Below are 60,948 nucleotides of genomic sequence, written 5' to 3' on the forward strand. Positions count from 1 at the left end.
GTGTGACAAACATGGACCAAATCCATTTACATAATATTTAATGAGCTCAGATGGAGGGCAGGCTGCTGCTGACGGATCTCTTCAGCCTGCTGCAGGGTAAGCGTGAGTCACAAAATAATCTCATCTGATGCCAGTGATGCAGCTGTTTGCTTTTTAGAGTTGTCATCGCTGCAGAGTCACATTTTATTTTTTCCTTTTAGAAACAGAGCTCATTGAAAGTAATTAGAGCAAGCCTTACTACTGAACATAACGATGCATCATCCGATCTTCTGCTCAGTTGTGGCATCTTGCTGCATGAATTTGCATACCCATGTGGAAGTGAAGTAATTTTCTTCAAGTGCTAAAAGCTTTACAAAAAATGTGGACGTGATTGTGTGGCCTTTAAGAAGAAAATTGAATTAATGTAAATGATCACTTGTAATCATAAGATATTAGACAATACTGCACTGTGATTAATGTATTTAAAAAAAAGTGTTTTGTCTAAGTGTTTTGTCTAAGTATCTAAAATGGCTTTCAAAAATGAGAAACTTAAAAGGTAACAGATTATTTTGTAAGATATCTGACTGTTTTTATGATCAGTTGCATCTTTTTATTTACTAAAATCTAAGCATATAAACCAGGTATGTTCCCAATAACAAGTAGTGTCAGAAATGCAGGGCTAATTATAGACTATAATGCTATTGATCGTTTATTCAGGTAATGAAATGTGGGCACTAAATGTCATAAGTCTGTATAAGCACACTTGACTTTTAGCCTTCCTCTTCTTGTTTGACACAAACTGAAGGTGAAGAGGTTTTTCAAGATCACAATAAAGATGTCTATTTCAATTCACACATCTTATTTAAGGTCAAGAAAACATTCAGCCTCTGACACAATTGAAGCAGAACCTTGTCTCCTGCATGGCCTCTTGTCACTGAAGATTTTAGTCTAAGGTGGCGATGAAGCTTGTTCAGGCAGAAGCTCTGATGCACCTGAGTCCAGCGACACAGCAGCACCCACTCTTTGAGCCTATAGCAAGTGTCTTTTTTTATTCCCAGTGATCAATTGATGTCCTCTGTGCGAGTTTGTCTCGGCTTGCCTTGAGGCATTTTCACTGACTGCTGCTCCATTGAGGAGAAATTTAGTAATTTTGTAAATAAGCGGCAGTAATTGCTGGAGTGGAGAGAAAATGATCCAGTCCTGCTGACCATGTAGTTTGTCCATGAATTAAATCAATGTCAGTTATTATTTGAACAGGGGCTTCGAGCTTTTAACTGGAGACTGTATTTAATTAAAAATGTTTGTAGTGGTATATTAGAAGAACAACTATATTTGGATTACATAAACTTCTTATAGTGTAGAACAGTACATATTTGATACCACAATGTCACTGAGGACTTACCAAATTTAAGCTAGAAAATTGACAAAAATCGTATGATCTCTGTACATTATCAATGTTCAAAAGCCACTGTTATGTAGAATGTGAGCCTCTATAATAGTTGCATGTGTACTTCATTTTGTGCAACAGGTGCATGTGTTAAGTCAAAAGTGTAGATTGTTTTCCCAGCTGGTATTTTATGAGACGGAAGCCAAAGAGCATAACACAAAATACAGCAGCAATTTTCTGATATCACAGGTGTGATGCCACAGCATGATAACAGGAAAGTGGAGCACGATGTGCCTCACTCCAAAGGAAAAAAAAAAGAAAAAAGCTAGAAGCAGAAACCTGGTGTTAAGGTGTCTTCTTAACATCAAAATGCACTAGTTGTTAAGACGGGTTGAAAAATCAGGGAAGAAGACCCAGTTGCATGAACACAAAATGTGATTTTTTTAAACTGAAAAAGGCAGAACTTACTTTCCAAAACGAGAAAACACATGGAAAGACATTGGAAAAAAACTGCAAATACTGACACTGACCAGGAACAGCTGACATAAGACAGGTTACCAACCACATTACGAAACATTGAACCGGCACAGCAGACTAAATGGATATGCTGTAATCAGACACAGGTGAGACTAATGAGACAGGTTGATCGAGGCCAATCAGGGTAATCAAGACAGAGGAAACACAGAGAGGCAGGAAACAAGACAACACTGAGGACTAGAACTACAAAATAAAACAGTAAACACTAAAGACTGAACTAAAAAAAAACACACGAGAAAACAATCACAATGAAAACAGAACTCAAAACATTAAAATAAAACAGTTAAACAAAACCATGACACTAGTAGTCTCCATACTTTGCTAAAATGCATATTTTAGTGAGACGCTTACTATGCAAATGCAACACTGTATGTCAGCGAGAGGAACACATTCATGAAACAGTTGAGAGAATGTCGTAGCTCTGTTGCTCAAAATGCATCATTTAAGTTTGAAAAGTCATAAATGCGAGCAGACGCTAAACTACATTTTTTTCCCCTCAATATTACATCATGTGAGATGATTTGATTATTTATTATTATAATCCATGTCTATCACTGATGAGTTCCTTCCTTTAGTACTTTACAAAGAACAAGAAGGCACACAGTAAAAGCTTTTCACAGAACACTATGATTTAATGTAGCTCTGCCACACCAGATGCTCCTCTATAAAGTACATTTAGATATTTTCTGCTCCTGTTCAAAGAATTACAGTTCCATGTATGTCTTTGGATACAATTATGATTTAGCATAATTACATCCATTTCAAAAGTGGAAGCCAGAGGCTGTGTAAGAGCACTGCAGCTCAAAAGGTATGATTAAGGTTTAAGTATACTTGACACCCATGGGGAGATGGATGTAGGACAGACTAGTCAGGAAATCTCTCATGGAGTGCAATCTTTCTTAATTCTAGTGCTGTAGGTTGAGTCATCAACAGATAAATGGTGGACAATCAGAACAGATCCGACTCTGGTGCACAGTAAAATCTGCTTGTAGGATGGATAAAGCACACAGAAGAGCACAAAGTGCTAAAGTAAATTGACTTTACTTCAATGAGATGAAAATAATCCATTAATCTGATCTATTTACAGAGTGTATAAGGATGTGTTAAGGAGCTACGGTCATTATCATTGTCAGCAAACTTCAATAACTTGATGGTTGATTTACAAAGATTGAATGTAGAAAAGTTGTATGTCCTCGCTTGCATGGCCACCGACCAGAACAATCAGCAACCATTTGAAGCAAACAAGTCACAACCTTTTCTCTAAATTTGCTTAATTGTGAGTAATTACCACTTCAGTGAGCAAAGTCAGTGCTGTCACTGTTTTACTGTCGTTCTTCTCGGGACATATGAAGTCCGCAATTGGACAGATTTACAATTCAATTCAATTATAATTGTTTTTGGACAATTGATCCGTACTTCTAAATCAGACCTCTTCTAGCTGAACGACGCTAAATGTCGGTAGCAGCCTTAGCTGGCTGAACAAGCATAGCTTCTTTGTTTTTTGTCACAAACACAAACTACTTCTCTTTTTATTGTCAGCTGCTGACTTGTTTAAAACAAGAACTTTTAAAAGGGTCTTATAAATACAATATTGGCTACATGATCATTTAAGAGGATATTGGGCTGATGCTTATAGTAATACTACTAATCCACTACACATCACTTTTACAAGGGACCAAACTAATAAAATAGAATAAAGGAGAGATGTAGATGTGTCCTATTTGACCAAATGTGACAGAAAAAACATCTTTGGTCTCAACTAGAAAAACATAAAACATCTAAGAGATAAACATATCCAAATAACATTGATAGTGCTTTGTGTCTGTTCCATTCTCCTCTAAATATACGGTAGGTTGAGTACCGCTGTTTGTTTTTGTTTGGTTGCATCATGCACACAAATCACTGGTTTTATACTAACCACGTGTTCACAGTTAGACCTACTATTAATCAACAGTGGAAAGTAATGAATAAGAAATCCAAAATATAAAAGCAAGAGCAGCAAATTTATTTGTGAATGAACATCCACAGTTTTCTGTTTTATTGACGTGAGTAGCAGATGATGTCTCTCTTTTCATTAACCTAACTCAATTTATATAGCTGTATATATTCGTTGTATTGACATTAAGTAAAATAAGATAAAACACAAGATAAAGGAAATGTAAAAACAATGATGAAAGAAAAAAAAATAACATTAAAAAATCAATGAAATACAGGCAGTAAAAATCACTATCAATTTGCGTTTGCATGAAAAAACACACGGTGTGGGTCACATAAGAGACATTTAAAGGAAAGTATTCAAGGACCTGAGTGAGCGGGCAGGAATATAAAAGAAAATAAGACCTGTGATGTACAAAAACAAATACAAAAATACTCAGAGTGAAAATCATGCACAGGAAACACTGTACAGCATACAATAAGTCAAATGTTTGAGGTGGAGTTAATAATGTCAGAGGGTTTTTTTCTGTTTCCTGGTGTCTGTAAAGCTTTGGGAGTTGGAGGAATGTCACAATCAGACACATGATCAGTTAGGGCACTTATGACTAACACCTCTTTTTCCACTTCAGCTTGAATTATCTAAGTTGTCACTGTTTTATTCCTTGGCTTCGGGGTTGTGCTTGTAATTATCTCTGCTTTTCAGTTCAGCAGCAAGATTCATAGTCCAAGAGGCCCAAGGACACAGGAGAGCATCTGCCTCCCCCCTGCACCAAAATCCATTAGAAGACAGTTCAGTTGAGTCACACTCAGTCAGGAGGGAAACATTCCACCGAACACAATCAATATTTAAATCACAGGCTATGTAATTGTTCTTCAGAAATTTTCTTTAGCTTAACATAGCATGCTAAACAATCTATGTACACATTTCAGCAGTGGATTCATCTTAATGGTGTTACCATGGTGATGCTTCGACAACGAGAGTTGAGGTGTGATTTATTTTTCTTCACGCACAGAAGGTGCACCCAAGCATGACGACCCCTTGACCCTTTAAATCGATGCTGAGAGGCCAAATAAGGTGACCACAGGCAAGCTAACAAAAATGCAGGCACATAATATATATTTTAAGCTAAATTTTAGCATAACATGCCCACAATGATAATGCAAGCATGCAGGTATAATCTATACCAACATAAGTGTAGCATGCTAATGTTTGCTAACCAAATAACAGCTGAGGCTGAAGAGATTGTGGAACAAATGCGTCGTTATCCACTAGATGTTGAGACATTTCGCTCAGAAAGCTTCATATAGTGGTGCTAGATGAAGAGATAGAATCCCATGAATGTGTTTTACAAACTACATAGAACTGCATTCAATCATTTGTTGAGAGTTTGGTCAGACTTTGAAAATTATAAATTCGGAAAAATAGAGCCAATTTTTTAAATCCCATTTTTTAGAACCGCTAAAGCTGCAAAATAAAATTTGGTGATGCATCATGTTTGCTTACATTTTACAGGCTGTTTAAAGGCTTTTAGAGAAACGTAAAGTCAAATTGTTCTTAAGCAAATACTAAAAAAAAGTAAGGTTTAATTAATTGAATAAGGATAAGCACAATTTCAGTAGGATGTGTACATAGACTGGTTGTCCAACCAGATACATTTACAGTTTGAACTGAATTGAACTGGTAAATTCAGAATCATCAGAAATGTTTATATATGGGTAATTAACATTTAATGCCAAAAATGGGCCACATGAACTCTGTAAAGGATCACTAATAAAAAACAATGGTTAAGTGCATTTTTCATAGTTGGTGACATTTTAGCTGAAAAATAATAATCTTATATTTGGACTCTTGCGTTATATACCAGAAGTTCTTCAGACAAATGTTGCCACATTTAGAGATTAAATTAAGGTTATAGATGGTTTACAGTCGAGCAGTTTAGGCTGTGGGCTGTAAACATTATATAAAGATTTATAAAGTCAGTATTAGTTACAATCTGTTCCTCTGTCTAAAGCCAATGGCAGACATCAGTGTCCTTGGAAACACCTTCTGGTTCTTGATGTTCTCAACTGTTGCAGATGTCTGGAAAAGAACAAACTGAAGTAGCTCTGAGGCTGTGATGGTGACTCATACAGCAGGTATGGAAATGTTTGTAATAAGTTATATCAGTGAAATGATTTAATTGTTTATGATTCTCTTGCTGAGCTCTTAGTTTGGTCTTTTTTCTTCAAGCATGTTAATTATGCAGAAGCAATCATTGGTTCAGGGCATCATGAGGGCTCCCCATCTGTTGTTTTGATGATGTTTTGTTTGAAGTGGTGTGTGCTATTTGAGAGTAATGAATACTTCCTTTTCCTGCCGACTAATTATGCCAGTCAGCTAATTAAGTTGAAGAATTCCTCTGAAGCGGAGACTTCCTTTGTTTTGGATCTGTGTGATTATTTTGAATCGAATCTCGTTAATACTTGTAAACGACAAATTTGAAAAACTCACCGCATTGTGTTTTTTTTAATGGTGGTCTATATTATTATAGCTTCAATGTCATTACTTTGAGCTGAGCTTCAAAATGCTCCTAGTGGAAGTAGTAGATGCTGGAAATGTTGTTGTCTCACTTCACCACACAACTGAACACAAATGCACGGCTCAGGAGGCAGGAGGCAATTACTATGTCACTGTAGTGACAATCAAGGTCAGTTCACAGAAATCCAGAATCTCACATGTAATGTATCCAAAACGTGAGGCTATAGCCTGGTTTATGCTTCGGCATCGCGTCTGCCCCTCAATAGTCAGGAACATGAGACAGGTGATAATTTGGGTAGTCAGCGAGGACCTCGTTGCTCTTAACTCTGTTCGTGCAGTAGAAGCCTCACTCACATATTTCTGTACTGATGGCCATCACCAAGTCGATACGATGATCTCTCTGGAGATTGTCCGACAGAGTATCTCTGAGGGGTTTATTTGTCAGGTTTTGTCGAGCCTGTATTCTCCCATTACCCCATTGAATGTGATCCCTTCAGGCACTCGAGTGCTCTGGTAATTTTCCCACAGGGACTCAACATTTGTCCGTGCATTGATGACTATAGGCTTCGTGAAGGTCTGTGAATGACCCATCTTTGGTCACACATTATTATCAAAAACACTGTATTTCGCAAAAATGCTCTCAGTACAAAGCAGTTCTCCCACACGGCTCTCAATCATAGTTCTTCTCTGCCAGAGACAGCTCACGTAAGTCATGACAGGAAGGCATAGGGGATGTGGTTTACCGTCAGCTTTCTGGAAAAAAAACCCTGAAGCTAGTCTTTGACTTCTGGAAGGCTGACTTAGGCTGACACAAAAATATTCATTTAGATTATGCAAAGCAACAATGCAGATGATTGCAAAATGAGACAATCTTTAACACTTCAGCCTTCTCTGGATCCATCTTGACCTCTACCTATGCCAGCACAAACCCCTGGAGGGAACAGAGGGCTGGTGGAAGTCACACTTTTCTGCCATGATAGAAAGGTAGTGTCGGTGGAGACATTGTTGGACCTCACGTACGTGCTGCACATGGACTTTTCCATCAGAAAAAATAAAATCAAGATATTTTACCACTATACGAAAACAAACACGTTCAACATGTCACAACAAACGTCACTAACTAGAGTCTGGACGACTGCAGGGGTATAGTGAGTATAAGGCAACAAGACACTCATAATGTCCATAATAAGAGGGACGGGGTGACCTGTTTCAGATAGTGATGTGATTCATGTGCAATCATAGGGTTTGTGTAGAGAATGAGCTCTCCCAAGTGTGTTGAACCATATGAACCTTATGGCTGTTTTTATGGATGTAACAGGCAGTGTATGGACCCAACTGCAGCACGACAGGAAATTGGCATATAAAGTCACATACAATTAAGCCCAGAAAACAGGCAAATGGGAACGGGAAGGGGCTGAAGCCTTCTTCATCAAATCAGGGTGAGTAAAAAAGGCAAGCAGGGTCGGTACCGGGATATCAGCCTAAGGGGAAACGCTGCAAGACAAGCATGAATGTGATGATGATCTGGCGATGAAAATGTTTGGAGCAGCAGCTTATGTAGTGGCCTGATTACTGATCAGCTGCAGCTGATGAGGAGGGTGTGGTTGACAGGTTGAGTGAGAGCGAGGCAGTCTAAAAGGAAAAGTACTGAGAGGCAGAAGACCTCTTTTGGTGAATTGGATTTATGCAGTGGTTCTGTACTGTCAGAAGTTCTTCTAGAGGTCTTTTAAAAAATGACAATTATAACTCTGAAATCCAGGATAACATGTCTGACAGGATGATCAAACATCTTTGTTTTCTTTGATTGTATTTAAAAACTTCTGAAATAATTTGTGTGCATGATAGAAAAGCTCTCAGCACCCATACTTAACTCAGCATCATCTGTTGGCCTTTTGCAGTGTAATATGGGATTATTTTCTCTGGAGATAATTCTTATTGTTTATCTGATAAATACACTGATGAGGCTTTGTCAGTCTTTTTCATTTAATACTTCATCTGAGGCTCGTCTGATTCACAGCCCGGGAGCTCAAGGTAGGGCTAGCTTTAATAAAACAGATTGATGATACCTGTGCATATGTTCCAACTGTGTGTTGGCTTAATATTTACTGAAACCCCTAATTTGTGGTTCAGCTTTTACTTTTGGTGTGTTATTATGAAAAGACAAAAAGAGTAACGCAAGAGGTTTGTGCTTGAAGGAAAATGCTAATATGCTTACAGTGACTACATTAACTTTTAGCAAGTATAATGTTTATTCAAAGATGTAATATAAAGCACTTAACTTTGAAAACATCAGAGGCTGATAGAATTGTCAAGTGGAGTCAAAGACCAAAATAAATCTTAGCGACTACTTTGTCCTGATGATGACATCATCAGTGATGTGACCCATCCAGGCAAGTTTTATCTGAACCAACTCTAATCTCATTCAGGCCAATGGCGTCACTCTAAACACTAATTGGCAAATGTTGGAAATGTATCACCAAAATGTGATCCCCAAAACATGGGAAACATCCTCTGCTGATCATCAGTGTCTGAACAAAATGTTGTTCTATTGAACACATATATAAACAGAATCAGTTTAAAACTCTGTGCTGCTGTCGGCCCAATGAGAAAATGATTGCCATCCTCAGTGGAGAATCAAGGCCCACAAAGAATTTCACTGAAAGGCCTGTAGTTGTTGTTAAGATAGAGTAGATCGTCCACTATACATGGATGGAGCTTTGCGAGAACCAAAGAAGTAACGAACGTATGTACCATGTCATGAAATAAACCTTTGCTATGAATCTATGAATGTGTCTTGTCTTTATACCATAAGCCCACCTTAAAGGCTGCCCACACAGTTTGTGAGTATAACAGATTCATTTTTTCTTTTTTCATACAAACCTTGACTTATGCTCACTGTGCTTTTTATTTTCTAATACTAATTAAACGTGTTGTGTATTCAGTATCCTCTGCCTGTCCAGCAGGTAGAGGATGGCTAACATTCACTGTTGTTTGCAGAAAGGCACACTGCACTTTAAAGCAATATCGTATTGATTCAGAATGCTTAAAAATAACTCACAGTATGAGGTCCTCATATCTGAGCTGCTATAGCTGTGGATTAATTGGCCCATGCACTTTACCCCTGTAGTACAGACCCACACCCATGGAGCTCTCTGTGCCTTTAGCAAGTCAGCAAAGCCCTACCAGCTCAGCTGTGCTCGCTGCTGGCAGACACGCACACACACACACACTTTGACATCTCTCCATTAGTGCATATATCCTGTATGTGCACGTTTATTTCAGCCTGTGTGTGTGTGCGTGTGTGTGTAGCTGTTCAAAAACAGAGTGCAAAACTGAATTTTCCCTTGCAGCAATAATAAATTAAATATTTTGATAACTGATTTGTATTTTTCCTATTTGCTTATTTAGAATAGAAAATTATTAAAGGACCAATATGTCACTCTGACACCTAGCACTTGAAATTGTGCTGCAGTCAAATTCTATACATAACAGAGATCTGTGAAACGTTGCAGGATGTATAGAATCAGTCATATATCTCTACTAGTTCATTTGACCCCTTTCATCACTACAACACCTGCTGCTTTGACAAACAAAGGAGCAACGGCCACGTGGGCCTACTTCCCTAGTCAAAACATAAAACAAACCATACTGCACAAGAATTACAACACAGCATGTTTCCTTACGGCCATTTTATCATTTAATTCAGTAAATCTCTATTGGACCTTTAATGTAAAAACAAACACATCAAGACAATTTAAAGCCCATGTGAGGAGCTGTTTAAATGTTTGAAACTGATGTCTCTTATCAAACAAGACGATCTGTGAAAATATTACATATTTCTAGAGTTCTTATTAACAAACTGAAATGTCTTCAAACGAGCTTTAAAAATAATGTTGTAAATCACATTGTGGAGATTCTATTTCCTTTTCCTAAGAACTATATACTTCATACTATATACTGTACAAATTGTTTAGGTACTTTTGCTAAAATAGATTTTTTTTTAGACATTTTTCACCTTATCAACTTTTCTTCATGTGAACTTACTTCAGTCAATGAGTTTACATGTGAAGTACCATAAGAAATTGCAAACACTATATAGTCATATGATTGTCAGGGGATTGTCGAGTAAAAATTACAAAAGAGTTGAGCTGTCTTCTTTCCAAATGTTTTAACATCTGATCTGACATCTACCATTAGACTTCACCAACTGTTCCTTCAGCACAGTGTAGGCTAGTCTCTCTTCTTGCCCTCCAGTCTGTGCAGAGAAGGTGTCAGCTAAAGTAAATGCTCCACAGATTACAAGCCAAGGGTGTGTGTGCCAGGTTAACACTTCACCTCAGATACATTTCTCATTTCCCATGATACTGTTCCTGTGATTAATTTCACTCTTTGAGAGGGGACCAATAAAGCAAGATCACATGCTGCATATAAACCACCCAATCAGAGAGTAATTTGATTCTTACTGTAAAACATCAATACTAAGGGCTTGTTTTTTTTTCACACCACAGCAGAGGGAAGATTAATAAGAGGTAATTGAGGCGCTTCGGAAATGTGAAATTGTGTGGAGGTTAATTATTCTATCAGTATTTTTGTCATGCTTTATTTTAACAGGCTTTGTGTTTGCTTGTCCACTGAGGCTATGTGTAGAGGAGTTTGTATTCCTTGCCCCATCTCTCTATTTTCAGGATATTTTCTGAAGACAATAAAGGGATAAAATGAATCATGTTCCTGGTAATGGGTTGCTTAATGAAGATAAAGGATGCATATGAGCTCTAATTCACAGTCGGGGTTTGAATTAATCAGCAAGGTCTTGATCTATCAGTTTTATATGAGAACCTTGTTGCTTGGAAACATTAAATGAAAGGCTGATTTTCAGATACAAATCGACATGGTGAATACAGCGAAATCTCTGAGGTTTAAGTTTGCAGAAGCAAAGGTATGATTTTTTTACTGTTGTTGCTTGTAAACTACAGTCTAATATGTCATGATGCTCTCGGTGTTGGATGTGGAAATCAATCTGTGTTCTCACCACCCCTACAAAGTGATCCATCTGGGGTTGCCATGGAAACATGCACACGAAACAACACCCCAGAGGAACTTCTGAATGTTAATTTGCTGTACACCAGAATCTGTCTTTGTCCAGTCTCAGCTGTTTGCATTAGTGAAGTTTCTCATACACAGCATTTTCAACAAAAGGCGGTCTGGTTACTCAAGGAAATGGTGTAAAGATGGATTTCATCTCAACGTGTAACAATTTACTCATCTTTTTTATTTCAGGACAAATTGTCGGATAAAGTGTATGAATACATAAAGATAAAAGATACAATCGATCAACTTTATTGTGAATTGTGTATTTCTGTAAAAGTGGATAAGCATTTGAAAGAAGTGTTGGTCCAATGTTTGCTCACATATGAAGCAGAATAAATCATAATGTGAAGCAACTGATATAAAAAACAAACATGTTTTTCTTTTCCTTAAGTGGATTCTTGATTTCCGAATGACGCTCAGCCTAACCTCTCAGCCCTCTGTTCTGTCTGACCCAGCGTCATGCAGTCAGTTGATGAATGATAGCTGACAGCTTCTCAGACATCATGTCTTGTCTTGTGTTTGGAAGAGGAAGGGGCATGTCAGACTGGTCACAAGGTCGCACCTGCACATTACTTCATTCATGATTTACATAGAGAAAAAAACAAACATGCCTGGACTTTGTTCCACTTATATAGCCTACTGAGCGTGTATCTCCATGGATTTTTTTTTTTAATAGACTTCTTCTAGCTTTTTTCTTTTTCCCATGGTAGTTTCATTGAGTCAAAAAAAACACAGATGTAAAATATCAGTTAAAGTGTTTTAATGACAGCTGCAGATGGTAATTTGAATCAAAGAATTGGAAGTGGGCAGGTGGAGAGAGGCTGAATGATAATCTGGAGTCAAGAGAGCAGAAGCTGGCAGTTTGGTAATAAATGATCCATCAGAAAGAAAAAAAAAAAACAGTTTAGTTGGTAGAATGCAAGAAAATAAAATGTTTACAGCAATTTAAGCTGGCCTTCAGTTTGTACCAGATAAGTAGTCTGAACAATCTGGCGATGAACGGCTAAAGTATATTTGCACAGCAGGGTGACGACTTGATGAGAGACATGTGAGCTAGCTGAAGCAGTCAGGAGGTAGAGCAGGTGAGGAGGACTGAGGATGGCTACACCCAGCGACAAACACAGAGAGAGATAACAAGAACCACAAGGGAGGGGGGACACTGTAGAAACACAAAGAAACTTGTGGCTATAAGCTCTGGCCTTGACATTGCTGGAGTACGACATTTCTACTGCTGGAGTTGATACATGAAAATAAGAAGACAAAATGTACCAGGGATGAAAAAAGCAAAATGTCATTAGGTGTATTAAGTCTCTGTTAGGTGTCGCCTTTTAAACTTGACTCTTGACACATGTTTCATAAAGGCAGTACGCTCTATTCAAACGAGTAACTAAACTCCAATGGATCAAATTTTAACTGCCTTTTCCCCACATATTTTGGAAGCTGAAATTGTATTTTTATTTAGTAGCCTTGATATCAGGTCATTATTATTTCCCTGATAAAAGAATAAAGAATACTGAACTCTGCTAATAAAATTAAGCTAAGGGAGGGAGTCATGCATACATTCTTATGGTTAACGCTCATTATTATTTTTAATCTTAACCCGCCAATGTTGTGAACAAAATATAACCCAGAACTATCATTTATATATGAGGCATTTTTACCTCCATAAAGATGCTTTATTTGTCACGACTGAAGATGCACGACTCATCGCCTTAACAAGCTGTTTATAACTGCTGACGTCTTTTACTTTTATAAAAAAAAGAAAAACATACCTAATTCCTTAGTTGATCGTCTCAGTGTTAGTTTTGTGGATCTGAAATAAGAACATGGGGGGAGGGGGGGAACAACGTCAGTTGTTCAATAAAAATGTAATGATCATTTTCCAGACACCAAGGATGCTGAGCAAACAATCATATTGGAAGTCCCATATGCCCGCAGTGACATCACATACCTGCTCTCAGAACATGATGCTTAGCTTGCAGTAAGTAAGCCTTTAAAGCTTTAACATTTATGCATCACATCCTAAAGAGTGAGTGGCTAAATTACCCCCGCTCCCCTTTCCCCTCTAAGACAATGGTTGCACTGATGAGTACATAATAAGCATTGTTACAGACTGACAAATGTACAAGGCTAAGTGCTTCACGAGAGAGCCAGCTGATGTGGGTGTGTGTGCTGATTAGGAATTGGATCAATGTTGCTTACTGGTTTTATGTCAGGGAACCCCCCCCCCCTTATTGTTCGCTGCAGCCTCCTGCCCATACCTTCCTTGCTCTGCAATCCTTGTCTGCAGTGAAGTGTGAACATTAAAGTGAATGTGGAGGAGGAGTCCTCCCTGGGAGAGGAGTGAGCTGGAGGGGTAGGGGTAAGGGTAAGGGAGGCGGAGAGCGAGTAAGATAGCAGTAACATGGGCAGATAGCGATGTACCCTGGGAGAGTAGAGGTGTCAGTGTGAGGAGTACGAGCATCTTCACAGAGGAGGTCTGCTAGCATTTTTCTTCTTCATCTGAAGCTTGTGGATTTTGTCTATCAATCTTCTGCCTGGTAGGTTTTTTCACAATGCATCTGCATGCGTATCCTGGCATTTGATTTGCATAGAATTGCCCCATGTTACATTTGCAATTCAGATTTAGAATAAAAAATCAGCATTTTATTTGCAATCAATTGGCTAAATTATACAAAAATCTGCTCATCTGGTGTCTAAAGTTTTTTTTTTGTTTTATTTTGAAATCTTTATCGTACACCTTCCAGAGAGATTTAACATGATTTGTTATTCTAGCTCTGCTGCAAAATGCAGTGATGAAATCTGTTGCCATCCCTCTGCCTGCTCATCACTTCTTTTCATGTTGACCACTCTCTAAGAAAATAGGTATTTTCCCACAGCCTTTCGTCCATCTACACCACCACCACCCTCCTCCTCCTCTCTTCACTGGCTCTCATAACTCTTTGTTTAATTTCCCATAAAATTCTGAATTACATCCTCAAATCTGTGAGTCTGCGCTCAGCAAATGTCAGTAAATTCCATCACCATCCCCCGTCAGTTCCCGCTCACTTTTATTAAAGGCTCCTTTTGTGTCTGCTGCCGATTTCTCTGATCCCCCGGAGACACTTGCTCTTGTCTTGCGCTGGATTGAGACTTCCACCTGATATACCAGTGCAGAGGCAGAAATCTAACTTCACCATGTGGGGAGAGAAGAGAATCCGCCTTGCTGTGTGAAAGGTTGCTTGAGGAGAATTCCTCTGCAGTAGAAGCTGTAAGCATGCTGCTTTGTAAGGTTAATAACATTACTTTTCCCTTTATTGGCAGTTCAGAGTGTCATTTATGTGACTGTGATCAGAATACCTTCAGTCATATTTGAGAAATAGAAGTGCACCTATGAGACTTGAGTTAACAATGTATGATATGACATCTGAAGCTGAGATTTTAGGAGGAGGAATAAAACATGTGGCTTGTCTGTATGTACGGAACTGTGCTTCCCTCGATAATGCTTTACTGTTTTATAAAAACAACAGCTCTATGATTGATATTGTCATCATGTCTGTATATAATGTAAACGCCCAGCTATGTGATGCTTTATTTCAGTCAGAGCTTCTCAGTGCCTCCCTTTCATTTCAGCTCCATGTGTTTAATAAATAATCTTTTTTTTTTAGTAGCGTTCATGTTGGGCATGAACTAATCAGGACGCATGTTTTTCCATAACATATTTGGAGTATGTTCATTGAGGTAGGATCAAAGTTTATCCATGACACAATAGGTGCCTGATGGTGAAACCATGATCAATCAGTTTCACATCTTCTTTTGTAGTCTAAGGAGTGCGGCTGAGCTCGGCATAGCACGGCGTCAACAACTGTGTGGGTTGTTGCTGCTTCTTCTGTCACAGTCATGTCTTGATTTTTGTTTTTTTTAAGCACAACACAGATCTGTGGAGCTTATCAAGGAGGAAAACAAACTAGAAGAGAATCAAGGCTTTTGAGCTTCGTTTTTTACAAATGCCTTGCGTTCTCATTCTTGTTTTCAAAGGAAAAAGGCTTCGACAAAAAATCCACAAATGTCTTATTTCAGACCATTGTTGACGGCCGTATGACAAGGTTTCCTTTAGTAACTGGAGGAGTCAAAAGATGAAATGTCCTCATCACTTTCAACATGCAGAGCTGATTAGAAACACACTTGAACCTTATATAACATCTGTTTCCAGCTTTCATCTTCTGGATGCTGTTTTGCATTTTTATTTTCAGATGGTCAGAGGCTCTTCAAACCTCAAGATTAGATCTCTTTCTTTAATCATTCTTACCATCCTAACCAAATGAGTGCTATCTATGAGAAATAAGATCTGAACTAAATGCCCTTATCATGCACAGCTCTCTTTTAGATGTGGTTCAATCCCATAGACAGGAATCGATTCCAAACAATGCACTGATGCATTGAACAATGACTAAACCAAACCAAACACAGGGCTTCTCGCCTCGCAGCTTCCCAATAAATCCATAGTTATTCAACATGATCCGGAATTGAACTCTTTGTCAGATTAATTGGATTAAATGGAACATTTCAAACCATTCTGCTGTTGTGTGTTTGTGTGTCTTCACTTTGAGAGCACCTCTTTACTTCAAGCCCCAATTTTGCTCCCCTCCCCATTCAGCAAAACAACAATTTGACAACAACCGGGAGGAGAAAAAAAAGAAAAAAAACAGCAACCCAGAACGTACATGCTGACGTAAGCAGAGATGTTATTTGCACTGTCCCCTTCCTAAATAAACTGAACTTGAATTTCAGGAAAAATGCTATAACATGTAACAATTGCTCCCCATCAAAAGATCATCTGTTGCTGGCAAAAATCAAATTATGTCCTTGTGTGCTTTCCATTTTTTCAAGACTAGCGCACTCAGACAGAGGGAAGCACTTAGACAGCTCCAGCTTTAGGACACAACTTCTCCGATTAGAGCGGAGTGCAAGTGAATCTCCTGCTGTAAGTGGCTTTTCCCTCTCACCTGAAAAACCTTGTAGTTCGACATTAGAGGCGAACAAATGGCCTCGGTGTAAGTGAAAGCCATGCATAACATCTTCGATTACCCATATCTTGACTCTGTAAGTATGACACTCAGAAGACACAACTTCAACATTAAAATTGTACATCGACCGCACTCAACCACAACTGTGAGAAAATGCTGTTTATGCAAATGACAAAAAGGGATCTGCCAATTAAAATCAGCCTCTCGTTCTCGTCTTATTATGATGTGATTCAATTTAGGATTATCTTGTGTTGTATGTGAAAAGCTGCACAGTCTCACTAAACCCCCTCTGAGAGATACTGTTGTTATTGTGATAATTCAATTAAACTACACTCTGGTGTTCAGTTGTTTTGATTTTTTGGAGACTTGGTTGGATATTAAAAAGCTCTACGCTTGTTATTTAATTCCTCTCGCCTCATGCATCATCATCCCCATGTTTCAGATTTTTAAAAAAATGTCTGACTTTGAGGACTTCACAAAGCCAGGAGGGCAGGCCAACGTGTCGGAGAGCTACCAGCTGAACCCCACCAGCGTGATCGTGTCGGTGGTCTTCTCCCTCATCTTCCTCCTTGGCACCGTCGGTAACAGCCTGGTGCTGGCCGTGCTTCTGCGGAGCGGCCAGGTCGGATACAACACAACCAACCTGTTCATACTCAACCTGAGCATGGCTGACTTCTTCTTCATCATCTTCTGCGTTCCTTTCCAAGCCACCATCTACTCCCTGGAGGGCTGGGTGTTTGGCTCCTTCATGTGCAAAGTGGTCCACTTCTTCATCAACCTGACCATGTACGCTAGCAGCTTCACGCTCGCCGCTGTCTCTGTTGACCGGTATGTTCAACATCACCTCAAAAACATAAAGAAAGAGGGAAAAGCTTACTGTTCCATTTGATTAACATGTTTCATTATCACCAGGAATCACCATGACATTTGCAATGCCCATATACAATGTTGAACTGAATACTGGGACATTTTTCAGCATTGTCTTCTTTTTAAATTAATGGCTGCATTTTCTATTGCAAGAGGCTGTTGCTTGTAGTACACTACTATTTCAAATTAGAGACCATGTTTGGAGCACATCTCATCTCTAATGTCAAGCTGTTCCTGTTACAGGACAGTAGTGACTCAATGCTGCTTCAACATGTTTATCCAGGACAAGAGAAAGCAGCAAAGACTCCCAGCTGAGAAACAATAGAAACAGACAGCGTTCAAAATGTCTCCAGATAAAATAACACTCATTTATAATTCATAATCGTAGCTGTTTATTCTTAAGTGTTTTGTGGAAAGTTCATTTGATTAAGCAGCAGTTGTTGCCTTTTTTTTTTTTATCTCAGCTTGCCAACAGATAGGAACAGGATGCGGTCATGACTCCTCTCTGATAAATGAATTCCTGCTATGAATAATTCATGGCCCTGCTTGAATCAGTCTATGGTGCAATGTCCTAAAATGGAACAGTTTTATCCTGTTATTGCTCAAGTCTTTTAAATTCATTCTTAGTGATTTAAACCTTTTTTACTCAAACTTTGACTGAGGCAGTTCTCTATTCACATTCAAACCAAAATACAATGAACTATGACCTTGTTTCAGTCGTTCAAAAACTCATTGTGAAATTGCAGGGTTACGTTGCAGCGGTGCAGTTAAGGCAAGAATACATTGAAGACCTATTGTTGTTCCTGAAGGGTTCATATTATATACCATTAATCGAATGAGTTTATACTTGAGGGTACAAGTCAGCATATTAAGGGAGGAAAGTTACATTTCTAGGGCAGAAAAAAACATTGAAGTGCAGAGCCTATATAATGAAAAATGTCATTATTTGCAACACAATTGTTACATTGTACAAATTAAATTTACAAATGAAGTCAATTGTATTTTAAATCTTTGAATGTTCGTGATAAATTTAGGATAAATAGAAAAGCATATAGCACAAAATACAAAATGGATTTTGGAATTATATATATATTTATTAAGGGCTTTGAAATGTGTCTTACATAGATCTAAATTTCTAAAGAAACATGAAGATGTTTCTAAGTTACTATTTGACTAAAAGGGTTTTAATTGTACAAAAAAAGGTTTATGATGATAAACCTGCAACCAGGGTTACATACATGATCAGATGCATACTTTGTTTTCCGTTCCACTTGAATCCACGTGTTATAAGTGATAAAAGAGGAGGCACAGAAGGCCGAGTGGTTAGGTCACACCCTTTGTACACAGGTTATAGTCCTCCAAGCGGCTGGTAGGGGGTTTGAGTCCCACCTGTGGCTCTTTTACCTCATGTCATCACCCAGTTCCCTCGTCTGCTCTGTCCTGTCAAATAAAAGCAAAACAAATAAAAAATCGAAATCTTCAGTGAAACATCACACTTAGTAATCTCAGTTTGAAGTGTAAATATTGGCAGTGATGGTGTTTGTTAAAGGGACTCATAACAGATTGAACCGATTTTACGAGACAACAGAATATCAATGCTAAAAAAAAATCATTCAACACCTACACCTACCCATCAGCTGTGGTGACAAGCATACACAATTACTATTGAGAAATCATCAATCTTGTCACCAATGGTCTTGTTTGCCTTTTTAGGCCATATACAGGCATCAGTATTAATTCCAGTTGGTTTCATTACCAAATCAAAAAATCCTCACAGGAACTTTTGAAACAAGTTAAAATGAAACTTTTAGTCTCATCCACACTTTGACCATGAATGCTGTGAATTTTTTTTTTAATTTTCTGCTCCGCATAGGTAGGTACACATTATGACAATACTGTATCTTAAGACCCATCAGACCTGACTGTAAACTTCATGTTTTATTGAAAAGTTCATGAGAAAGTGATGGATTATCCCTGGCAGGATATGATATCCACAGAGTATAAACTCTAAGCCATCATTATCGTTGTTGTAACAACACAGTCAGCTCAGTCAATAAAGACTGAGTCGGTGTGCAGCTGCCCTCCGCTCACACTGTCTGTGTTTACACCTCTGAGGATTCAAATAGATTTCTCATCTTGCCATCTCGACGCTTCCTCCTCGGTCAGGAAAAGAGCAGCTACATCTGAGTGTAGAGGTTACTGAGTTTCGATTCAGTGTCTTTCTTCAGTTCCTGTGCAATAGCTGCTCAAAGTTAAACTTTAGACGAGCAAACCCCAGTAGGAAATTCAGGAACAGTTAAGCCAGATTGAATACCAGCGCAATAAAAACAAACCATTTCGCTTAATTGCGTTTTATTAGGCTGTTGTTTTTTTTTTTTTTTTTTCCATTTGTAATTTTACAGCATTGAAGACATTTGGGAAAAGAAAACTCGTTAAACAGCAACTCTTTTGAGTCAGTGCACTGTGAATTTTGTAATCTTGTCATGGCTCAAAGTTGCAGAAAATGGGATTTATTTTCTCATTTAAACCTGCTGTCATCTCGTCGGCTCTTCTACATGCCAATTGGCTCCTAATAAACATATTTTAGCCTCCTAAAAATAGAAGGAAAGCAGTGTGGTGTCAGATTAATAAAACTGATTGGTGTCATTGAAACATCAGGCTATTTCTTTTTCAAATGCTTGGTGGGATTTAATGTCTTTATTGAAGATCTGCTGAGAAACACTGCAGCACAGAAAGCCATCACATTGTCTACTTTAGTCACTAATTTACCCAGCGATGCATGCAAGACCATTTCCCTGAGGTTTTCTTTATTCAATAAATCCACAAACAGCATGAATTGTAAGACACAGTCTTCAGTATTGTGTGGCACAGTTAGTGTGGTGGTGGCAGCATCCTCTTCACTCTCTGGATTCCAATTTAAATCCAAGATTAACAATATGCAAGGACAAAAAAAAAAACATTTGTTTTAACCACACTGAATCTTTTTTTTTTTTAGACTTCTCTGAGCATGTCTGAAGGATATTTATCTATATTATCATGATTCTGATTTGGAAAGGGCCTGATATTTTCCCGAGAATCAAAGTTATAGTAAAACAAAATAAACTGTAAAAATCTAATTAAGTTCTGTGTTTCATCCTGAAATTACATATATATTACATATTGATTGTTTTATTCCAACTTTTTACAAAATTGTTGTTTTTCCAAACATGACACACATCATGGATTTAGGGGTACAAAGAATTTGAAGCCTGTTTTAAGGGGGAGCTTTCACTTTTCCATCAGACTGAAAGCATAGCACTGAGAAGAACTTAACTAATTGGCTCAGCATGTCCTCTAATCATCATGTCCATAGTGTTTGTATCACAAAGGTTATTCAATATTTTCCTTCTCTCTATAGATATCTGGCGATCCGTTACCCACTGCGCTCCAGGGAGCTACGAACACCGTGTAAGGCAATAGTCGCCATGGTGGTCATTTGGGGTCTCTCTCTGATCTTCGCGGGTCCTTATCTCAGTTACTACGATCTGATCGATTACGCCAACAGCACTGTGTGCATCCCTGGCTGGGAGGAGCAGAACCGGAAGGTCCTGGACACGTGCACCTTCCTCGTCGGCTACGTCATCCCCGTGCTGATCGTGAGCCTCTCATACACTCGAACCATCAAGTACCTGTGGACGGCTGTGGACCCTCTGGATGGCATGTCAGAGTCCAAGAGGGCCAAACGCAAAGTCACCAAAATGATCATTATAGTCACCGTGCTTTTCTGCATCTGCTGGCTACCGTACCACGTAGTGATCCTGTGCTATCTGTACGGAGACTTCCCATTCAATCAGACCACATACGCTTTCAGGCTGCTGTCTCACTGCATGGCCTACGCCAACTCTTGCGTCAACCCCATCGTCTACGCTCTGGTGTCCAAGCACTTTCGTAAAGGCTTCAAGAAAGTGTTCAGCTGCATCCTCAGTAAAAAAGGCAGAAATAAGGTTCACGTGGTTCATGTGGCCAACACTGTGCCAGGTTTTGAAGCCGGTTCCACAGAGGTGTCGCAGATGAATGAAGAGAATATACGACAGAATGAATGTGAGATGATTAACAGGCCTATCGCAGAGCCAAGAGAACCCACTGTGACTCTCAATTTGCCCTTTCAGCGGCAGACGTGACAAGTGATTCAGGCTAACAGCAGATTGCCTTATGTGAAAGACACATTGCAGCTGATGTGTTCTGTAAAACCTGCAAACTTGTCACCACAACATTCACACTTTTGGTAGCAAAGAAGAGAAGAGATACAAGCATTCATGCACACACGCACAGAGGTCTATAAGGTCTATACATTGAGCCAACAACCAAAAATCCCTCTATATCATTTATCCAAACCTTTTTCATCAGATACTTTCTAAGAACAGATAATCACTCATTCAGAAAAGTTTTATTATTTATGTATTTATTTATCTATGAAAGATAATTTATCTTTCACAAGAGTATTTTCTTGTGTCCACCATCCGCCTTAACCGTGGCTTGCACTGTGGTAAATTTTTTTTCTTTTTTTCTTGTTTAGTCAATGAGAGCAGTCCTAATTCCAGCACTTTTTGAAAGCAGCACAGAATGTATAATCTAATTTTACATGTTTCACCTTTTCAAGCAGTCCAAGAGGTGCTCCAGTGTTACTGAGTGGAGGAATGCACGTGCACCACTTGACTTCAAACAAAGTCTGGAGTAATAGTGTTCTGCAAATTTGCCTCCCATCCTGCGACAGGCATCACAACTCTACAGTATTTCTGCCACCATATGTTCCATAAGTTTGCACAACATGGCTGTTGTTGTTTTTCCACATTTAAGCTTAACTATAATCTGAACTAAGAAATTTGACTAGGTCTTCAAGTACTTCATTATTTCATTTATGATTTTTTCTAACTCGAGCGCAGCTTCTTTTTTTTTTTTTTTTTGGCTTCGTTTGTTTATATCTTGCATGCAGGCTATGTGCTGTATCAAGATTTGCTTGAATTATATTTGAGCTGTGTTAATGATGTAAGAATCTTAAAGAAAATTGTGTTCTGTTCTGTTTCGTTTCAATTTCAGGAGCATTTGAAATCACTGAATTTGTACTGAAATACTGAAAAGGTGCAAGAATCAGGGGTTGAAAGGGCAGACTTTTAGTATTGATCGATATAAAAAAAAAATGTTTTTTGGACTCTATTAGAATAAGAAGTTGCTTTACCTGTATTTTGCAAAGATTGTATTTATGGCATGTTACTCATTTGGTGTCAAATATATATATATATATTTGAATAACTTTATTGATCGATGAGTGCACTTAAGCGTTTAAGACTTGTGTATTATAAACTATGAGTATTTAAAAAAATGTGTATTTTGTTTAATTCTCCACATGAAAGCAGATCCTTAGTGTTTCTCTTTCCCTCTCCTTGTTGCCATGTGAGTTATGTCCTACCTCAACGCTGTATATAAAAAAAAAATCTATTGCCTCTTTGTTGTTTGGTTTATTATTGTATAAGATGCAATTTTCCTTTTCAGACAGTCATTACCTTACAGAACATTACTGCTTCAGTCTGACCAATTTTTCATCCTGTGTATTCGTGATCATTAGCTTATTAGCTCACAACCATATACGTGACTGACTTTGTTGTTTCATTATTATAATTTCACCAACAAAACACATGTATAACTCCAAATTACACATACATTTTAAGACATTTTATTAACGTCATCAAATACAAACTTCGATGACTAAATAAAATATTTTCTGCTGTGAGGTTGCTTTCATTCAATTCTAAATATGCATTGAGGGAAGAATGATGTCTGATCATATAAATGGAAAAGTAAGACTATCTCACACTGCTATGTATGCTACTCCTTTATTACCTGATCTAAGTTGAGAGGGAATAACCATGGATGTGTACTAAAAGTTATTTAAATGTATTCTCATTTCATAGCTCTTATGTCTAAAGTGTTTTATTAAATGTGATGGTTGGTAATTTTCTCCAGACATTTTTTTTAAAGATTTTGGTTGAAATTGTCTTGGAGTCCTGACAGAAATTAATAATTCATGTGCTCTGAAAAAGGAACAAAGGAAATCACAAAGACAATCAGGCCTCCCTGTCTCCCTGCTCATGCCTCTACCGCATGCATGCACAAGCCCACGGTCAAAGCATGAGCTGAGGTCAGCTTCTGGACCAATGGCACTTGTACATGTAAGTGAGGGCCATTGCTTTTGAGGGAGCACAGAGCGGAGGGGGTGGGTGCAGCCGAGTACTGAGGTAATGCTACTTTCACGATCATGCTAGTTTTAGACAGGGTGCATAAAATCAATGAAAAGAGCAGCTGTGGCTCAGTGGTAGTTGGTCGTCTGTCAACCAGAAGGGTAGGGGTTTCAATCCCCAGTTCCTGCAGCCGGATGTCCATATATATGATATATATATATATATATACACACACACACACACACACAGTATATACACATATATTCACAAAAGCTTCTCAGTGGAAGGAACAGAGCTGGAGGCATTTGAGGTTGTGCTGCACTAACAGTGAAGATTTGGGTCTTCTGTCAGCACAGAAAGGCAAAACAAAGGTGGACTATATTGAAAAAAACAAAAACATGCCATGTTGTGTCATGACATGTATGCACACATACACAGGTAAAATTTAGCCTTGTGTTCGAGGTTTTTCAAAATCTGTCAGGCTCATACTATCACGACCAGATAAAGAAACCCAAGCGCACGACTCGAGGCAGGGTTCAGTACGCAGAAGTCAAAAACAATTCAGGCAAAAGTATCCAAAAACAGAAGGCAAGAATCGAGGACAAAAACAAACTAGGTCAGATCAGAAAAGTTATACGAAAGACTGCTAGAACGTTGCTACAAAGAGACAAGGCAAACTGGCACGGAGCGAGGGAAACACAGACACTATATACTGAACAGGGAGGTGACACAGGTGAGACACATCAGGTAATCAGCAGAGCAGGACACACTGGGGGAAGGGCATGCAACCAACGGACCTGAAACGAGACACAGGGTAAGAATCAAAGTAAAACACAAACACAAGACACGATACATGAGGGTAAACAGAAATGAACGGAACACTTAACCGGCACATACATGATAAAAACAGTACATCAAAAAAAATATATCTATATCTGCTAAACAAACAGGCATATGTTTTTCGTACTGTGAAAAAGTGTAAAGGAGGTTTTCTTTCTGTCCCTCACAGGGGTAAAAAAATGTAAATCACAACATCTCACTTTACTGTTACGTGTTAGTCATGTGGCGTGTTAATCTGTGTCATCAGTGGAGAACGTGGAGATGTACTGTATGTGAGAGTGCACAAAATAACTAAAGAAACAACTTTGGTCAGGCTGAGTGTGAGTGAATGAGTGAAACCCGCAGTTTTCTTTGATATTGAGACAATTGTGAAAAAGAGTGAAAATAAAGAGTGAGAAGATCTATTCAAAAAAGAACCCCAAGATCGATCTGGTCTCAAGGAACATTTATTCGAAGGCAAAATCAACGTTCGAAGACCCCTCCCTCACACGGAGAGGAGAGAAAGAGGCCCCGAGAAAAGGCGATAATGAACACTTTCACATTTCCATCACATTACACAGGGCACTCCCCATCACCACATAGGGCCACTGCCCACCTGGCAGGGCACAATCTATCTCCTTGTGTGAGAAAAAGACCCTACGATTTACCATCTCCCAAGGCTGAGAAGGAGATGGAATCTAGTGAGAAAGAGACTGGGTGACTCTTCCCACATGTACAAACGGTGAGAAACAGAATAAAGGGTGATGATGGGAAACAAAACACCCGATAGGCTGTGCATGTAGTATTCTAAGACATTTCAGATACATTTTATATGACAGATTCTATGAGACCTTTGTACAACGCATATAGTACACATGGAGTAAAATTTTCCATAACACTATCTCTCCACTACATATTCCATATGTATGGAGCCAAAGAGATCTCTTCACTCAGAGAATCCTGGTTACACCTCGTAACTTTTGGTCTTTGTCGACGAGAACGCATGAAGCCCAGGTGCAGCTGATCCTGCTGATGAGCCTCCAGCCAGGACATGCCACCTGCAGCAATCACAAAGAAAGACAAGCAGCAAGCCTCCATGTGGCCTGTGTGTGTGTGTGTGTGTGTGTGTGTGTGTGTGTGTGTGTGTGTGTGTGTGTGTGTGTCTATCTATCTGTAGTTTTGTGTGTCTGTATGCTCCACACCGTGTATTTTTCCTTTGCATGGGTTGTGAACATTTTTCAACTAACAATTGAAGCACTCTATCAACAGATCTGACCTGGCCTGCTGGCATCATTTTGTCCACAAATCTGTGCCGCACCAATATTGTTTGTTGAGTTTTTGTTGTTGATCGTTTATTTTGTGTGTGATCTAGTCCGTTGAAGAACAAAATGTTCTTTTTCAGTTCCAGTCGTGAACATATTAGCAGGCATTTACCCTCAGTAGTTCCACTGTTAAATCTGGATGCAGGCACATGTGAATTCAATGTCGCTATGATGAAACCACAGAGGCAACAAAGCCTTTGCCATTAAACACACCAAACACTTGGAGGATGTCATGTGTATCTACAAATAAGGGGAAGAAATGAAGTCTGTTAGCTCAGAAGTGATTGTAACAACTATGCATGGAACATTTAGATGGAGTCGGTGTAAATTCTCTGCTTTATTTGGTTATCACACTGCGAATAATGTCCGAGACTCTATTATGATTATTTTTGTCACATCTCATAGAGACTTGTTTGTTTGGTTCTGAGGGGAAAAAAAATAGACGGCACATCCAGCTGTGCTCTGATTGGTCCAGTGTGAGAGTAGATTGACTCTTCAGCATGCAGCTCACAATGACTCGAGTGACGATGACTGTGTTTGTGAGATGAGCGCTTGACCGCATGAGCATCTCTTTTTCACAGAAGTACGACTCTTTCAAAGTAAAGTGGGCTAACAGGACAGACAGTTTGTTTTGACGTCACACGTTTTATGAAAAAGCTCTTGTTTAGTTAGCTCTGAACATGCCGCTCTAAAGTAGCATCTGCTAGACAGCAAAACATGACAGGTAAGGATCAGTGGTAACAAGAATTCATCACTTGCTTTACATGTATACAAATTTCAAAAACCTTTTCTCCAGTGGCATTTAAATATTATGAACATAATACAAATAATTCTTCTTTGTGTGAATCTTAAAGAAAGGCTGCTAGTAGGCTACAAATTAATTCATCATGATAAAAGAAATAGAAAGCTATGATAGGCTAAGACTGAAAGAACTCAATGCAAATAACAACCAACCCCCTCTACAAATGAGACCAACAGATGGAAATGACAGGCTTCATGATGAGAATATCAATAGAGCCGCCTCTGATTAAGTGCATGAAAGCAGTGCACTCGCTACAAACCTAAAGGATTATTTTCAGTCAACTAATACACTCATTGGATTGAGTTTTAAAACGTTGACTAAAAGAAGTGAAGTGCATGACATTATCGGCAGGTCAGCATGATAGCAGCAACCTCAACACATGGCAGATAACAGGATGAAGGCAAACAGTGGTGTCATTTTAACACCCCCAGGGCAGCAGTATGCTGCGGTGAGAAGATTTTATCGAACAAAAAATACAATCTGTGTTTCTTTCATTTAAATCCAAAGTGCTTAGAGGCATTGTATAATCAACTTGTTTACACCAACATGAGAGGTAATTGTTGTTTTCTAACATGAGCAGGCTAATGTTACCATTCGGATAAATAACGCAACATGTCAGCATGTGGCAGCAGAAGAGTTTTAATTTAATCCCCCTCATTCAACCCTCCCTCTGGAGTATGAAGTGGCGGTAATTAGTGTGCAGCCTTTCCTTTTTTGATAAAGCGTACAGTTAGAGCTGGCTCAGGATTGGACCAGCTCATTGTTTGGCCTCGATAGGCTTAGTCTGCCAGGGAACATAGCATCTCCCTCTCTCTCTCAGTCCATCTGTGTATTCGCATCATTATTAATACATGCTACTACCTATGAATCTTTTTGTACTGTGTAAGGTACTAACCACATATTCTCCTGAGCTCTCGTCTCGTAGGTTCCTCTGGACTATTGGCTGGGATGACTTGCTGCTGTGAAGCCCTCCTCCTGACTCAAGCTGCTGCTAAGATATCAGCTTTACATCTACTACATCATTAATATAGTTATATATTAAAGTGAATACAAAAGCTATTAATAACATCTGTTACGTCTATTATAATTTTTATAACTATTTTATCTTAAGGTTCCTGTCGGTTTTTTGACTTTCTAAATCCCTGAGGGAACTTCTGGTTTTACGCTGTTATTTAAAGACATGCTATTCATGCTGACACACACACACACACGCAAATAGGCCCTGTGGACATGCACTGGAAGAGAGATGTCAGAGTCTTCATAGTTGATATAGGAAAGAGTAAAGTCTTTAACCTGCTCTTTCAGTGTCTTGAGATAACGTTTCTTATAAATTATATATTGCTATACCAATTTTAAGATGCATTGATTGAAAGCTGAGGTAAATAGAAATTGTAGTAAGCTTTTCTCTGCAGGATATTGATTTATTTGGGTCTATTTAAGACTAATATGTGAAGAGCCAGAGAAAAGGAGGCGCAATGTTTGCTCTTGTTAAAAATGGTTTGAGCAGGTTGTTTGGGGGTTGAAATTAAGGATAAGGATAAACTTGATTGATCCCCCAGTGGGAGAAATTCAAACCCTTCAGTTTGAAATCCAGCATTCTTCCTTAAATTCATGAATGTTTGTCCTAGCAGAAGAACTTCTGCGAGATGTACAGTGAAAGAATATTACTGTAAATTTAGAGCGCCCTCTTCAGTATTTGGCCTAAAACTGCAGCTCTGCTGAGCTTGGTGCTGAATTCATCCGCTCAAAGGAGCCTTTATGGTGATGCACACAAATACAACGAGGTAATAAAGACTCCTCATTCCTCGTATCGTAATCTAATGAGGTCAATAAACACTCTGAACTCCAGGACTGGTTTATTGCATGTATTTATTGTCCGGGTACCTTAAAACGGTAACCATGCTAGAGAATATAAACAGGTCCAGGGTACTGAATGTGCTGCTGGCTGATGACACGTTAACTTGTACATATTTACATAGAAAAGGTGGAATAATGACAAACGAGTGACAAAGGACTGCAAATTATTTAAAAAAAAAAAAACTCCAGAAAAAAATTCTCAAAAAAAAAAGAAAAAGAAAAAGTGAAGAAACTCCCTGGTAATTAACCCCCCATGATAGTCTGAAAGTGAAACAGACTATTATTAGCTTAGTGATAAAGGCACTCTGATGTTGATTTGATACATTTAATTGATTTCAATAAGTTAAGGACGTTTCCTCTGGGGGCTTTCACAGTAGGAATCATAGCAGAGTTGATACCCTAAATTCAAAAGAAATAAACAATACAAATAAGTACAAATCTAGCATTTAACTAGACAATTAACAAAAAATATATAATTTAACATATATTTAACATATAACACAACATTTTAAGCGCTGGAGATTAACATACTTCATATATTAAACTGATTTAAGTTAGGATTCTAAATAAGGCAGCATCAAAAAACAGCATTCAAAATAAGGAGATATTCCTTCCACTTGGTTTCTATGCGACGACGTATATGATATAGCACTCTGGTTTCAAGGTTCGATCATCATACTGCCTTTGATTCCTTAACAAAAAGGCTTTCATTGTGGCACATTCCTCAATACAGACTCCTGTATAAAGAGGAGGTACGGGGAGAGAGGCCTTGAATCTTAATGTAATGTAGCATCTTCTGCTGATTGTGCCATGATTTTTTTTTTCTTCTTCATTTCAGTTTCTCCAGTGCAAAAGAGTCATTCACATTTTCCTAAGAGAGCAGCCTGACTGGAATACTAATTGGCCAAAACCTCTTAAATGCAATAAGAAAGAAAAGTCGTCTTTTTTCCCCCACTAAGATTCAATGTTTGAACAAAGAAAACCCATCAGATAATAAGAGAAGCCACTCAATAGGAGGAATATTAATGTGACAGGGTAGGTTAAGAGAGTGCCTCCAGTACCTTACTTCTACTCTTTGTCTTTGGTGTAACGTGACCTATTTAAAGTCGATCATTTGCTCTAAATAATTCTTTCCCGTCAGGCACACGATGTCGCTGTGATGAGCTAGAGAAGGCTACAGCGTACAGGCTTCATTAATATATGCAATCTGAACTCATTGATCAACTGAAGAGGGGTTTAGCAAGCGAGGAAACAAACAAACATAGGTAGCATAAACTCACCAACTCTCATGGATGAAGTGAACACGAAGACCTCCTCTTTCGGTCTTGCACTTACAATACGTTGAAATATGCCTTTGTGACATTCAGAGCATAAGCGTATGGACTTCACGTAGTATTCAGACAACATTCAGTAGCCTTCTCATTCAAGTGCTGCGATATGACCTCCTATATAAATTCTCTGTGAACTGCAGGCACGAAGCTGACAAACCTCTAACGGGAGAAATTAAACTTGGAAAATGAACTCAGAACATCGTCATGTAGAGTCAGACTGGAAATCACTGAAAGAAAATTGACATAATGGCACCCAAATAGTTGTTTTTCCATATTTCATATCTGCAAAAATACAAAATGGCCAAATTACTCATTTCTCAATTACTCTTAACTATCAAAATTGTAAAACATTTAGAGAAGCCCTGTTTTCTGGAAAAAAAACATACAACTGACGTTACTCAAGCAGGCTCTTTACAGCCTGATTTTGCACACTGCCTTTTTTTAGTTACTCATTACGGAGTAAATCCATATAAATGCACAGTTGATTTTGATAAGTCCATCACATCATCATTGACCAATTTGCATAGATATTCACCTTCAATTTAAAATGATTTCTTTGTACAGTTTTATGCTTCTACTGTGTTATTACAAGGCTTTTTTTTTTTTTTACTTTAACAGGAGTCATGAACAAATACAGTGAAGGGCCACTTCACATAAATATGGCCGTGACCTATATTCATATACAATACACAAGAAATGACCAGAAAAATGAAACAACCCGTACAACGCTCAGTATTGCACCAAATCCTCAAGTGAAGAACGGCGTTGTAAACGTCGTGTTCGATCAGTGATGAGAAAGTGTCAGACATGAAGAGAAGAAACTTGAAAAGTCCACTTTTTTTTTGTTTTGTTGCTGATTTCAAAGAGTGTCTTCGATGCTGATTTGGAGCAAATCCAGCTCATCTTAAACTTCAAATCTCTTTCAAGCGTTCCTTTTTTGCAGTTCTACAAAAAAAAAAGACATGAACCATGCTGCTGGCGACTGTACAGGAGTTTACCCTTTTTCTGGTCAGCTGTGTTTGTTGCTCTACATATTTATGCTGAATCGTACGATGAGACACAGTCAGTGGTATTAAATACAAAGAAAGTGCAGCCTGACTTTGAGCCACAGAATTCAGTAGTGGAAATGTTACTTTTTAAAAACATAAATAATGACACAAACATTAGAGTCTAAAGGACTCTGACAATTGATGAAAAAAAAAAAAAGACTAAATCAGCCCTATGAGGATTCTGATCGTCATGGACAGTCCTGCTTCAAAAGCATCCGTAATGAGCATTTTAAATACTTAAATAGATATAAAATTGTGTAACTTTAAGCACAAACTGTACACTCCTGGTACCAATACATAAAAAATGGTGGTGTTACTTAGAGAGGACACCCTCTGATACATCATATCAAAAATATGTAGCTTTAGTAGCACTTTTATTCTTCATTTATCTAATTCACTTTACAATGCTACATAACGCTCCACAGAAGTGAATGAGGTCTTTTTTTTTTCTCTCCTTCTAGTTCAAAAATCGCTGCAGCAGTGCTACCGAGCTCCACAGATCACACGTCCTCTGCTCCACTCTTCATTCCAGCTTTCCTACTAAATCACCTTCTTCAGTTTCCACCCTCATACACTTCCTCTTCACCGGCTAATCGCTCCTCAGCCTTTTTTTTTTTTTTCCCCCTCTTCCTCCATTCTCTGACCTTTTGACTCCTTCCAACAGGCTCACTTTAATCGATTCTTTCCACTTTCCCGATAATCTTCTCCTCAAAGATGGGCAAGATGGCGTCGTCTTCCCGGATCTCTTCAAACACCACCCCGCAGTCAAACTCGTCGCTTACCTTCTTGAAATAGTACCTGGGGGAAAAAAAGAAAAAGAACAAGGAGCAAAGTTAACGTCTTCAGTTTAGCTGTGACCTTTGCTTGTAGCTTTAAGAACTTTTTTAGCTGGTTTTAGCTGTGAAACATTCTCACGAATATATTTCACCTAACATGAAAAGGAGCAGAAGTTTCACCTGTAGTTTCCTTTCTTTGTCAGCAGTTCTTTGAACTGGCCCAGTGTGACGACCCTCCCTTTGACAGATGTCCTGTACGGTATCAGCTCCTCGCAGAAGTAATACGCCACAGTGATGTTCTCACACAGGAGCTTTTTAGTGGCTTTGTGTCTGCAAATAGAAAGGACAGACCTCTTGTAAGAAAAACATCAAAGTTTTATTTAATGTTTTTTTTGTCATGTAAGGACGCAGTGCTCTAAGAGGAATGAGAAAGGAGGAGTGTGTCTGCAATTAAAGAAAAAAAAAAAAGCAAAAGGCCTCTGATATGAACTACACGAGACATACAGATACGTAATGAATGTAACCATGGGAACAAAGCATTTGGTGCTCTAAGTGGCAGTTAGTTCCGCTGTTCATGTAAATGCTAAAGATGCTTCCTGAAGAGAGTGCCTCCATTTTTTCAATTTATCAAATCATTCAACAGCTGCATGCACCGAGGCTTTCTAATAACAGCGAGCACAAATAGAAAACAAGGAGCGCTGTTTGAGGAGGATGTACTTATATGATCTATTATCTGCTAATGGGAAAAGCAGAACAAGCTTGAAGTCCGAATAGCGAGGACTGTTTTTAAAAGACGCGTCAACCCCAGAAAATATTCCTTAACTCTGCCAGGTCTGCGAGGGGTCATTACTTAAAGAAATGTACTCGAAAAAAAGTAAATGGAAGAGGTTTATAAATTTTGCTAGCAGCTTCTGGGTTTGACATAATCCACAATGAGATCATTTGATCTTTAGAGTCTCCTATTTTCTATTCTTGAACCACAACGACCCAGAAGTAGCCGATGAAGCGACAGAGTCTGCTATACAATACGAAGATGAAAGTGTGTACTTCAGCTGTGTTATTTTTTTTTGTAAATATCAGGAGAGTTTTTGCCACATTCCAATCTCTATTTTTTTTTTTTTCCTTTAGACATTTTCAAGCTTGGACCTGAGAGGAACTGAAAGCTTCGGTCAGTGGAGATTCAGGCACGTCAAAGTCATGATCTCCAGCCCTCACAGCTCTGACCTGAGGGTCTACCTTCTGGCTGTGCAACGTGACCCGCCTTTCATACTCTACCCTTATTCCCCCTCCATCTGTTAAGGAGCCATGTGAGAGGGCAGTCGAGCATCAAACAGAAACATGGAACTAATGAAAAAAAAAAAAAAATCAAAAAGCTTCTCTTCAGCGCCTCTTGAGAAAAAAAAAACAAAAAACTACATTACACTGTCTCCAGCTAACAGTCTCACCACATTTCTTCGGTAAGCGTGCAGAATGTGTGTGATATGTGGATGTTAACAAACTAGACAAGATACCAAAGATACCAAAGTCAAGGATAGACTTTGATACGTGCTATGACATCACAAATACAGCAAAAAAAAAGGAAAGAAAGGGGAAAAAAGGGAAAGAAACCGATCATCAGTTTTGGGGAAACTAAACTCACATGAAAGAGAATGAGAAATGAGGTGGGTTGCTGTGGTCTATGCAGAGTCTTGGGTTTTTGAAGACACACACAAAAAAAAAATAGTAGGACACAGTGAACATACTCAAGCTCGGAAAGCTCGCTGTCAGAGACGGCGGGCACCACGCTGAGCGGAGGGAACAGTGGAGGCCTGACTGCTGTGCGACCCCTCTGGATCACCTCCATCACATACCTGAAGGACCCAACAAACCCAGCAGTTAGACAAAACGCTGCACCAAGGAGGAGAAAAAAAAAAAAAAAAAAAAGAGTGCGGAAAAAAAAGGGGTCAATTTATTTTCAGTACAGAAAGAAAAGGAGCGATCCATCCTCTTCTCCTTCAGCTGACGTTAAAAAAAAAAACAAGCTTTTTTTTGGACTCCTATCTTCAACAAACACAAACGTTACAACTAAGAAACTGTTCGGAATACTGAGTGCAGCAGCGAGGAAAGCAGTCACAAAGAAATGGCTTAAACCAAATACCCCATCTATTAAGGAATGGTATGACATTATATATGAAATATATTTAATCGAGAGAATTACTTTCTCTTTGAGGCTCCAGGACTGTAAATTTGAGGAAATTTGGAAGACATGGAAAATGTATATTTCCCCGAGATGCCCAACCTACATTTGAAGGGAAAGGGGAAACCTATTAAACTGTTTTTCTGGGGGGGTTTTTTCTGTTTTTCTTCCCTTTTTTGTAATTTTATATAACACCCCATGTTCTGTTCTGATTAATGTTGTAATACGATGTATACTGATAGGAAAAAATAAATAAAAATGAATAATGGATCAGACTGTAAAAGAATGCAACCCGCAATGACAGTATGTTGGACATGCAATGATCCTGAATAAAGAAAGAATAAAAAAAATAAAATAAAATAAAAAGTTTTGAAAGAAAAACTGATCAACAGGAAATACAACCTAAGCCCACAAACATCTCCCTCTTCTTACCTTTGCTTGGGTTGTAAGGTTCCAGACTTTATCTTCTCCTCCTCAAGCCGCCGGCGCACCTCCTCCAGCTGTATGAGCGGGCTGGGAGCTGGGTTGGGGGGCATCGTGGGATCCTGGATAAAAGGGTGAGAAGGCTGCACGTTGTTTCGTAGCTGGGTGCCACCGCAAGGGTGCACAGGTCCCGATCGCTCCGCAGAGCCAAGACGAGATCCCTCAAGTCCAGTGGTCCTCTTGGACCCTGTGGTACTCCTAAAAAAAAAAAAAACAGAGTTCTTTTTTTTTTTTTTAGACTAAACATTCAAACCAAATGAGGAAAGGATATGCAGTAGTATTTTTCTGTCTTCGTGGGGGTCATAAACGTGACTTCCATGCACGCCTCGGCACAACATTCTTTTTCGACTTGTAAAGGTTTAAGAGTTTGCTTGCGCTTATGTGACGTTAAACGGCATCACTGACCCAAATGGGCTCCTCTTATGTTGAACCATTTCCTTCTGTCCCTCCATCAGCCACAGGAGGATCTTCTGGTTTTTCTCAATTTCTTCTGCCGGTGCAGGCATGTCATACGGCCGCACCTCCTCGCCTTTCTTCATCGCTCTTTTGCACTGCGTGCCTCCTTTGCCGCTGTATTATGGAAGAGGACAAAAAAAAAAATCACAAGATTAAAAGGAAAAAGCAAACAAATATAGGGGTCATTGATGACCGTAACAAAGTAATTATTCGTACGTACATGTACCCCATCTGCTCTGTAGTGTTTGATCCCATGCCATCTGCATAGCTGCGTGACTTGGATCCCCAATGACTTGCATCCATGTTGCAGGGAAAGCTGCTGTGCACACGCCCGGCCGCCTCAGCCTCCACCTGCTCTTTGGACTTCCCGGCGCCTGCGTGATGGATGTGGTGAGCGTGTTTGTGATGGTGCAGGTGGCTGCTTTCTCCCTTGGTGCTGTGCCTGGATGGATGTTTAGCCTGGCCTGAGGACGGTCCCATCCCTCGACCTCCTGGGAAACCGTCGGGCGAGCGCGACACGGGAGAGTGACCTGCGCCTGGTGACTGGCACCCAGGGGTCTTCATCACCCGCTGGACGTGGTCGTCCAGGATGCTCTCAGGGTTCTCCTCATGCGAGTCTCCCATCAAAGGACCACTGTAGGTGTAGTCAGCATAGCGGGAGTTGTAGTTCTGGGGATAAGCACCAGGGGGAAACCTAGCCATGATGTCGTCACCCTCCTCTTCCTGTAGAGCAAAAAATAAACAAATTAATCATTAATACTAACAATGATAAAGTCAAAGTTAAAGAACTTGAAGTATTAAAATCTAAGGCATATTAAATCCAACACCTAAATAAAAAAAACCCATGTGCATTATTCTGATGTGGATTTTAAGATGTACAACTTGTCTCCTCAAACATTTGACACCACTGAGATTTATTCTGCTGGTGTGTGTGTGTGTATGATTTCCTCAGGCTAAACTGTAGGTGGCGTAGTTTCTCCACGTGTTTTTTCCTCTTCATTCTGCTTAATTTTTTATTTTTTTTTAGACTACACCAAGAGTGCACGCCTATCTTTTAGGTTAATGACAGGTAGTGCTGATAGAGGTTCTGATCTAAGACCGGGGTTCTCAAACTTTTTTAGACCATGTATCCTTTTCAAAGGACCCCCTCATTATAATATTATTGATAAACAAACATTAAAACCATTTATTAATGTACTATGAAGTACTTTAAGAAGACAGAATAAAGCTACATTTATGCTTTCCAAGTACAGGTAATTAATTTTATAAACTGAGAAAATGTTGGCTGAAGGGTATTTTTTTATTTTGAGTTGTTTGTTTATATCGTTGCGCTCTATAAAGTGACAGATAATTCACGATCATATCAGAGTTGGATATTTTGGCACCAAACTAAAGGGGGCGGGGGTATTGGACAAAATGGCTGATTTTATTGGTGTAAGAGGTCCCAGTTTGTAGATATGTTTTTTTTTTTAATGATACACCCAAGCTATAGTACGCAGACACTTTGAGAATCCCTGATCTAAGAGAGCAACAGAGGAATCACGGTTCATAAGAGCTCATGGATGGACGATTTGCAGAAATGAAATCAAAGAGTGGAAGGAGAAGTTCAGTCATGTCGAGCTAGTTATAGTCAAGTGACAGTTTTTAAGGTTCAAGCAGAGGCCTGAGACAATTTTTACTTTTGTATTTACTTTTGAATTTAGAGACCGTTTTTTTTAAAGCAACTCGTGTCGTGTGTCCTGCATAAAGTTAGCAACACTTTGTGCTCTCTCGCCTCCTTTCTCTCTGCCTGAGAAGCAGTGGAAAGACAACAGTAGGTAGGGGTTTTCACTTTTTATCTTTCAGCCAGCTCATGCCCACACTTTTTTTTTTATGTCAGTTGTTTAAATGATGAAATAAATCTTCAATAATCCTTGAAGAGGCCATACAAACTGGAGTCGCCCTGTGCTCGCCATCCGTTTGCTATAAAAGCATCAAAGAAGAGAGAAGAGAGTTTCTGATCCCGCTGTGCCCACTGCTTTCTTAAACGTATCGATTCTGTAAAGGGTTGCAATATGCAGCCAAATATTTCTTGGCATGGTTTTAATCATTTCTAATTCTCTGTATCTTTGCAAAAGATTCCAAACTCTGCGTTAGGTGAGCCCACTGGAAGTTATTCGTGGAACCATGACAGCTTCATTTCACCACATCTTTACACTGACTCCATCTTTTCACATGAAAACTAAGTATGGTAATGTATGACATTCTGTGAGTGAGCCCGTGTGGTGAGCAGGAGATCTTCTGATATGTTTTCTTTGTAAGAAGTGATACTCTGAATAGTGATAGTCGAAATAGTTGCATGCTTTGTTTTTTTTTTGTAAGCACCCCAAAAACGTCAAATTCAGCGCAGCGACCAGAGGCTGCATTAGACTCTCTGGCAGTCTGTCATTTTGACAGACAGAATCTGTTCCAATGATGTTGAAACATGGCCTATTTTATAGCATTTGGCTTTTGAAAAAAAACAAACAACAACAACCTTTCTAACAAATGAACTGGCCTTATATTGAACATCTCAAAAACTCTAAAACACCGACCCTATGCTCACTTTTCGTGTTTGTTTTCTCGCAGTGACAGCAGAGCGCACTGACACGTAGCCATTGTCCCCGACAAGCAATAAATAAATAAATGATGATGCAATGTTCCTTAATCATACAAATTCACTATGAATAAACCTTTTAATAGACATTCACTGAAGTGAACTCAATCGACCGGTTGCTTCTATGAACCGCTGTCTCAAACCAACTTTTGGTCATCTTTGTAAAAGGCAAAGAGCTGGAGGGGAAGCGGGTTACCACACGGCCGCCTGTCAGTCAGATCAGCCTCACCCCTTCCTATGAATAACTTTTATGCTTCATAAAATCAAAGCAGAGGTGTGCTGTTCCTCTTCTGCTGTAAAAGAGGACTTTTTTTGTCATTTACTTTTTTTATTGACTTTTAATTTCACATATAAACGAACAAAAAATTAAGAAGAACACCTTAAGTAAAGTGCTAAAACATCAGGAGTGGAGGGATTACCCACATACATAAGCACACTGGTAAACACCTCCAGTTATAAAGATAAGCCAGAAAGGCAAAAAGAATAAAGAAGAGGGTAAATAAATTAAAGTCATACCAACAGTCCAGAAAAAGATTGCCTGAAGTCTGTTCTGATGGTAGAGACATGTGTAGCCATTGTTGCCCATTTTCAATAAAAAAATAGGATTTTTTAATATTCGATGTGAATGTGAGCTCTGGGTCTGAAAGGGATACTTCACCCATTTACATAAAGCTTTGTATCATTAGAAACATGGTAGTAATGTTGAATGGTCATGAATCCAGCCCTCATTTTGCCCTGAGACGAGAAAAATGTGTTTTTCTTTGCTTGAAAGTTTTCTTCATGTGATGCAAAAAGCGTCATATTGCATCACATGAAGAAAACTTCCAAGCAAAGAAAAACATATTTTTCTTGTCTCAGGGCAAAATGAGGGCTGGATTCACGACCATTCAACACTACTACCATGTTTCTAATGATACACAGCTTCATGCAAATGGGTGAAGTATCCCTTTAAGGAGCCGGCTTCAAGCAGACACTTGAGGAACTTACGTTTTTGCTGTTAGGGCATCTGCTGCATTTTGCAAACCCTGGAGGTTAACGTTTGTTGGATATCCCTCAGTATTCAGTCATACTGACGGACAGATATTAAACTGTTTTATTCATTGCTCAAAAAAATAAAAAAAAAAGATATCAAAGATGGAAAACAGTCCAGTAATGCAACCTCTGCATGCGATGCTCACATGTCCCTTTCAGAATTGATTTCCTCTCACCAACAGCTGCTCGTCTCTATAGATCTATAGATCAGCTGCATAGCTCCACTGTTCTGAAATATGACACGAAATGAAACTGATTTGATTCTGAGAATACTAGGAATAAACTGGAGCATTATGGTCAATTATAAGTCTTTTTGAATCTGATTTTGATCTGATTGCATTTTATTTTAAACATCTTTAAACACGAGCGCACAGTTCCTTTTCTAAATGCACTGAGTATCACTAGATGAAGGAAGTCATTTCATGGTTGCCTCCAGGTTTAATAAAGCAAACCACAAGCCGTGTGACGGCAGCTTCTCTCCTTCCAGGTCCAAACCACGTAAATTGTCTGTCTTGAGACTTAATATTTGGCTCCGTGTACAGAGGGAGATTCTGTTTGTGGTGGCAGGGACTATTTCATCATCGTTCAAGTGACATCAAACAGGCGGCACGCTGTTCCAGGCTTACAAGTGGCCGAGTGTGCAGGTGCTTCATCCGATTCATCCACAAAGCCAGATCGCTGACAGGCCAACGGTGGAATTCTCCAAATGATTCATGATGCTTTTTTCTTCCCCTTTCAAATGGCTAGCCTCATTAATTTTATTAAGGCCAGACGGATTTAAGTGTCCTTTGTTTTCGGGGGGGAAACTTTAAACTCACTGGCCGGACACACATCTCGCCTTCAGGCTTTAGAAGCGGGCTGTGGTGGCATCTCACACACCATTATGATACTGCCCAGTATAGCCTACTGTTGGTTTCTGTGTATACCATCTATAGTGATGATTGAATTCAGACTCTTTAAAGTGGAACATCCAATCAGGTGATAAAAGCTTTCAGTGAGAAAAAAAACACTTGATGTTTTTACAACATTGTTGATAAAAAAAAGTATGGAATTGTTCCTCTGTTATTTAACTGGTGAAGGATATGTGTTCAATAATTGGCAGATTAAACTAATGATGAAAATCAATGATAGCTGCAGACTTAAACTTGCCCCTACTTTAGGGACAAGTACTTCAATTTTATCCCCCCCCGCCCCCAGCCACTAATATTATTCACTTACTCAGTAAAAGCTGTTCCTGTCCTCTCCCTGAACTCCCTCAAGAACTCATTTAGTCGACAGACAGCGCTCTGCAATGTGAACCTCTGCATTCGCTCCTAAAAAGAACGCCGCTTATTCACCAGAATTAACTCAAACAGTGGATGCGCCTGTGCTTTTCAACAGTGGACACAGGGCTCAGGAAACACAATGAACATACCAGCCGGACCCTCCTCAGCCGCTCCTCCAGCTTCTCCTGAGCCTCCCTCTCCCTCAGCACGCTCTCCAGCCTGCAGATCAGCTCTGCAGCGAACCTTTCCGGCTCCACGTGGATATCCTTCGGAATCCGGTTTGTTCGCTGGGGGAAGACATGTCAAACTGTGAGCGCGCTCTCCGTGAATTTCTGCTACTGACACCCAACACGATACGGGCCGTTTAAACCCCCGACCCCTTCATGTCCTCTCAGTGACCACGTAAAGGCAGGAAGAGTTGAAGGAAGTGTCGACAGTAAATAGACATGAGGCAACTGAAGACTGATTGTGGTGGTTATATGCTCCCACTCCTTTAGGTTTTTAATGAATTATTTAAAGCCCTCTGAATGGCCTTCATATATGAAATGTCATATGTAGGACATTTCTGTTTGAATGTACCTTCTTAAGGACATGAGTGATATTTATTTCATCTTCTACAAGCTGCTAATGCTTGACTTAGAAAAACATAGATGAGAAACATCACCTTGTTACATTAAAAAAAAAAAAATGGAAGCCATATTAATCCAGTTGTTGTCAACTAGATTGATGGAGGTGGAGCCACGGTTATTCTTTTTGAGCAGGAACAGTGAGAGTAAGGAGAGTACAGTTCCACAGTCCTAATGGGATGCCGCCTGTAGACTTTTAATTCGACTCTTTACTCAGAGGCCTAATTAGGTCCAGGTTTTCCAACCAGGAGACAGGAGAAGCTGCAGAGGGAGGCATCAGGCTGTCAGAGGGGAGGAATCATGTCTGCAAGGCTTCAGCGCACACAGCTTAGGGAAGCATCAAGCTGCATTTAGACAGCCAGTCGCTTTTCGCAGTCAGCTATTCTTATACTCCATCACAGGGCCCCCGCGACACAGCCGAGCTTAAATATGCACATCTCAAATGTAGGAGAGCAGAGGAAAAATACGGCAGGGACAGGCAGTTAGAGGAAGGGTGTCGAGGCAGAAAGTCAGAGGAAAAAGGGAAATAAGCCATGAATAACTCACTGGAATATGATGTAGTGTCACTCGCCCATTTGCTTTGGCACTGTCGTGCATCTCCCGGTGTTTCTGTTTGCGGTTTCTGCAGGGTGGTACCCCATCTCTGGAATGAACAAAGACATTTTCATAGAACATCCTCATGAATAAACAACACAGGCAGCTTTGAAGTGGGAGGCTTTCCGCTGCGTTTTCACCCAAATGAGTAAGTCTTGATTAATCAGTACAGGCATTCTCACAGGTTTATTGTGTCTCTTCTGTAACCACAAGTGGTCTGGCAGATTACGGTTACATGTTAACACACCCGTGAGTCTGTAATTCCGCGCGGTATTGGTCATGCTGGGCTTTAAACTCTCCTGTACTGAAAGCTCTGGACCAACTCGCTGAAATAAGCCTCTCATGCATTCAGCTTCAAACACATTTGTGTCCAGTTGTGAACGCTTTGAAGTTTCTGTGGGATAATACTCCTGGTGCCATCTTTTCAACTAAAAAAAAAAAAAAAAATGTTTTGAAAATCCTATTTTACCAGCACACTCAAATGAAACTGTGCATGTCATCCCAGATGGTAGACACGGTGCGGTTGGTCTTATCCCTGTGCCAAACAAGAAGACAAACTCGGCTTCGTTCAACACAAATAAAGAGCTGCGACTACAGAGAATTATTTTGGAGACATTAAGAAATCTTTTTCATCACAACTGCAAAGGTAATCAAGTGTGAGTCTATTTATAGTTGAGTGCATTCAAACATACAGAACATGATTTTATATCAGGGAAAAAGTCCAGTTTTAGGAACCTCAAAAAGTTTAGTATAGTGTCCTTTCATTTGGGGCTTCAGCCAAAAAATACAGCAGCCTTCATGCACTTAATAATACGTGTGTGTGTGTGTGTGTAGGTGTGTGGGTGTGTGTGTGTGTGTGTGAGTGGTGAGGCAATACTTACACACTACCGTCTGTGAGGGAAATTGTGTCTGTTGTGTCACTGGACATACTCTGCTGCTCACTGGTCAAGGCACTGGATGCAGGAGCCCGATCAAATGGATATGAGACAGGATGCTGGTTGAAGGGCTCCAGACATGTTGCATGCCTTAAAAAAGAAAAAAAGAAATCAAGAAATATATGAAACACTGAGAAAAACAATAAAGGTCCGACATATAGCACGATGACATCACTGACAAGAAGTGGTGAAACTGACTGCACTTCAGCGTCTTAGGAGTATGTTGTATTCTTTTTTTTTTAAAATCAGATACCGAGACGTATTATTACATTACTGTCTTGCTGTGTATCGATCATCACAGGACACTGAGAGGACCATGTGTTGTGAGCTAACCTGCATTCCACCACTTATAGCTGAGCACAATGAGCTTACATAAAGTAAAAGGGGCTTTTCAAAGATGTTTACAAAGATGGACTTTTTGGAAGTACTTCTAAATAACTTCTACAGACAGTTAACAAGAAGAGTTGGCTGTTTGGTGGTTAGTAAGTTCGATTTTGGTTTGAGTTCAAGTCTAAATAGAGTTCATGCTCAGCGTATGTTCAGTCAAGAAGCATCGATGAATAAATCGACCACACTCTAACTGTGCGGGAAATGAATCACAGGATGTGATAGGATACCAGGACACATCACAACGTGGCCCGTGATATCATGATACAGCAATTCTGCAACAATTGATAAATGTTGCTAGAAATGAACAAATTATACACCACAATCCTGATTAACTGAGGAATGTAAAATAACCCTAAAAGGTTCAGTTAAAGATGAACTAATCACTGCACAATGGTTTCAGTATCAGCTCTTAAAACGTGTTTTTTGAAATTATTATTTATTTATTCTATTCACTTAAAACAAACAAACAAAACAAAATAGAAAAAACAGACAGTATGAGTAGTTAATTCTTTTGAAAGAAACGTGCTTGTCGAGTGTCTCTCCTAACAGGTAACACAGAGACAAGATATCAAAGTAGTCCAAGCAAATACAAGAATAGCTAACCAGACATACTTCAACTTCTTTTGACCCTCGTTGTCTTCTCCCTTTATCCCACCGTCCACTTTTTTGTCCGAAAAAACTTCAAATTCAAACGTCCCTCCTACTCGTCACAAGCACCACTGTGAGGTTTGTTTTTATGAACCAGTGACGTAGAGAGGGGAATCTGTTTACGGTGCATATTATTTTGTAAAAGTCTGATATTGAGCACCAGCGCTTCGATCACTTTATCAAACGAGTCAGCCTCATAGACTTTCCTGAAAGCAATACCATGTTTGTTAAACTTGGATATAAAGATTCTTTTGATGGGCGTGCAAAAAATTTGAATACCGTTTAGCTTGGCTCATTTGAGTGTGTGTGTGCAATGACCAAAGGGATCTGTACTAAAAGGTTATTTGTCAAACAAATGTTTTTAGCATTTTTTTTTTAACAAAAGGTATCAGAAAGGTGAAGCACAGGTAGCATGCTAGCTGTCTAAGTATACGCACTAATTGTAAAACTCCATTTCCTGCAATTTGTCAACCTTCCCAAACACAAACACCGGAGTGCATCCCGATACAATCCCGGAGTGCTGAACTGCGGGGGTTTAACTGCTGCTCTTAATCTGACGCACACAGATATATTAGTAGGCTTCATTCCCGGTCACTGACTTCGCTGAGCACACTTCTTACCCATGAATTAAAGATGTTGGGCATCATCTCTTTTTATTCAAATTGGAATTCCCTGAAGCACAAATCCGAAGCGTGATCTCTCCCTGTTTGGAATGCAGAAGAACCCAGCCACAGTTCAAAATGAAACCTTTGTGACCAGGCCTGGTTTTCATTAGCATCTACATTAAACAACAGTGAATAATTCAAGCTCCAGGTTGGGGAAGGATTGGGACAAATAAAGTGTAGTCTAGAAAAAAAAAAAAAAAGGAATTTCAGGCTGTCGGTGAAGTGAAAGAAACCAACATTGGAAAAGACACTCATCACCTGACGCCTTTTAGTGAAATAACCTCAATAAGACCGTTTGAAAACAGAAATGATCTCTTGTCCCTCCCTGTGACACAGCTTGTCTTTAAGGTACACAGCTAACGACTTAAAAACAAAAAAAGCTGCTCAAATTCCAAAAATCTCACAGAGCATTCGTGAGTGTGTAGGTTCTCCTCTTTCAAGTCATCTTTTCCTCTTTTAGAGCCGATCTGAAAGACTTGTTAATGTCCTTTGTTGCCTGTCTTTGCAGAAATCTGATTCAATTGATGTAAAATTTAGTTTCACAAAAAAAAAACCCAGCGGGTAATGCTAAAAGGCTATTTAAAAATGAAGCACGTCTGTTTGTGAATCCAGCCAAATGCTTGATTGCTGAAATAATGATGTGAAAATAAACTCCACACTGTGTTTCACTCACTTATTTAAGCGCCAGTATTTTGATGCTTTAAGATACTCTCCACATCTTTCCATGGAATGCCTGAGGATATTCTTTCCATCAACTTTTTTTTTTCTTTTTCTTTTGGTCATTTTAGATTCCTTTCCTGCAAACACTGAACAAAAAAAACAAAAAAAAGAAAAAGAAAGAAAACTGTCTTTGAATATGTTTTGCAAAGAAATGCTTGGTTCATCTTAGGTTGTGCTGATATCAAGGAGAGAAGCTGAATGTGATCAGGATGCAGAGAGAAGCCCAGGACGAGTCCACAGAGTCATGCTGACCCATCCTGCAGCCACAGATGAAGGCATCGCAAAGAGATCTCATCCTTACTGTGACTGAACACTGGCAGAGACTGTTCCTGTCAAATATGCTGCCACAGTCACAACCCACGACCACGCTGGAATAGCTTCTCATCCTTGACTCTTACGCTTCCTTTTGCAAAGATGGTTTAAGCCAAAGCATGAAACTAGTGTTAATTCACTTTCATTCTGTTTTATATGATTACATATCATCCTTATATCAGGTGGATCACAAGCGTGTAAACAAGCATCCACATAGTCTGATCACTCTGAGCCGTTGAGAGCAGACATCAGATGGATTAAACACAATTTCAGCCCCAAACTGGTCAACCCCGACTCCCTTCCCCTTCTCTGAATTTGTGTCAGATAAGTCATTATTTGAAGCGTATTCTGATGCTGCTTGACGTGGGATTTTCCTACTAACGTTGATTAAATGCAACTTTAAAATTCAGACAGGTCTAAAGGTCTGATTTCTACTCCAAATGTGACAAAAACACTCCAAAAAAATATTAAAGTATTCAGCCAAGAGACAATGTCAAATTGGTTTACTGTTTACCAAGTGTCGCTAAATTAGCAGTGTTAGCACCAGCAGCCGTTGGTCCTAGGTGGGCAGTAAACCAGTATCAATACCATCCATCACTAATATCTACTGGTTTTCATGCAACTTGGGTTGTAGTGCACAAACAAGGCCAAACTGATGCGGCGATAACACAACCAACCACAGACAGAGGCAGGTTCATTAAAGTGTTTATCTGTGTCTGTCTGTCTGGACCTTTAGCACATTGCCTAGGTGCTTAAATACAGCCACTTGGTTTGCCTTGAGCTCACCCACTTGTATGTCCGTTACGACTGCTTCAAAGGTGTGTTTCAACTCAATTCAATGCTAAACATGTTAGTTGTAACAAGTAATTCACAATGAAAGGCCCCAGTTATTATGTTGTTCGAATGCTTTTTTTATGAAACAGCTAACTGACATAAGATGGGTATTTTCAGAAGCAGCTTAACACAACCCAGTACAGGGGAAACAGTAAAACCACAGATTCAGTGAGCCTCAAAGATATCAGTCCTGAGAGCTGAGCAGACTGAGACTTCTAGAAGCATCTTTCTTTGGTCTAATGCACTAACATGGGTTGGGTATAGCATCACAAGCTAGCTCTGACGGGGGAGGAGGGCTTTTACACTTTTACATGCAAGATTCCTTTTAATTTTGTAACACTGATTTGTCAAATTCTGAACGCAAAAAGGACGAGGACAGAGGTATTTATTTCATGTCATCTTGCCCAGCTTCACTTCCAGGAGAAGAACATGCCTATGCTAATTGTTACCACCTAGCCACACACTTACTGACATTTTGGGAAAGCCTAAATTAAAAACAATAATCATTTGTTAATTCCTAGTTTTAGGATACAATATCACACAGACTGCATTTATGATTGATGAAGCCGCTGTGACGTTGTCCGTTAGCTTGTCCAGTCCACTGCCTTTTTAAATACTTGAGTTCTGCACTTTAGCGCTTTCTGTGTTACTTTTCGGAGTCAGAATTAACAGTGACTGGACAAGAGGAAGAAAGCATGAGAGGAGGTTTCGCAAACCGCAAGCACTAAAACTCGGTCTTTGCCTGCGGCTTATAAATAAAGAAATGAGTTATTATTAAACAGTCAAAATTGGAAGAATATCAGTGTCAGGAAACAGACAGGCGTGTGTGATCAATGCTGTTCATTCAGAAGAGCAGCTGCAATTAACTTCTTTGGTAAATAAATCAATGTTTTTCATCATCAATCAGCAGACTTGGCGTCGCACTGTTACCATCGCAGACATTCAAATATCTGGGCTAATCCACTTAGACATATCATGTGTGGATAAGAACATCTTTTCAAAGCTGACAGGAAATTATTCAAATGCTGCTGATACCGCATGCGCGCGTGCACGCATGGTATGAAACCACCGAATTAACCGACTTTAAAGGCTACTTACTTGTTATGACCTTAACCTTGTTGTCAAGTTCAGCACTACTTCGATTCAGGAATTAATAAAACATTGTTTTTTTAATTTGATTCAGAAAGACAAAGATAGATTCCTTTGTGAATGAACACAACCTCTACTGTACCAGGAAAAAAACCTAACTCCACATTTAAACACAAGTAAAATTCAGGGTTGGCAATTATCTTCAGATACACTTTTTAAGATTTTGGTTGAAATTATCTTTAGGTCCTGACAGAAATTAAAAACTCACATGCTCTGAAAAACAAACACAGACAATCGGTCATGCGTAGCAGCTGTAAACTTGTACAAATTTTGACCATGAATGTCTGCACTCGGTACGAGTTTTATGAACCACTCACGACTCCCTGTCTCCCTGCTTTTTCTCTACTCCATGCACGAGCCCACACTCAAATCATGAGCTGAAATCCGCTTCTGGACCAATGGTGCTAGTGTGTGTAAGTGAGGGGCGTGGCTTATCAGGGAGCACAGAGGGGAAGGGGTGGGTGAAGATGGAGCATGGAGGGAATGCTACTTTCACAATCATGCTAGTTCTTTGGAAAAATGACCAACCCCACCTTGAACAGCCTCTGAAAAGTGTCCTACACCTCCCTCCTCTTATCTCAGCTTTCTCTTGTGCTATACTCTTGTTCTCTCTTCAAACCTGCAGCATTGATTTTGTTGGTCGTCATTAGCGTTTTTAATTCGGCTGTTTGCAGAGAAAAGGTGTTACGTTTAAGAGAAGAAGGGAAGCTTTTGCAGATGACTGAGAGGATTTACCTGTACTCGGGACTGTCCTGGTATCTGGGGCTGTTGGAAACATGTGGTGGTAGCGTCTCCGTTAGCAGCTTCTGGGTAAGCAGGTTGCTCATCGTGGGGATGCACTCGGGCTGCTCCTCTGGCTTGTCCTCACTTCTTAATTTTGTTTTTTCATCTGAAGGTTGTAAATAACCCCAGAGGCCTTTTGCGTTCCCAGAGACGGGGCTCTGATTGCTGTACAGCTTGGGGCTCTCTCCTCCTGTCCGTGTATATTTCAAATATATGTCAGACTTAAGAAATAAAGGATAGGTGTTTTCCTCCAGCATAGTCTGTATCTCCGTCTGAGCCTGGTCGAACATTGCAGGATCAATTTGGAGCTTCAGGACGCAGTCTTTAATGAAGGACTTTGTAGCTGGTTTGATCTGCTTGGAAACAATCCCGTTGTTGTCCACAACGTATTTCCGGTATATAGCTTTCGCCAGTTTAATTTTCCTCTCCTCGTACTCCTCGTTTGCCTCGAGTTTGCGGAAGCCGCTGCAGGCAAACCAGAAGTCTAACATATCCGCACACTCCTCCTGTTCTAGGAAGGTCTTAAACAGAAGGATGCCATCTGTGTCATCCAGGAGAGAGTGAAGAGATTCGGCCCACTTTAGGTAGGGTGGTGTAGGAGACGCGCTTCCCTCTGGCTCATAACCAAGGTCTAAGTCGGGTCGCCTCGGTGTAGCCACAGAAGCCTCACATTTGAGGCCCTCCGTCTTTGAGGCGAAGCCAGGGTTGCAGTACAGGCGTCCATCACTGCACACCAGCTCACCTTCTTCCCCTGGCACTGGAGGCCTGGGAGCATCCTCAGTAAAGCTGCCTCCTTCTACTAAGTAGTCCCTTTTGTCGCTTATGCTCATAGTCCCAGCATCCACAAACCACGTCCCCGTAGAGGCCGCGCTGCAACACTATTAGATCCAGATCTCTACTTACACCGCTGCACAAAAACTCCTGCAAGGAGGGGAAAAAAATACAACAATGAGACGCAGCCTCATCACATCTCTGAGTAGTGCTAGCTTGTAATGATGACTGTTTTTACTACGTGTTGTCAGATAATCTGGAAAATATGCAGGGATTAATTGACAAAAGGAGGTGAAATCACATAACATATTATTGCTGACAAAATAAAATTGATAAAGTGCCATATTCACCATAAACTCAGTTACTAGAGGATTGGAGCCTCCTTGGAGATGATCAGACTTTTGCACAGCTTGCTCAGAATTTTTACGAAAAAATTAGTGCCTGTGCCAATTTACAGCTGAGCTTGAAATTAATTCCATTTTTTGTGGGAATCCAGACACTGTGGCTCGCTATAATGAAGCTTTTGAAAGAAAAAAGTAGCCTCAGGTTCACCCTCATACGCAACACGTTCTGCTCGGTAGGCGAGCTTCGTGGCTTTTCATACTTCGATATGAAATATGCAATTACACTCTTTGTAAACTGTCGTATACAAAAGCTGGTAGAACGTATGGTGGGATTAGGGGATCAATGCAATAGAAGAATTGAGGAGAAAACCACCAAGAAATCTGTACTGCAGAAACATGCTGAAATAAATGACGTGGACTTGACCTCACGTGACTGCATATTCCGCAAGACACCAACAAAAGGCACTCACAAATTGAAAACAGGGGTCATTGGGCATGTGACGAGGTTTTATAGGCTATTATTGTGACATTCAGAGATATGTGGGCGTGTTGTGGTAATCCAGGCCAAGAGTCGTGGCTTCAATGCAGTCGGGCTGTGAATCCGCTCTCCATCATGCAGCAAACATGAATATGATGAAGCGATAATGTATCCTCTCATTTGTATGCAACAGTATATCATTACTTTACACAGCTACTCAGGATTCATCTGAGGGAGTACGAGTGTTTCATCACATTGGTGAATTCACTTGAGGTTTACAATGTGAACTCATTTACAATGCAGCCTTAGTTGTTGTGTTTTTTTTCCTTTTTCAAATATAAGCCAATATATGCGTTGAATTTTGTCTTGTATTCTCTCTTTGCTCCATCCAGATGCTGTCACAGTGCATGGTCAGCTGCAGATCAGTGGGTGGAATCATTTTAGGATTTGGATGTCTGGTTCAAGGACACATCCTGGTCCTCTATATTGTCACTGAGCAGTTCTGCTGAGGAAAGACACAGTAGTGTCAATACTGCACATACAGCTCATGATTAATCTCCCAGATGGATTGTCCGTAAACAATGAAGAGCTGCATGCTGTCCTGATGAAACCAAAGCAAGAGAACCAGCTTTTCTTAGACTATAACAGTCACATATTTCTGATTACTAATTTCATATCTCTGTGAAATTGTGAATACTTGTTTGGGATTTGTATCGCATTTATAACTACCCTTTCTCGAGCTGCGATTATAACTATTCTGTAAAGGTTGCCTTCACGTTCCCTTTAGGGCACACCCACTCTCTGTCTTATCCAATACAGAAACAAAATATTCTGTGATTGAACAAAAACCAGGGCAAGGTTGGCAACACTGCAATTCTCTCTGCCCAATCCTAAAGTGTGGGCAGCACGTGCACTTTGCATGAGGGCAAGGTGTGCTAAACTAACTGACAATAAAAAAAAAAAAAACACACACACACAATGTGTGATATTTGGAATACAAGATTATTTCCCGGCTGGTGTGTCAACCGTTCATAAAGATGCTGAGGTGTGTATCTCATGTTGCTCCAGTGTCGGCACGAGCGACGCTCGGTTAGCGCGTGCAAATGAACGGTTTTGCCGTCACAGGTGTGTGCTTTGACAAGCATTTTTTAAAGGCTCGGGCGCTATTTTTTGCCAGTCAGAGACAGGTTTAGGAAAGGTCCCTTCAACCTGAAACTGTATCCATTTGTTCCTCTGAAGTGAGCCTCTCATCACATTCATGTCTTGGCCTCTCCAGAATGAGCAGAACAGCAGCGGCGAGTGGGGGAGGGGAGCCAGAAACAAACTCCGTCTATACACACACATGCACACACGCGCACGCGCGCACACACATACACACAGTCAGCCAGGCCTTTCAGTAGCCAACAGACAAGTGCACAACTTTGTCACAGTACTTAGCCTATCTATACACATCTATAATCTCCAAGAAACAGTCGTTCAAAATGAAGCCACAACATAACGACCGCAAACATTCCCCCCCCCCCCTCCCCGTCAGAGGACACAGAGGGAATCCCACATCAATATCCGAGCAGATTTACAACCAGCAAAGCGATGGCACATATCCCCGACTACCGCAATCCCAATCAAAACTGGGAGAGGAGAAAAGTGACATATACTTTACCGGTGGAAATCGTCTCCCTGCTCTCGGCTGCATCGTTCAGTTGGACCGGGACATGTCCCCGTAAACATTGTCATAGTTGCAAAATGACAAGACTTCAAAAATAACAAAGAAAACAGTCCGCTCTCCACCTCTCCATGGCTGTCTCTCACTGTCTGTGCGGAGCCAGCCGAGGCTACACAGACAGCAATGATGCACAGCGCCTCGCCCGTTCACTACACACATTACCAGAGTTTAATGTTGGTACATGTGATACACTGACGGGTTTTTTTCTCTCTACCTCACTATCAAGAAATAGAATAAAAATATTTCAAAAAAGGTTCTTGTATGTTATAAATACAACCCGCGTTACTGAAACGTCCCTGTTGTCCACAAGAGGAAAATGAGAAATCCTTCCTGCATCGTATCCCATCTCCCCTATCCAATTTTTCTTTTGTAAAACATCTTGAGATAACATTTATGAATTGCCACAATACATGATTAAGTGATTGAAAGATTACATATTATGAAAAATGCACGTTACCATGTTTTTCAAACACTATGTGTACCTATCTGTCTATAAATCACCCAATTATTCAAAAACTCCACCTCCTTTCCTTCTTCTCTGCCCCTCTTTTCTGAAAATATGTTCTTAAGCTGGCCGTTGAGTTATTTTCCCTTTATGACATCACAAAGAGCAGGGTCATACTCGGTCATACTCCCACATCTATGTGTTTGTTCTGCCCTCTGAGTCCACCTTCCAACTGTAAACTATATGGCATGGTGCGAGAAAGCCGAGCCACATCCCCTTCTACAGAGGGGCTCATGGTCAAACAGCGAACAGCATTTAAAGCTGCAGATACATAAACAGCCTGTTCCAAGCAGGGCTGAAACAGAGGGTTTATAGGTATGTAAATGCAGGATCAGAGTGTATATTTATGTTCTTGGTATTAATCTAGGTGTAGCCTATAAATCAAGTTAAAGTTCATCCGAATAAGTGTTTTAATTTCAAATCTTCTTAGTTGATGGGAAAGTACACGACAATGGATAGACCGATAATAAATCCAGTAGATGTCGTCCTTGAGCACAAGCATGAAACCAAAAGAAGCTGCTGTTTGGGACACTTCCTCAACACTAAATCCTCCACTCTCCTTCAGCGACACACCTCCAACCCCTTTCTCCCCTCGTGTCTGCTCACAGTTATCAAACTGAGTTATCAAATTCGAATGCACCATAATTACGCACTGAGCGCTAAGCAAAAGCGACGAACAAACTTGTCCCTTGTCTCAAGCTGCATCATTGTTTTAGCAGGCCTCTTGTGTTTCAGGGCAGAAAAGCACTGGCTGAAAACAATAGAGAAGAGACTCTGGCGCTCAGAAAAAAAATGGTAAGTTGACATGGGGCCCTATGTGAAAATAACAGTGGAGGCTGAAGAGAGATCTGCATAGAATATTACGTTGAAAGCTGGAAATAGATTCAGCAGTAGTCAAATGATTATACTAAATAAACGCTTGAATAGAATAGATGAACGCATTTTCTTTAATATCCTGGATTCTAAAAAACATAAATGTTAAAGTGGCTGATGGTTAACATTAGCGGTACCAAGTTAAGTCATGTTATTTTTATCTCAAGATAAGGTCAGTTATGTCTCATTTTCAGTACCCATTTTTGTGTGCTTTCTCATCAATCTGGATGCCCTTGCATTTCAATAAAAACGTGTGTAGAAGTTACTAAAAAAACGTGCTGTATATGAAATGATGTGCAATACATAAAGAACCCCTGTGTTTAATTAAAAAAAAAAACCACTATAAGCATTTCCATGTCACCTCCTGGGCTCCGCACCCTCATACAGGGGCTAGTGTAGAACAATTCTGGTAGTGGTACTGACTCAGACATGACTGGCTCATTCAAATTACGTATGCCACCTTTTATCATAACTGCTTTTTAAACACAATTTATTTCTTCAGAGAACATGGAATGGACCATTTCCACACCAACTGCATATGAGACTTAAGTGTAGATCTTAAGGTAGGTTTTGCAGTAAATAACATAATAAATACGTTTAAAAGTGAAATATGAAAACTCAAAACAAAACACAACATTAAATCTTACCCTAAATTCAGATAAATTAGAATTATTTTGGAGGTCTGCGCTAGCTCTGTGCTAGCTGTGCGCCAGCCCCGCGCAAATTCACTCGCTAAATTGATTGCTCTAGACTGTAGACCACGATTAGAGGTAGAAGATTATGGGTCAGAAAATGTGCTACAGATAATTTTGCGATCCATCTTTCAAGCTGCTGTGCAGAAAAACTATTTCAAACAAGATCCAACATCTTTATCAAACTAAAAAATAAAGTAAAATTGGATGCATTGCATTCATTCATCCACCAAAATCCAATAAGATTGAGTGTTGCTTTTTAGGGCAAATATTGGGATGCACTTAAAATGTGATTAATTGATTTTGATTAATTAATTAGAAAGCCCTGAGTTAATTAGATAATTTTTTTTTTAAATCAAGTCCCACTCTTAGTTTTAACCTTTTCTCTTAGTCAGAATGTGTTCAGCATTCCAGTGTTCTATCACTTACAAAATAATCACTAATCATATCCAATCATAATCATATCCAATCATAATCCAAACACCAAAATCTTATTAAAATAAACTTGAGGCGCTTCTGCTCGTCTTCATAACTTTATGAGCATTTCTTTTTGATGGCACATCAATAGTACAGTACGGGGATTCTTCACCGTAGAAAAAGTGGATCTGCATCAGGTGCACACAACTACAGCAGAGTAGACCGCTAATGCTGCAATAAAAAATAAACCTAATTCACCTTTATCAGAGCATTGTACAAGTCTACATAATGACAACACTGACTCGAGATGTTCAATTTGTCAAAGCTTCTAGTGCACAGACGTTCAACATATCAACTCTATATTTTAGGCCCCATTTTTACAAATAGAACACAGTTTCAAACGGGCATATCTAACTGGTTAGACAGCGTCGTGCTTGGGAGGCAGAAAGTCTACCGCCTTTGATTCCATCCAGAGATTGCACCAGATGACTGGCTATGGTTATGCAGGTACAAGCTCAAAGTGCTTTTATCAGTGAAATCAGCATACCATGGCACAAGTTTTATCTTTCCTTTTGATGTTTTCACCAGCAGGAAGTTTCACTCAAATAGCTGACAAGGTGTTGAATTCTGGTGTTCATCTCAGGGAAAACTCTGACGGTGTAGCTATCATTCACAGCGGCTGCAAACATGCTCTCCTTGAATGACATGTTTCCAAGTTCCTCAGGTTGCCTAACATTGTGCTATAGCCTGGAAGACATATTAGCTATTGTGTGTGTGTGTGTGTGTGTGTGTGTGTGTGTGTTGGGCACAATATAACAAATACTTAAGCGATAACTAAACTTAACAGCAATGTATCTGTTCTGTACAAACTTTACATTGGTTTAAACAGCCATTAGCGTTCAACTTTGAGAATTATACCGAATTTAAACTACATTTTTGGCCAGAGAAGATGTCCCGAAGCAGGTATGTAGAGCTGCAATAATTAGCGCTAATATAACAAACTCCAAATGTTTTTTTCTCAACTGAGAATACTAAACTATCAATTTCAGTCCCCTGTTACTCAACAGTAAAAACACTGCAGGACAGATCACACACAAGTTTGTTGTCAGGTTTAAAGCTTTCATTTTTAGAAACCATGAGGTATTTGTATGGGTATGAGAAGGGTTACCAAGTCTCATACAATAAAAGACCATCTGAACCACTAAAATACAAGCTCAGATGTTTTATCTGATCCTCAAACATATCCGCTCCATCAAGTCCAAAAATATTTTGGGCAGAAACAGTTCTCATACCAGCATTCTCATACCAATTTCTTCTCAAACTCCTGTATGCATTATTGGTTTAATGATTTCAAAGTGTTATCAATCCAACGTATGTCAAAGGTCAGGATCAACTGAAAAACATCAGTTGTGCTTTAGAAGCTCAGATCAGAGATGTGCAGAACTTACAAAAGATATCACATCAAACATGTCAGCCGAACAACTTAGTCAGCTTTTTTCTACACCCATCGATATATCGTATATCGAAGAAACAAATTGTGAACTTTGCTGATTCAATCGGGAATTGGTGGAAAAAATAAACATACAGCCAACTCAACTTTCAAGAAAAACACAAATGATGATGATGAAGATGAGGGACAAAAAGCAGATCTGCATGCACATCAACATGTGTTACCTTGAGTTGGATTGTCTTCCTCACACATCCTCCTTCAGTATATCCATCTGTTGCAGAGTCCATTGCATGGTTATTTAACACAGCGTGCTGCAGTAAAGGAAACATCCTCCTCATCCCACTGACCCAGGCTGGCTTGGCTAAAGCAGAATGTCGCCATGATGGTTTGTCTTTGCCATCCATTTGATCCTGATGGAAAGGAAAACGCATTAAGTCTGGGTAATCATCAGAGAAAAAAAAAACAGAACATATAGAGGAAGTGTCTTTGTCCGAGTGTCTGTCTGTCTGTTTTATAGTATATAGTTTTGTAATAATATTCATCATTATTAATAAGAAAGTCTTCTTTCTAAAGCTTTAACAGAGATTTCAAACGTTTTTTTAGTCTGTATTTTAATACTGTTTTTGTCTGTGTGGAATTGTTTTACTTGCTACATACTTGTTCCTATACAAATCAAAGTTCAACAACCAAGCAGAAGATAAAAACAGCACTTTAGGAATCATGTTACTGCCAGGACAACGTACCCGATGAGAAACAACAGCAGCCAAACTTAAAATGTGTAAGTTAAGGAGCTGAATTAATCAGAATCAGAATCAGCTATTGGTCAGGGATGTTTATCACACAGTGAATTTAACTTCGGTAGACTGTGCTCTCTTTGTGCAGATGTAAACATTAAATAATCAATTAAAAATAAACAAGTAATTTAAGACTAATATGTTCAAGACTAATAATCATCTATGTGAGAAATGAAATCAGGAGTTCATCACTCAGAAATGGTGTCTCATGTTCATAAATGACTCACACCTGGATGTTCATGGATACATCCTAAAACAGTAAGGCAATTTGGGGGTAAAGTGTCTCGCCCAAGGACACATTATAAAAGTTGTTACAGGACCGAGGGACTGAATCCCCAACCTTTCGTTAAAGAGACAATCCAGGAATGAGTTTGGGTTTTTTTGTGCATCAAACTTAATTTTTGATTTGGCACAAAAAATGAATTAAACAATAGACAACCAAACAACAAATTATCAAATAGATGATTGACATTAATTCGAGACAAACAGTCTTCTCTTCCTCTGTAAATACAAACAGGAAGTCCTCAAATGAGATGCTAAGAAGAGCTGCTCCAAAGATGTTCCACTGCTCAAAGGTGTGATTGTAGTATTCAGACCTGGGTATTTAGGAAACCAGCTCAGAACAAGTAAAAGTAAGATATTGTGCTATACACTCCTTAAGATATGCTTAGTCATTAAAACCCAAACAATAAAATATATTATGAGATTATTTTTACTTTTTTGACGACTGAACAGTGGTATCATTTCTTCTTATAAAATTTCTTTAGTTTGATATTTTAACAATGACTTCTAAAGTAGGATTCCATATTGCAAATGACTATGCTAGATGTTTTAAAATATAGTCAAGCTCTTAATCATCCACTTGAAGTTTAGTGTTACCAGTGAACAACTCCATGTTTTTCAAGGCAGTCCTTTCACTTGTCTTTTGTTCCATCTGTCAGTGTGGATTTAGACGCCCTCGTAGGCCTTGGCTGAAATAGGCTTATCTCTGTTGAAGATTTACTGATGAACAAAAGCCCATTAAGGCGTTGAAATGAACACTCCCATTCTCAGTCTAACAATAAAAGGCTTCTCTTTTCTAAATTGGCTGTTTTCAAAGAATTCAATCAAAGGTAGGCGAACAAAAGATGCAACAACATTTTCAAAACTCTTTGAACTAAAACTGTTCAAACCTACATTAAGCTTTTTTGGACCTAACATTTGAGTATTAAGCACATTATTTATAGAGGACAGTTTGGATACAAGTGCGTCTGACACATTAACGTTATTCAATGACAATGATTCAAAGGGAACATCAAAAGACTGTCAGAAAATGTATTCTGGAGTCCTGCTGATTTTCTTTGTCCTGGCTGAATATGTCATGGCTAACAAGCCTTGGAGTGGATTAGGCAAAGAGGATTGAGCAATTTGCAGACTTGAGTTTATTTTTGCTGGATATTCAAGCTCTCAGAACATCATATTCTCAGACAGGGAAAATCTTATTAAAAAAAGCCCACATTTCATATGTTGATATAATACCAAAGGCATACACCCGTAACCATGTAGCAAATGGCCAAGTCCATTGCCAAACATCTGCTGGCTTGAACAAAAAAAAAAAGAAAGAAATGAATTTAGGCACTGTGTCTGTCGGGGTGCTCAGTTGTCTGGTCATGGGATGCACATTCACTGGTCAAATCAAATGATGTGCTTTGGTTTTGATGAGAGGGAGAACACAACAAAGCCAGTATGGCACTCTCATGAAAACGATAACAGACATAATAGACCGATAAACAACACAATGGAAAGTTACAGGTAATCATAGTTTTCATCCTCAGAGATTGAAAAGCTGACATCATACCTGCTGATTTACCTTTCTGTGTTCCTCTTGGTTTTGTTGTGTTGAATCGCAGACTACTCCCAAAGCTTTTCTATGGATCGAGTATAGTCCTTCGTAGTCTGCAGTGAAGACTGCCGCCATCTTTAATCACAACAGAGTCCATCTGTCGATGGTTCTTCCCTTTCTACCCTCTCTTTCTCTGTTCCAGTCTCTCTGTTCCAGCCCTCTCTGTTTGTTGTGGGGGGTTCTTATTTTCCATCCAACATCAAACCACCATATCGACAGGCTCATGGGCCGCCCAGTAGGGGAGCAGCTTGAACAAGCTGCATTGGCTGTTGTCCTTTTCAAAGCCGCAGATTATCTGAGCACAGTTAGTTTCTAAAAATGATACAAACAGCCCACAAAAATTTAATTTGAGCTCCCAGGCCTTTGATTTTTTTTTAACAAGCCTGGCTTCAAAGATTCTCCATCATTTTTCCTGAACTTACCTTTTTCTCACATGTACTGTCTGATTGGTTTTTGAGCTCTCTTTGATTGAGCCCACATCTGTAGAAGTACTTGCAAATGTGTCAACAAATCATTTCTATCATCTAAACCAAACACTGTTTTTTTATATATATATATTTAAATATCATTTCTTGCTGTTCCATCATTAAAGAGTACAAAAGGTATCTTCTTTTAAGCCACAATAATCCATTTAATTTACTGATTTCATTTAAAGTGACACTTCTTTGTTCTCAGCATTCTTTTGACATCCAGAGCTTGAAGGCTACAGCGTAGCTTGTTTATAGCCACTGTTTTGTTCTGCGAAACTCTTCCAGTGAACAATAAGAGGAGTTGAATTTCAAAATGGTAGATGCTCTCACCTTCCTCTCCTGCTTTGTGACTCGTCCAATCTTGTTTCTGTGGTCCGCCATGACTGGGTGCAGTCCCCTGCCTGCCACTGTACAATACTTTGTCACACTCATAAACCTGTTTCTGATTCTTATTAGTGTGTTGGTGAAAGATGAGCATCTTTACTTATTGCAGCTTCAGTCGTGTGACCCTATTGGAGGAAAGAAGGACCAGATGACTGTCTGCACATCCTTATTGTAGCTATGGTAACAGACCCAACAGGCATGACTGATTTGCCCCTGATTACTTTAAACACGTTAGGGAACCAATACAGAAAAACATTTTTTATTTTATATTTTTACAAATTAAGATAGTTGTTTTTTTTTTTTTAAGAGACGTAGTATTTCAGCACTAAATGATTGAACACAAATTGATCATTTAATTCAAGTTAGATCCATCTGCGACATGAAGTTGTGGAAGAAGCCCAATGAAAGAGGAGATATTATAATTAGAGGAGAACGATGGATGAAAAGACATTTTGGAGAAAGCGGGAGAGATGATATTGCCTTTGTTGTGCAGCTTTATCAGCTGCTTACCCTTCGACTGGATTTCACACTTGCATGTCTGCTTGTGGCGCAGGGTCAGATCCAGCACACCCCTCTCACAATGGCCAATTCTCTCGTCACACTGCAACCAGCAGAGAGCCACTGAGCTGCTGCCATGTGCTTTCGCCTGGACTGTATAAACATATAAACAATCTTTGTGTCCAGGTTTTACCGCTCAAGTTATTATAACAAACATGTATTTCAGTTCATAAAAATGCATGTTTAGGAACAGAAGGAAATCATATGACATTAGAGCAAAATGCTCCTCCAGGTCCGTACTGTATGCTATGCAGCAAAGATAGCTTTATAGAAATGATGCTTTGGTAAAGAGAATGGATGAACGAAATAAATCAACTGAAACACCTTTACACTAATAATTCAATCTCACTTTTAAAAAAGTTACGTCATTGGGGCGCCAGATAGTTTAGCAGTGTACCCTCCCCACGTATGGAGGCTACACTGTTGTTCTCATTACCGTTGGTTGTGAGTTTGACTCTGACCTCGGCCCTCATCTGCTCCACTCTCTCTCTCTCTCTCTCTCTCTCTCTCTCTGCCTCCGACACTTCCTCTCTCTCTCTCTCTCTTCAGCCGTCCTGTCAAATAAAGCAGAAAAGCCCCTAAAAAATACAAAAAAACAAAAAAAAAGCTAGCAAAACCAACAGTCTAGTCATGCAGCGATAGCAAAAGTAAAAAACAGTTCAATGACTACGGAGAATTAAAACTAAATAATATAATACACAAATGGTTGAAATAGTTCCGAAAAGTATAGAAGTATTAATTTAGTTCTTAAATTCTTTACTTCCATTTATCAATTGACAGTTAGATCGTCTAAAATGGCTAAAATAGTAAGGTAACAGTTCTTGTTTAAATAGAAGAAATACTTAAATAACCGTAGAAAAGATTAGCAATGGTTGAAATATTAAGCTAACAGTTTGTCTTTAGTTGTACAACACCGTCTATTTATTCTCAAAAATGTTCAATGAAATCTGGTTCTGAGTTTGCCTCAATGTTGTTTGTTTTTCACTTTGTTTAATAGTGTTCTTATAATTCAGACGTGTAGAGAAAAGCGTTTCTTGTCCAAATAAGTAAAATGAGTCCTCTGGCCATAAGAGCACAAGCAATGCAACTTGACTGTAGGACAGAGGGTCCCAAACTTTGTCATACCACGTGTAGCTTCTGGCTTTTCTTCTTTACTTTTGCATGCAATATACTCTTACTAATGTCCTGTAGTGGGGGTGGGAATACATTATCAATACAGTAATATATTGTTGTCCTTACTCATTTGATACAGTTATCCAATAGCTGGAGACAAATGTTGATATTTTATTGTTTCTTGCCAGATTAAAGACGCTAAACAAAGCGACAGACAGCGAAGCCTCAGGGAAGCCTTTCATTACTTTTCAGCCGGGCCACTGACAGGTAGAACCTTTGTTTCCAATCAAGACTGATTTACCTCGATCTTTAACATTCGGATCAGTTCAACTTTACAACCCTATATAAAACAGTGAATAAATAAATACATGAATCCTGCTCGTGTTTTAAAAAACAGTTCTTGACATCATTTCATTTTGTCGACATAATATGCAGTTAATAATGTTAAATCGGAATCAATCACAATATATTGTATCACAAGTCTCAGCAGGTGGCAAGATGTTTAGAATGGCAGTAACATTGTTTCATGACTGAAGTATTGTGATAATGTCGAATCATGAGGCCTCTGGTGATTGCCACCCCTACTTTTGATTAAAGCTGACCATTACTCACTAAAAATACCTGCTTGTGTATGAAACCAACTGTGTTATACACAAAAAAAAACATTTTTTGTACGTTTGCACAGAAGACATAGGACACAAAATCCTTGTGACCTCAGCTTTACCTCACAATGTGACACACATCTCGGCCTGAAGAAGGCTTCTTGAATGCGTTGAAGTACTTTGAGATTAAATTCGAAGCTGCCAAAGATAAAGAGCCCAAAGAAATCCTTCCAGACTGCTGCGTTATATCACTTGATGATTAGTTATCGGAAGGCTAAAAAAGACAATGTGCTGCAGATGTCAGATTCTTCTTTGCATAACAAAAGGATGAGCTGTGTACTGAAAAAAAAAAAAAAATCATATCTGTTACACAGAAAAAATGTTCTCACAGAATCAGGACACAGGAGTATTATTTCACAAGCAGAGCAAAAATAAGATGATTTTTCAAAGCAACACACCAATAAATTATTAAATAGATTGGTGCAGTGATACTTGTTATTCTCTAAGGGAGCGCTGCTTGTTTTCTTTTTCACATGAACAAAACCCCATGCCCGCAGTGCTCCAGATCCATGTGATCTCTGACTGCCTACGTATTATATATATCAGGTTGCAGGAGTAAATGAAAGAAAAGCAGACTTAATATAAAATAAAACATAAACCCTTTCCCTATCGCTCAGATTCACACTAGGATAAATGCTTTG

The 60,948-nt window shown here is 39.4% G+C and overlaps 2 protein-coding genes across 9 annotated transcripts; one reads left to right on the plus strand and one right to left on the minus strand.

Annotated features, from left to right (window-relative positions):
- The first annotated feature begins 13,732 nt into the window (after window positions 1-13,732).
- On the plus strand, window positions 13,733-22,995 carry galr2b (galanin receptor 2b). 2 transcript variants are annotated; one of them, XM_079367081.1, is made up of 3 exons: window positions 13,733-13,984; window positions 16,893-17,278; window positions 20,715-22,995. In XM_079367081.1, exons 2-3 carry the CDS (start codon window positions 16,905-16,907, stop codon window positions 21,475-21,477), a joined length of 1,137 nt encoding a protein of 378 aa, XP_079223207.1. In that variant the 5' UTR covers window positions 13,733-13,984; window positions 16,893-16,904; the 3' UTR covers window positions 21,478-22,995. The 2 variants fall into 2 exon arrangements, with proteins under 2 accessions (XP_079223207.1, XP_079223206.1); XM_079367080.1 differs by lacking the exon at window positions 13,733-13,984 and adding an exon at window positions 14,246-14,694.
- A 5,317-nt stretch (window positions 22,996-28,312) lies between these two features.
- Window positions 28,313-58,620, minus strand: axin1 (axin 1). Of its 7 annotated transcripts, none has more exons than XM_079365667.1 (14): window positions 58,485-58,620; window positions 57,921-58,099; window positions 57,088-57,432; window positions 54,669-54,854; window positions 47,144-48,112; window positions 41,637-41,780; window positions 40,708-40,804; window positions 39,685-39,822; window positions 34,824-35,326; window positions 34,553-34,717; window positions 34,097-34,345; window positions 33,231-33,338; window positions 31,669-31,818; window positions 28,313-31,510 (listed from the first exon to the last, which is right to left on the minus strand). In XM_079365667.1, the coding sequence occupies exons 5-14, from the start codon at window positions 48,019-48,021 to the stop codon at window positions 31,384-31,386; spliced, it is 2,559 nt and encodes an 852-aa protein (XP_079221793.1). In that variant the 5' UTR covers window positions 48,022-48,112; window positions 54,669-54,854; window positions 57,088-57,432; window positions 57,921-58,099; window positions 58,485-58,620; the 3' UTR covers window positions 28,313-31,383. The 7 variants fall into 7 exon arrangements, with proteins under 7 accessions (XP_079221793.1, XP_079221795.1, XP_079221796.1 ...); XM_079365669.1 differs by lacking the exon at window positions 58,485-58,620 and adding an exon at window positions 56,757-56,817 and having other exon boundaries at window positions 57,076-57,432; window positions 57,921-58,145; XM_079365670.1 differs by lacking the exon at window positions 58,485-58,620 and having other exon boundaries at window positions 57,088-57,195; window positions 57,921-58,145.
- Window positions 58,621-60,948: the final 2,328 nt, after the last annotated feature.

This window comes from Symphodus melops, assembly GCF_947650265.1.
Source record: "Symphodus melops genome assembly, chromosome: 17".
Classification (NCBI taxonomy): domain Eukaryota; kingdom Metazoa; phylum Chordata; class Actinopteri; order Labriformes; family Labridae; genus Symphodus; species Symphodus melops.

Bases quoted from the DNA above. Each gene is read 5' to 3' on its own strand.
- galr2b (XM_079367081.1), top strand. From the start codon at position 16,905: ATGTCTGACTTTGAGGACTTCACAAAGCCAGGAGGGCAGGCCAACGTG. The intron at 17,279-20,714 runs GTATGTTCAACA...TTCTCTCTATAG, and splicing joins GCCGCTGTCTCTGTTGACCG to ATATCTGGCGATCCGTTACC.
- axin1 (XM_079365667.1), bottom strand. From the start codon at position 48,021: ATGAGCATAAGCGACAAAAGGGACTACTTAGTAGAAGGAGGCAGCTTT. The intron at 41,781-47,143 runs GTAAATCCTCTC...TTCTTTTTTAAG, and splicing joins CAGGACAGTCCCGAGTACAG to GCATGCAACATGTCTGGAGC. The intron at 35,327-39,684 runs GTATGTTCATTG...TTTGCTCTACAG, and splicing joins GGCTGAGGAGGGTCCGGCTG to GAAGAGGAGGGTGACGACAT.